The sequence below is a fragment of the Cuculus canorus genome, chromosome 1 (assembly GCF_017976375.1).
Source record: "Cuculus canorus isolate bCucCan1 chromosome 1, bCucCan1.pri, whole genome shotgun sequence".
Lineage (NCBI taxonomy): Eukaryota > Metazoa > Chordata > Aves > Cuculiformes > Cuculidae > Cuculus > Cuculus canorus.
The window spans coordinates 16,825,947-16,898,035 of record NC_071401.1 but is presented as its reverse complement, the minus strand read 5'-3'; the positions used below and the strand labels follow the sequence as shown (position 1 = coordinate 16,898,035).

At 39.7% G+C, this 72,089-nt stretch overlaps 1 protein-coding gene across 5 annotated transcripts; it reads right to left on the bottom strand.

The window, feature by feature from the left end:
- Positions 1 to 23,305: 23,305 nt before the first annotated feature.
- Positions 23,306 to 66,383, bottom strand: EMSY (EMSY transcriptional repressor, BRCA2 interacting). 5 transcript variants are annotated; one of them, XM_054074094.1, is made up of 21 exons: positions 66,244 to 66,383; positions 65,273 to 65,381; positions 61,759 to 61,858; positions 61,050 to 61,124; positions 58,663 to 58,838; positions 57,385 to 57,537; positions 53,894 to 54,153; positions 49,175 to 49,448; positions 46,937 to 47,254; positions 44,726 to 44,875; positions 43,028 to 43,201; positions 40,740 to 40,876; positions 39,040 to 39,213; positions 37,934 to 38,132; positions 36,825 to 36,989; positions 35,343 to 35,498; positions 33,573 to 33,632; positions 32,379 to 32,533; positions 30,476 to 31,039; positions 29,112 to 29,276; positions 23,306 to 27,548 (listed from the first exon to the last, which is right to left on the bottom strand). In XM_054074094.1, the coding sequence occupies exons 2-21, from the start codon at positions 65,340 to 65,342 to the stop codon at positions 27,354 to 27,356; spliced, it is 3,720 nt and encodes a 1,239-aa protein (XP_053930069.1). In that variant the 5' UTR covers positions 65,343 to 65,381; positions 66,244 to 66,383; the 3' UTR covers positions 23,306 to 27,353. The 5 variants fall into 5 exon arrangements, with proteins under 5 accessions (XP_053930069.1, XP_053930061.1, XP_053930057.1 ...); XM_054074067.1 differs by having other exon boundaries at positions 23,310 to 27,548; positions 29,112 to 29,624; XM_054074086.1 differs by lacking the exon at positions 39,040 to 39,213 and having other exon boundaries at positions 23,307 to 27,548; positions 29,112 to 29,624.
- Positions 66,384 to 72,089: the final 5,706 nt, after the last annotated feature.

The following is a 72,089-nucleotide window of genomic DNA, read 5'->3' as shown; positions in this document are numbered from 1 at the left end:
CTGTGTACACACTGATGTACAGCTTGGAAACCATCAGGAGAGGTTAAAGCACTGAGGAGCTACTCTGCAGCCTGCCAAAACAGCAACGCAAACGCAGTGCAGCACAGGGACATCTCAAAGTGCTGACAGTGGTTGTGTAGGGACAGCTAAGAAATGGTGTCAACACCTTTTGCTTCAGAGGACTCAGGCGTGGCAGAAACAACACTGGTTTGATCCATTTGGGGACAGACGACACCGAAATCCAGTCCCTGTGGGCCCCTTTCAAGACTCCTTCTTGTTCTTCCAGGTAAATGAAGGGGAGTTGAGTTTATATACTGAAATCCAGCAACTGACATATAGTCACAGAGCCTGAGACTACTTTGAGAAAGGACAAAAAAACCTGTGTTGACCAGCAACACCTACACATTATTGCCACATACCAGATAAGATTTGTCTTTCAGATTAAAAGACTCTGACGTTTACAAACTGCCATACAGGTTAGACTTCTTGATAAATAATTATTCAATGGCAATTCCCCCGCTATTTCAGGTCAAAAGTAAACACTCAGAAAGGGAGAAAAAGAGACCTCTGAGACTTTAAAACCATGAGATAGGGCTAAAAGGCTAGAGAGAAAAAGCCAATGAATGCAGAATTGTGATTGACCCCACAGACATCCATGTCATTTACTGAGATGCATACAGTGCTTATGAGATAGCAAATCAATGAAACGGTGCTAAGAAAAGAGACAAGTAGCAACTGTCAAGATTAATCCTTTGAGCAAAGGTAATCTGTAACTTTATTCTGCATTCTGCAATGGGAGGCAGTTAAGTATGGCATTGAGCATATATCTGAAGCCTGGATTTTAATAGTCACAATGACTGAGCAGTTCCCGTATATGCCAGGATTGCTCTGAGAAGGAAAATTGCAGGGTCACCACAATTTCAGTAAACTTCAATGAACCTTGTGCACTGCTGGGCTCCCAATGCAGTAGAGGAGGAAATCAATCCTCTCAGTCATTAGTGCAGCAGTTATTTCTATCCACATATCTACACCGATTGTGAGTGGGAGAGTGTCAGATCAATTGCATTTCTTAAAGACTTGATTAGGAGGAATGATCAGTGCACCAATTTTCCTTAATGCTTCACCATGTTTATTCCAGCAAAAACTTTCATTCCCATGGAATTGTACTGCTGTGAATATGGGGAGCAAGAGGAAGTACAACTACCAGTCTGGGAACAAAAGCATAAAGCACCAAGATAGGGCATCAATTGATAGTATTACGTGGTTACTTGCCCTTTGAACAAATATCACTGGTGTGTTTGGCTTAGAATTATAGAATGATAGAAAGGTTTGTGTTGGAAGGTACCTTTAAATGTCGTCTTGTCCAGCCTCCCTGCAATGAGCAGTGACATCTTCAACTGTGTCAGCTTGCTTAGAGCCCCATCCAACTTGACCTCGAATGTTTTCAGAGATGGGGCATCCACCACCTCTCTGGGCAACCTGTGCCAGTGTTTCACCTCCTCCATTGTAAAAAATGTCTTCCTTATATCAAATCTCAATCACAAAATCATGGAATAATTTATCATGGAATAATGTGGGAAAAGAACTTTAAGATCATTATCAGGGAGTGCAGTGATAGGACAACAGGTGATCGGTTTAAGTTGAAAGAGAGGGGATTTATATTAGATATTAGGAAGAAATTTTTTACTGTGAGCGTGGTGAAGCACTGGAACAGGTTGCCCAGAGAAGTCATGGATGCACCATCCCTAGAGGTATTCAAGATCAGGTTGAGGCTATGAGCAACCTGATGTAGTGGGAGATGTCCCCGCCCATGTCAGGGGATGTGGAATTAGATGATCTTTAGAGTCCCTTCCAATCCAAACCATTCTATGATTCTATGACCATTGAGTCCAACCATAAACATAACACTGTCAAGTCTACCACTAAACCATGTGCCTAACCACCAAAACTACACATCTTTTAAATACCTCCAGGGATGTTGACTTCACCACTTCCCTGGGCAGCCTGTTCCAATGCTTGACAACCCTTTTGGCTTATTGCTTCTGATATCCAAAATAAAACTCACCTGGAGCAGCCTGAGGCCATTTCCTCTCATCCTATTGCTAGTCACTTGGGAGAAGAGACCAACACCCACCTTGCTACAACCTCCTTTCACATAGTTGTAGAAAGAAGGAAGGTCTCCTTTCAGACTCCTTTTCTCCAGACTAAACAACTTCTCTTTAAGACCTGTGCTCCAGCCCCTTCACCAGCTTTGTTGCCCTTCTTTGCACACACTTGTCATGCTAAATAGGTGAGATTCTTACAGGTGGCTAAGAAGATCCTCCCATCGAGTCACAAGATTAAAAATCTCAGATTTAGTCTACAGTTTATGACTAAAAGATTATGTGTGTATGCTTATACATGTTTTTGGCACAAGTCAGAATCTGGTTACCTGTGAGAGTTTCCTTGGAGACTGGAACTCACAGGGTTAATATGTGTGGTTCCCAAACACGACTCCAGCAGCCGCTTGCAGCAATGCCCTCAGAGAGACAAATTCTTGATGGAGGAGGCAGTAACTTGTTTAATTCAAGTGACAGATTAAAACAAATTTGGGATTGCCTTGTTAAATTCACTGCTGTATTAGTGCTTAAACAGTTATAACAAGTTAACAATTAGATGTAAGGCAAGTGAGAGTAAAACCTCGAGTTCGTAGTTATTTTCATGAGTAAACATCTGACAGAGTCAGACATGCAATCTTACAGAGATATATCTTCTTGGTGGAGGAAGATAGGTCCAGGCTAATTGACCTGTCCACGAGGTACAGTGGTTATTTTTTAATTCCCCAACCAAAAGAGTTTTCAGGTATCAGTTTTACCCCTTCAAACCTCCTGGCACCTCTTGGCAAGGTGGAGGCTAAGTCAATTAGTATGTATTGACTGGTCTTTGGCAAGGCCGGTTGTGTCATCGGAAGTGGGGACTCTGCTGTTCGTCACACCTTTGAAAAGGGGAGCTCAGAATGTGCTTTTTTTGTGTGTCTTTGGTCTTTTATCTGAAGCAACATCAGTCTGTGAGGTCTCCGACTCACACCAGGTGTCACTTAGCTGATATGAATGTCATCCAATCTATCTGTTTTACCAGATGCAGTTGTGTGTTGCCAGTCGGTCCATTTGTCAACTGCTCTCTTTTACAAATGTCAACCTTATTTTGCCATTCACAGGGCATAATAAATCTATTAAACCACAATGCTTAAGCACCTAAATGTCTTTCTTCTAGAGGGGGGCCTAAAAGTGAATGCGGTATTTGAGATGTTATCTACCATCTTTTAGTTTAAGAGATGAATCTACCCTGTTTTAATTTAAAACCATTATCTTGTCCTGTCACTACAGGCCCTACTAAAAACTCTGTCCCCATGTTTCAGGTATGACACATCACTGATTTATCCTTCTGCTTCTTAACAATAACCCTGAAGTGATTTTTTTCCCCATTTATGTAATTGAAGCATAACCTAGTCTTTCCTGACTGCCCCAACACACAGATCAATATAATTGAGTTACATTTTATGATTATTCCAAGCCACTTATTCCACTCTGCCTGAGCAGAAATTCACTTCCCTCTCAAAAAAAAAAAGGTGAATCATTTTTGGTATTATTTTGTTTCAAACTCTAAATGCTCTTTAATTTATATTGGTGAGTCAATCCCCTCCAGCTGTGAACCACTGATTGGCAGCTTCTCTGGAAAAGCAGCTTTCATCCTTTTCAGCATCACTGTGAGAAGATAAAAGGCGTTGTGCTAAGGGAACGATCCTCTTGCTATTATCTTTCAATATCTTTGTCTTCACTTTGAATTTTAATGCAGACAAGAGGTTCCAGGTGGGGTGTTTTATATACTGCAGTCCCTGAACAAGTTCCCTCCACTGTTGTAAAGCAGGAATGAGTACAAACTTGATATAATCACATGGAGATATCGTCACAAGTATTGAGTCTGCCTGGTGACTTCATGAGTTTTGGGTAAGGAAACCTGTTCCCTACACCAAGGTGGGATTCAAAGGTGGATGGAGTGAGTGATGGATGTGGATTAGGCATAAATGAAAGTATGGAGTTTATAAAATATAGCCTAGAAGAAAGCTAGGTTTGGGTCCATACTGAAGTTAATCCCATGATATATAAATAGTGGAAATTTCACAAGGTCAGAGGTGTGGGCTGCACTTGGTTACATCTGTGCTGGATCGAGAAACAAAGCTTGGGTTTAAATAAACAGCTTAAATCCATGGAGATAGTCGTTGCAACTCTGAGGTCGTTGGTCCTGATCCTGAATTCAGTGACACCCTCTTTTGCTACAGGACAGATTTGGAGAAGCGTTTAGCTAGACTTTAACTTGGATAGATATATGCAGAGCTCTGCCAACCCATCAAAACAGTTATAAGCCCCAAAACCTGACTTTAGAGCCACGTATTCTCTCCCTCTACATGTGCAGTTGCTGCTAAATCACTGAGTAGTTTACAGGTGAGCTGAAGTCTCAGGAGGATTTTTTTTAAAGCTTCGTTATTTATTAGTTCTGTTTATCTTTCTGTTCCATGATGACGGTTGAAATAATCCCAGTTTTTATGAATAAACTCAGTTTCACCTGTGTTTAGTTAAAGACCATGAGGTACAATACTTCCTACAAATACAGCCTTGTCAAAGGAGTCATGCAACATGCATTGTGTTAACAATCATACTATCCAAATGTTGTGACTCTTTGATGCCCAATGCAGCTGGTGGAAACATTAAAAATGCTGGCAGCAACTAAGGAAAACAGTTCTTTATTTTTTTGTTCTGTGAAGATCTCAGCTGAAAGTTTGTTAAGAGAACTTCCAGTCCACCTCCTTTCATTACAAACTTGTTGGCTCCCAACTTCTGTTTTTCTGTTTTTTCTTAAAAGAAACTGCAGATGTGTCTGGAAAATTGTGCTATATTTTCATTTGTTTGTTTGTTTGTTTGTTTTTCTTAAGTGACTGATAATCCATATAAAAGACAGAAAGACAGTGTTGCTGGACAAGTTTCAACTTTTCAAAGAGAAGCAATAACAAAACAAAAAAAACACCGACTCAGTAAATCTCCAGCTAAAATGTTACATCTGAACAAACTACTGGCATCACTTTCAGCTTTGACATGAATCTTCATCTATTCCCCAGTAAAAGCCTTTAGTCAAAGTCTCTATTGGCCAAGTAGACCTTCTTCAGGAAGGTCAAGACCTTAACCTCCAGTCCTCTTTTTGCTGGCAGCCTCGAGCCTGAATATTTTGGGGCAGATGTTCAGTGCTGTGGATCATTAGGAAATAGGGGACCTGTTTGCTTTTCTCAGACTTAGTCTGGAAAATACTATTCAAAGCTCCTTTTGCTGCATGAGGGATTTTTCATTTTAGTTTTTAACTGAGATAACTCTAACATATTTTCTTGCTCTTAGTGAAATAAACCACAAAGGCTTTATCTGCTCATTAAAAAAACCCAAACTTTAACAGTGGTCATATATGGGGCTCTTAAGAAAAGAGCGCATGGCAAAAGAAAACGTTTTAGGCAAGTGTAGACCTCTACAACCTTCATTCAGGAGACACTGAAAGCAGCAAGTTGTGCTCCATAACTTGGGCTTTCATCCAATTACTGCTCTATGCAAGCTGTGCAGGTACACCAAGGTAGTATTTCCAATAATCTCCTTGGGGACGAAAAGCAGAAGAACTTATATCTGGGATAAAATGTGTATCCAAAAGAAGATTACACATTCAGTTAATGACGATATACTCAGGCTTGGTCCCCAAACTCATACTTGGAAAACAGTGTGGAAGGAATAGGGATTATGTCAAAAGGTCAATTACTATGACTATAATGAAACAGCTGGTTGGGCATCTGGGAACAGAATATCAGTAGGAACAGGCAGCACTTTTCAGCTCCTAAGTATGTGTTTGAAAGAGACCAAACTGCACCCTTCCTTCTAGTCTTCCCTGTGCTTGTTTCCCCAGGAAGAAAACCTGGATGCATGTCTGGGGAGGGAGCCAAAGCACACTCCTTCAGGCCTTTTTATTGAGGTGTCTGGGCCCAAGTTTAGGTACTTCTGTAGACAATCAACTCAGATGAGATAAGGGATTGTCTGCATTTAATGTAATTTCAGTTCCCTATTAAGTTACCTGAAATAAACTTAGAACTTCGTCTTTTCAAGAATGTCAGAAGAATTTGCAAGAGGTTTTATGGATTCTCTCCTGAACTTGGGTACTTAACTTCCACCTGGGCTGTACCCAACACACCTGAGTATTATTAGGAGTTTTTTCTCCTGTTTCTAGTAAGACCAACAGGAATCAGACCGTAGTTCTACCAGAGGGGCGCTTGAGTGATACAAAAGGTGTTATGATAAACCCCAGTGCATGGCCCTCAGGAAAGCAGCTTGGGAGGGTCTCTTAATGCCCAGCTGGAAACCCAAGCTGTTCACACGCAGCTGCCCATGGCGGAAAATGAAAGGGCACACACCACTTCCATCTATGCCATGACATTCAAGCCAGAAGCAGAAGCTTCCCAAAAGAAATGTATGCTTAGAGCACATGAGCATAGACCACGACTTCACCCTGTCAAGCTGGTGCTCAGGGTTTCCTGCCCAAACCTTCCCTTCCTGCCCAAGCGCAGGTCAAATTTCTCTTGCCAGAGATGCTTCCATTAAAAGTTTGTTGTTCCTGGAAAACCACAGAAGTTTACCTGTCAGCATTTTGTTGGTATCATTGACATTGTACTTACACAGAGACACCTGCTCCAAAAAAACCAAAAGCAACAAGAAACTTATTGTTTGCTTTACTCTTACTAAAACATGGTTCTTAAAAAAAAAAAAAAAAAAGAAAACAAACAACAAAGATGGAAAGCATATTCTTATATTCCTACATGAGAATGTGCCCTGAATCGGAGTTTCTGAAGACACAGTGTGCAATGTGATGCTGGAATGCATAACACCTTCATAATATTTTCAGTTTAAAGTTGGATAGAAAGGTGCAGCTTGCTCTGTATGAAGTTTAAAAACTTTGAAGGATTGTGGTCCAAAATAATCAGGAGTCTCATCTCTAGACAATAAGTGAGTGACTGTCCACCTTCTGAAGAAAGTATAGAGTATCAAGACTGTAGAAGATGAACAAATACCTTGTGAAAAATAATATCCAACTCAGTATAGTCTTTCAGGCACAATCTACTCTAGTAAATTACACACTATGAAGACTCAGACTCTGGATATCAATGTCAGAGCTGCTAAGCTATCCCTGGTACACCTCTGCCCATGGGTGAACCAGACTTCTCCTGAAGTGTCACCAAGTACTGGCTGGAAAAAAGCACACATTGTTCAAACACTATGTTTTGGTGACAAATATACCTTAGCATTATGGGCATGGCTATCTCGTGCCAGGTGGCCTCAGTGCTGGAGAGCTATCATGGGCAAGTTCAGTTTGCTACTGTAGACATAGCCTTGGAGAATGAATTGCTCGAGGCACATTCGGGAGACAGAAATAACTGGGGCTTTTGATGGGACAGTTCCTGTGCAACTTGAACCCAAAAGAATGGAAGGGTCCAAATTCATTTCCTGAGTCTAACAGAAACAATATGTGTGTCTTCAGGGGAAGGACTCACAGAAATGCCAACATGTTTAGCTATTTGTGTTGAACATGGAGGTCATGATCAAAAGATATTGGGCTGTTGCTTATTGCTTCTTAAATCAAATACAACAAATACAACAAGGCCCATCAGCACCCTAGTTTCTCCTTGCTTTTGCTGTGCAAACACCCCTTTTTGCCACTTCAGAGATTTAGTCTGTATGCACAAACCCAACAGCAAAGGAGCTGAAGGAGAAGCACTGACACGCCAAGTAATTTTTTTTTTTTTTTTCATGAAGAAACCCTTGAATGGGCACGGATTCATACTCCTCCACATGCCATGAGTGCAATCTGTTCTGGACAATACCAGTGAGTCAGTGGCAACGCCAGAAAACAAACTCAGGATTTGAGTCCTAATCAGGTGTCCCCAGTGTCTCCAGCAAACAAATAAACAACGACAAAGAAAACTAACAAATAACACCCCACACCCCCAAAAAGCAATTATTTCTGATAACTTCTGCCTAGAAGTGTGGCTGCAGTGGCTGTGGATAATTGATAACAATACAGACACAACGCAGACACACTGACCCAGTATTTGTTGGCAGAATTGTCCAGCAACTCAATCCAAACTGCTGAAGGGAGGGTGAGATGGGAAGGGAGCCTGAATGTGTTGCACAGAGGAATTTCTATCACATGCTACACTTCACATGTGTCTTTTGCCCCCACCTACTCACACAGTAGGTTTGTGATTTTAATCTGTTTATTTTTAGTGGAAAGCATGAGTAGGTAAATATGTACTCTGAGCTGATATTTTAGGAAGGGAGGCTTAATTATTGTGTGCTAATTGTTGTTATGTTTCTGGGTACTATTGATTTTGGACTTCCTCCTGCACACCCCCACACACCAGGAGAATAAGTTGTTTGGCTGCTGTCACAAACATTCAATGCTACTACCGTACAAACTGATCAAGGGTAGGAGTTTCCCCCTCCTGGTTCTTTGCTAAAAAATTTGGAATCTGCCACATGGATCTTGGGAAAGAAACCTCTTCCTTGTCTGCTGGATGAGTGGAGGAGGCACTATGGCCAGGCACATTGCCCCTAATCTATGATGGCAAAATGCAGCCACCAAGATGTTCAAATGAGTCGTGGGTTGTTCTTGTTCTGCATTTGCTTCTTTTGTTGCAATAAGTGATGAGATCAGCTGTACCAGCATGAAAACTGGCTATGAGCTTTTCCCACCCTGATAAATTTGTAGTGATATACACCTTGCTGCCTCCAATGAGTCAAAGAAGCTACTCGGGTCAGTAAGAAATCAAGTCTCTCCCCTTCTGCTTACATGGTAAGTCTGCAATCCTTCAAGTAGTTGTGCAAGCATTTGGCCATGTCCCAGTCACCCCAAATCCCACAGGCAGCACGAGATTCCTCAGTCATGCACAGATATTTCCTAGGACATCCTTGAGACAGAACATTTGCTGATAAAAATTTTATAACCTGGTAAATTTGCACTGAACTGGGCATCTTTATGCAGCTCCTCCTGAAATAAGTATTTCATTCAGACTTCTTAGGTCAAAAATTCTGAGGGCAAATACCTTTTTTAAAAAAAACCCACTTCAATTCCCAGCTTGATCTACATGTTTTGAGTAACACCATAAAAATAAAACATAGCATAAATCATGTTGAAAACCTTAAAACAGATGGAAAAACAAATCACAAAGTATTGTAAAATGACGTGATTTTGACTAAAACCAAGAACAGAAAAGCAGACCAGAGTTTAGTCTTCAAATGACCCAGGCCAGCTTGGACTAGCTGAAGATCTGTCTTAATATCGGCCAAAGATTTATCCCCTTCCATTTATTTTTTCAATTGTAAATCAAATGGTAATTAATTACCACCACCCCAAGCAAACAATCTCCTTTAATCACCTTGCCATGACAATATAACTTTGTGATGTTGCAGATGCTCAGGGACATCTTATAAACAGGATGTAAGTGAACATCTATTAAAAAAATTAACTAGATTACTGCAGTTGCTAAATATTATTACAAGTTTCATAATACCATGTGCTTTATGGCCAACATATAAAACAGCAGCTGCTGTTAGAGAAGTTTGTTTTTCCACTCATAATAAAATTTTGGCTTGTGGAAGGGTGTTATTTTGCTACCCTCATTCTTTTTCTGGGAATTGTTACACCAAGCAAAGACAGAAAAATACTGTCTTCCTAGCTTTTTTTCATGGGTTTCTTTATTTTTGTCTTTAATCCACCCACCTACTGCCTGGTCGATTGCTGATAGCTCTCTGTTGCTTTTGTGCTGCTGGAGACAGCTCATTGTGTTTGCATTTATATTGCTAAATCAGGGGGTTTCCCAGATCCTGTGTCCAGGTAGGTGCCCCAAACCAATTCCTGAGTCTGTATCATGGAAGTAATCTTCTTTTCTCAAGTTCTTGAGTAAATTACACCAATGTAAAGATGGAGCATGCTGTTTGACGCACATAACTGTACCGAAAGGAGAGAGCTCCACTAGTCCTGCCAGGAGAAGAGTGACAACCCACCCAGCATCAACTAACAGGGAGGAAAATCTAAACTAGGACATGTCTTTCCTATAATGCCGCAGCACCCTGAAGATTGACTGAAGGGTCTGCCTGACTCACAGTAGAAGTACAAAGCAAGGGGCAGACAGATGAATGCAGCCATAGGAGAACTAGGAAGTACCGAGAGAAGCAGCAACAGTCATGCCAAACAGAACTTACCAAGGTTTCTGCACACATTGATGATGTAGATCTATCTGTAGGTGTCTACAGGGGAATTTTCACAAGGATAAGGCACAGAATGGAAAAGTACAGATGTGTATTTTTGGAAGCCTAATAAATAAACAACAATAAACACATCCAAGTAGAAGCAGTTGGGTGTCAGAAGACAGAGGGAATGATGTTTGTGACAGAACAGATATGGAGTAGGTATCAATGAACATTTTCCTACAGACCATTCTGAAAGGCCTCCTCTATCTCTAGTCATCTTCTGAGTATTTATGTTTGACTGGGACACAGCTTTGGTCCTCTGTGTTTCTTTCTATCCACTTTCTCTCCTGATGTATTTTTTCTGTGCTTCTTCTGATATACAACCATGATGTTGAACCCCAGCAGCAGGCTCTAACCTCTCCTTCTCCCTCCACCTCGACACTACCTAAGGAGACCTGCCCATCAGAATCTGTGTTTCAAGCATTTTCCAGAAATTAATTCCTTTTCCTTCCAGATCCCACTTCTCCACCTTTCATTGTCTCTTTTGCCTGTCTTTGCTGCATCATGTCACTTACTCTTTTCTTTCATTCCCAAGTCCACACTTTCTTCTTGGAGTCCTCACAGTATGCAATCACACTCTTGAAGTTATAAATACAGCTGTCCTAAAACCTCTCCTTTTCTACCTGCACTGCCCCTCAATCTTCAAAACTTGAGTTTTTTCTGGCAAGACCAATATCTAGACCATTATTTCACATTTGGCTTATCTCTGTCTTCTCATCTAATTTTTTATTTTTGGCTTTTCACATTCTTGGCATTGTGCCTTCGCCCCTTCCCTGTATTCATCTGTCAAATATCCTCTTTTCTTCAAAGCACTGCTTAAAATTCAGCTCTCCAAGCAGCACTCCTAATCTCTGGTAACCCCAGATAATCCTTGCAATGAAATATTTTCTCATGTTCTGCCATGTGTTTAATTTGACTACTTTTCAGTGTCTCCTAGACAGGGAGTATGTCTTTTTTGTGATCTATAAAATACTGTTCACATCTATGCTACTCTACAACTGCTATCTAATAAATGGAATTCACTGCAGTGCATTTATAATCAGCTACAAAATGTTGTGGAAGACCAGCCAAGATGTGAGGTTAACCAGTTAAGGCGTAACAAAGAATCAGTAACATGAAGAGATTGATTTTGAAGTGAGATATTTCTTTGTACTGTAAATAAACTATTATTTGCACTACATGTGAGCTAACAGCTAGGTTTTCCTTCACTGCTTCCATCCAGAAGGTATTTACTCTGAAGCATGTACTCAGGTTTGTGAACAAGCATCTCACATTGCTTTGCACTAATAGCAATCTGTGTGCTAACAGTTACGGTCTCGACCACCACAGGACCATGCTCTGACCCTGTTTGGCTTATTGGGACAGTCGTAGCCCATGAAGCTGGGCTACTACGAGCACGTGTGCTGCCATAAGTCATGACAGTAGGGAATGAGTAGAGCAGAAGTCTTGTGAGCAGTGATCGAGGGTATTTGGGTTGTTTAGCTTGGAAAAAAGGAGACTGAGGGGAAACCTTATCACTCTCTACAACTACCTAAAAGGAAGTTATAGCAAGGTGGATCTCAGTCTCTTCTCACAAGTAACAATGGATAGGACAAGAGGAAATGGCCTCAAGTTGTGCCAGGGGAGCTTTAGTTTGGATATTAGGAAAAATTTCTTCACCAACAAGGTTGTCATGCGTTGGAATGGGCTGCCCAGGAAAGTGGTTGAGTCACTGTCCCTGGAAGTATTTAAAAGACATGTAGCTGTGGCAGTTAGGGACATGGTTTAGTGGTGGACTTGGAAGTGTTAGGTTTACAGTTGGGCCCAATGATCTTGAAAGTCTTTTCCAATCTAAATGATCCTATGATTCTATGAGATAGAAAAGACAGAAGTGGCTTTTGAAAATTAAGAAGAACTCAGGATGACCTTCAGTTTTGTTATAGCCACTGAAGTGGTATCTCCTGACTTTCTACATAGTGGGAAGATCATTTGGGAATATAAGGAAAGACAACTTATAATATTAGACCCCCGCTGAAGCATGATTCAGAAAACTGCACCACTGGAAATATATTCAACATTTACCCAGTCACCCTCAGCAAATAGTTTAGAACATTTGGCAGCACCTGCTACATCTTACATACAAAGTCAACACCAAGATTGCTTTTTCTTGTAAATTTAAGTTGCGATGTGCATCTGTTCCTAAAATCTCTATAGTTCACCAAAGCGAAGAATGCTATGGCAGACCCGCTGCCTTTGCAAGCACAGCCTTGATGTTAGGGCCAGAAGGAGGGAAAATTAATGTTATCCACAGCTAATAAAGCCCATTTCCTGCAAATTTCTGAGTGGTGCAAACCACAGTGGTTCCAGTGGGGAAGGGAGGAGCTACTGTGATGTGCTTTCAGAAAGCAGTACATTTAACGAATTGCTAGCTGATGTATACATCTGTCTTTCTCTCTCTCTATATATATAGATACGTATTTATCACACAATATCTTGAGTTGGAAGGGACCCACAAATATCATCAAGTCCAACTCCCTGCTCCTCAAGAATGACCCAAAACTAAACCACACAACTAAGAGCATCTTCCTAAAAGATATATGCTGCTAGAATTGCTGCAAACCAGGCTGCTGGCTAAGAGCATTGAAAATACCACATTATTCTATAAAGAATCTACATGCAAAACAAAACTTAAGGTGAAGGAAGTAATCTTCTTTCATTTGAAGAATAAATCTCAGCATATAGTAAGTTGGAATTGAGTCTCATGAGCAGGTTTGAACTAGTGTAGTTGTACTGCTACCAGCATAGGCTGATTGATGTACACTCCCTTTGAACTCAGCCAAATCTTCTTAACCAAGGTCTGCAAAACACTTTTTCTCATATCAGAACTACAAACACATTGAACATCACTGCATGTTTTTTATTTGTCTTGTAGCTATGACTTCTACAGATTCTTCAGTCGAACTCATCTTGACCTGGAATTAGGTAATAAAGATTATATCCATAGATATCGTTTTGGAAGAAGCCAACAATTTGCCAATTAAAAGCTGCCAATTAGGGAAGGAAGTTACAGAGCCCTGCTTGGAGCTATGGAGCGGGAACACCAGACAAGCAGCAATAGCAGCAGCTTAGGATGGCAAATTGGCCTGAGGAAAGACACAGAGGTTGGTTAATTACATGAGGAGGGCTAGAGTCCAGAAGGAAGACTCTAGAAGATGTATTTTTCTATTTTCTTTTTTTTTTAAATTTAGCCCTAAGTCCACACAGTATCCAAGCAACTCAGAATCACAAATGGATTTTATCCTTGCACTACCCTGTGGAGTGGGGAGATGGCCAAATGCTCGGGGAGCCAAGGCGAAGAGTAGAACAAGTGATTTATGTGCCCTGGGTCACTGAGACTATCTAACCCAGATCGTGTGGCACCACAAAGGCATGCTTTCCCCTAAGGAGGGAAGCTGCTCAGTAGCGTGTTGGTATTTATTTGAGAAGAAAGACTTGAAGAGAAGAAAAGCACTAGTAAAGGAGAGAGAAAAATTTCACACACACACACACACATACAAAAATCACCTTGTTATTATAGAAGTTTCCTACTGGAATAAAAAAACCCCACATTATTCTCTATTTCCAATCACTGGTGCAAAGCTTAGAGCATAGCACTGTTGGACCAGCTCATGAAAGTGCACCGGGGTGTGGGTCCTGATCACAGGCAAAACATTGGTCCACTTAGGCCATTTGTGGTTTTTTTCCATAAGCTGTATGAAAAGGACTTGTGCATCCTTTCTGACTTGGAAGCCACAAGATTCCCAGCTGTGCTTCCCACCATCTGAACAGCTTGAGGGTAATGTGTTGTCACCAGCCCAGAAACACTCCCTTGTGGTTTTTAGAGTGGCTGCTTAGTACCAATACCAAATTGACCATTGCTGGATGATCTCCTAGTCGCTTGGATCCAGTATGATCTTCCTCATTTCAGTGAAAGTCTTTCATGCTTAGAAGCTCAATTATGAAAGTCTCCACAAATTAGAGTTCTTAAGTTTCCTCTTCCACCAGCATTTTACACCACCCTCTGTAAGCTGGATGACAACCACAAAAATTTAATAAACACTAGGACACTAACCATATCAGCCCACAACTCACAGCAAGTTTGTGTTCGGTTCCTTACAGGACTCCCCATGGTTTTGCCCTGCTCAGGGGCCTTCACTAGAATTTCTACCATCTGTCCTTACAGACCATTAGAATATAACAGAAAGTGCACTGGATTAAATATCAGGAAATATTATGTTTGCTCAGTTCCATTTCTCACAAAATCCCTGTTATGTTTACCGAGAGAGCTGCTACCCTAAGCAATGTTAATACTTGCTGTATGCAGACAAGAAATTAATGGTGATTTTCCTGCTCGGTTCCCTCCAGTTCTCATTTCTTTTATATACACTACCTTCAGTGGTTAACATAAGCGATTTATCCCATTACAGGAAACTACTATACTTTCTCCTTCTCATAATGACAAAGAACCGAGAATTTTCCACAAATATTTTGACTAGTGAACTTAATCCCATTGCAGTTTCTTCAGCCGTGGACTTTGGAGAAGGGTCTGTCTATGATGCTTCTGAAAAGAATAATAATAGGGTTTCAATTCCTACAAGTATCACTTATAAAATGTCACCCTTTAAAAGCTGAAAAAAAAAAGAATATGAAAAACTAAACTGGACTTTAACCAGAACCTTTTTTTAGTTCACTCTTTGACATCACTTCAAATGTCAAGGCATGAATGGCAGAATAAAAACACTAAATGTAGACTGGTAAAAAGCATCATTCCTCTCTTCCAGTTGAGTCTGGGAAAGAAGCAAAGAATTTATATTTATAATGTCATGATACATGGCGTGACCACATTAAAGAATTCTGGTTTTTTCTGGTAGTAATTTGAGTTTTTTGAGCTATTTCCTTTCTCAAGTGACCGCAAAGGAGACCAGCCTGCCACCAAGCTCAAATTGCAACATAAAAAAGTGATGAAGTATTATTGTTCTTCACAGGAAACTGTGTTTACAGTGGGATGCAGATTGTGCTGTTCCGGCTTCGGTTCACTGTGAAACATCTGCATAGGATTGTTTACCCTCCTGCAAAACAAGAGCAAGCTTAGAGCATGGCTGCAGAAGCCTGGCTTCATTCCTAGAGAGCTTCATGCAGGTGGCATCCGATAGACACCTGACCCTTTGATTTGCCTTTTACATCAATAAGTATACGTTTTCAGGAGGGAGGGAAATCATATGTTTAATTCAAAACTCACGTAGATTTTCTGTTAGCTCAGTCCTTCAGCATCTATTGATGAAAAAAACAAACATACACAATTATGGACTCATGTTTCAGAAATGAAGCATCCAATTAAACGAGTCAGTCTTGCCCAAACTGCAGTCTTTTTTCACTTTCATTATACTCAAGTTCTATTATTTTGACAAAATTTTTTTTTTTAAAATAATAAGTTCTTGGTAGCTGAACCTAAAAGCAAACAGAAGTTGAAGCAGTGGCACAGAAACCCATGGAAATCCAGAGTAAAGGTAGCCTTTATCGTGTTGGTCTAACCTATCCATACTACATGAGACCCTGAGCCCCTCATTGTCCTTAGCGCACTAGAAATCTCAGGGACTCCTTGCTTTTTCATTACCACAAACCGGCAGTATCGCATGTAGTTCAGAAGAGAGCAGTGCCACCTAAATAGTAACGAGAAACTAAAATCGTGTGCTACTGCAAAACTGTAGGGAAGAGGAAACAGTAGTGAGTTTCTCTCAAAACATCCTCTATGGTGATTCCTGTCTGGTCAGGAGAAGACAGACTAGCGCAAGGCACTAACGTTAAGAGGAAATTTGTGAAAAACAGATGCTTTGCACAAGGACAGAGTACATTTGAATACACCATGACAGCAAAGTGGCAATGTCACTGCCACAGACTCAGAAGAACAAGACCATAGCCAAGACACCATGCTCAGCATGGAGTGTGTTGTGTCAACACACAGCGAGGCTGGGTCTCTGCCAAGCCAACCAGAAGGTATCTACACTAAGCTCGCTTGGGCTAGATTATTTATGTTTTGGTATTAAAATCTGATAAATAAACCTAACAATATTTTTGGCAAGACTCCAACAGCAGCAATAGTGAGTGTTAACATAAGTTACTACTTACTACATTGCAATACGCGACACATCTGGTCAAAGGCGGCAGAAGACAAACCTGCTGGACAAGTCTCACCAGACAGTGTGAACTGCAGGAGTAAGACAATCGTGTTTCATTGAGATGCGCGCAGTGGTTTGGTGGCAATGAGGGCACATATTCTACAACCAAGAATATGACAGAAAGATGAACAGGATGTGTAGAACATAATAAATGAGGGCTCAAATCATAAGCATTTGAATTTTGACAAATCATATAGAATGGTTAGAAACAGAATAAAGGAATCCTAATCCTCTAGGAGAAACAATCACCATTTCCCATAGCAAACCCAGGCTATCCAGGTATTTAATGGCATTCCCACTGCCTGTTATCTTCCTAGGTTCACAAGTGATCTCATAAACCAATGAAGGAGATTTCATTACTTTAAGAGGTATTGCCACAGGATATTGTAGCAAATGGTGTGTCCATGAAAAGTGACTATTTTTGCAGGATGGGCTTGCTCATTTGCAGAGAGCAGTAAAATACCACCAAAGAGCACACAGACACAAACCAAGGCTAAGAATGAAGGTGCACTTTCCTCCTTGCAGTAAGCTCCACAGATACATGGGGGGTTGTATCGTTTCTATCCTTGCTATCATACCATAGCAAGAATCTCACCACACTCTGTAGGACAGCAGTAGTGATTGCATAGTCGATATCACCTTACCTCTTGATGTAATTTCTTCACTATGAGAGTGGTGACAGAGTGGCACAGGTTGCCCAGGGAAGCTGTGGACGCCCCATCCTTGGAGGTGTTCAAGGTCAGGTTGGATGGGGCTTTGGGCAGCCTGATCTAACAGGACATGTCCTTGCCCATCACAGGGGAGTTAGAACTAGATGATCTTTAAGGTTCCTTCCAACACAAACTGTTCTATGATTCTGTCACAATTGAGAATGTGAAGTTTGGAAGTTTGTCAGTTCACCTGCTGAGCTCACTAGTCCTGGGGTACAAAAGTGGTCCTCTTTCTTCCTTCCTGCTTCTCAACAGCCCCGTGGGCTTCACCTACCTGTGCAGTAACTCATATGTCTCTAAAAAGACAACTCACACATGTGGCACAACATAAACTTCTTGTGACATGCAGTCAGCATGACACACCCACTCCCCCCAAATGTCCCATTCCACAGCGGACCTCTTCTTCATGTCATGATCTCCAAGACATGGGAATCCAGATCTTCTAGACCTATGGTGTGGCAGTGTCTCCATGCTTTTCTACAACCATCATAACCGAGGAATTTCTTTGTGATTTCCAAGTCAAGGGACTTGACTTAGATTTGACCTGAAAATGCCAATTCATTATGTTACAGCCATCCTGCGAATCTCTGTGCTGTAGGGATCACTGTAGCATGACCACAAAGTCCTGGGAAAAAAAAGACAGAGAAGAAGAAAAAAGGAAAACAATGAAGTCCTTTGGAAACCACACAAAGGGTATCCTTTCTACCAGAACCAAGAACAAGGTTGCGATTTGTCATTAAATAAACCTTACTCTTGTAAGGAAGTTGTCAGGCAGGAAACATCATTTTCAGTATCTTTAAGAACGAAGATGAAGGATTAAAAATTCATCTTCTAGGGTCGGAAGGTGAGGACGAATGAGGTAGTAGGGTGCCTAGTCCACCTCAGTCAGGAACCAGATAATGTTATATTCCCTTGAGAGCCCTTGTAAGCTTTGCAAACAAGGAGTGCCTCCACCAAATCACCTATCTGGGTGCAAACCAGGGCTAACTGTGTCTCACTGTAACATAAGCTGCAGCTCTCAGTAAGGAATTTTATAAGGGAAAGCCTTTTTGTCCTGCTGGCACCTCAATGTTGCAGTTTCCCAGGTCCCACTCACTATCTGTAGATACTACACATGCTCAAGGCGAGCAGTTTCCCAGATCACTACTTCTGCTCAACTCTTGCAGTGGGACTAAAGCTCTGGGGCCAGAGTTGTGCTTGTGTCTTCCTGCACTTTGACTGAGCAAACTGAAACCATCCAGGTTACATTTATCCTCAAGTTCAAAGTCTGCAACCCCCATTCCCAACACCAGTTTATGTCAGCTAGAGGTTCCTATTTTATTTTCAGACATGGCCACCGTAATCTTCCATAAAACACTTGTGCTAAACTTAACCCAGCAGTAATTCCAAGTGTCGTGGCACATTCACAGCAACTGACCAGACCAGGGAATTGCTTACTGAGTCCATGCACTAACATCAGTCTAATTTGATAACATTTATTTGAAATAAAGTTCTATCCTGTGGCCTCTGTACTGTCAGCTCTGGTTTGCAGCATCTTTCTGGGTTCTTTGTCTCAAGATGTTTGGCAGATCTTTATTGTTAGTTTTGTCTTCTCAATCCTATCTATTGCAGGAGAATTTGTTTGTCCCTCAGGACAAATTCAGAGGGAGGCACTGAAGCAGTGTCAGGAACCAGATGAGTTTGTGTGTCCTCAAGGCAATGCTAGCCAGGTTCCATCCTGACCAAAATCACTGCTTTACAGGGAAGGCAGCCCTCCAGTTCTCAAATTAGTCCTGGGCTCGCTTGTTGCACATTGACATGGTAGGTTTAAGCAAAAGCCGTAAATCAGAGGTAAAACCATGCTACAGTCACCCTTGGATCTATATTATATATTTACGTGAAAAAAAAGAGGAGACTGCACAGTACTCACCAACAGCTTTTGCATGCAGCCATAGATTGTTGCAGCTGAAAAAAACCAACACATTTTTAGAAACCAAATCCTTTTCCGGACACCTTTTCAATATTAATAAATACTAGAAAGTGGAAGATGACTCCACTGCTTTGTTAGTGCCTTGCATCACTGCAATCCAAATGTGGCTGTGGGGAGAAGGTACAAGTAAAAGTCCAGAGAGGAAAACAAATATTCCTATTTCTGGGAACACTGCAGCTACAAAACTTTGTTCTCACTAAACTTGTGCTACTTCCTACTTCTTGTGGTTTGTTCTCATGCTGTTTTTAACTTCTTCTCAACCAATATAGTATTTCTATTTCATGTCCAAAACAAACCAAGAAAAAAATGGAAAACACAGCACATATGAAAAACAATTGAACAGAAACCTTTTCATTCCCAAAAGGAACTTAGCCACAATTTAGGTCAATTATTTTCTTTTTTTTTTTTCCTAATGAGTTCACATGTTCCTATTTTAACTTATTACAAAAAGCAGCATCATAGTGCCTCTAAATAAAGAGTAGGCTCTATTTTCCAGTTCAATAGCAAAATCTGGTTTGGGGAAAAAAAGAAACAATCAACAGACAAATTTCTAGCTAGACAGTCTCCTTTAAATGTTATTTTTTCTCATCTCACTACTACATCCTGACATTAAGGAAAACGGCCAGATGGGATGAGAAGGGGATGTCCCCCCCATGCTTTGAGAACATATGACACCAATGTATGCAGACAGCAAATATTTTTTCGGAGCTATTGAAGCAGCACTTCTATTTCTCGACCTTCTACACTGGATTTTTACTTCAACCTCAGTGAGATCCTATACCATACACCCTCCAAAAACTCTACAAGCTCAGTCCCTTGCTAGGCTGGGATGTCCCTTGAAGATACCCTTTCATTCCCGAGTGCGGGAGACTGCAGAATTCTCTAAGCATCAGAAGTGCAGTGGTGATGTAGGACAGTTCTTCCTGCCATTGTGGACTATTGAAATAACTTATTATTCAAATAACAATTTAATGACTTCTGCATTTTGATCTAAAAGCAACACAATCAGGTGAACATGAACTGGCCGTGTTCCCAGGTGCAGCAGTAAGACACATCTGCTCTTCGGTGTGATGACAGACAGAAATAACTTGCATTTTTTCCTCCGAGTGACCACCCTTCCCAGAGGGTGCTAACAGGAGAAGGGCTGTAAATTGATGAAAGAAGGTCCCAAAGGTGTAAATACAGAAGAGTGTCTTCTTCAGTCATCTGTCAGGACAAAGAGAAAGGCAATCACAACGGAAAAAAAAAAAAAAGAGAAAATCTCACTTTTGGCTCAGGATCAGTAGCGCTTTACGCAATCCCGGTGTCCAAAAAAGCACTTCCCCTCCCTCACAGTACCCCAAAGTAGCTGTTTATACTACTCTGCTCTTACTGCTTATTTCAAAACAAACCTTTGCCATTTCCTGACCAGAAAAGTTACGCTTTTAATTCTGTGCTAGAGACTTTGAAAGTCAAGATGCTGCTGCTTTCCTCTATAAATAGCCCAGGTTTGCTATCACACCTCACTGTGACATTTAGTTCAAACAAAGACAAAAAATTTTGACAGGAAACAAATAAACAAAAAAGATACAAAGAATAAAATAAAACTACAAAAAACACCAACCATGAGATAATGAGTTCTTGCCTCTCTGGGAGAAATTAATTTCTGGATGAATTTGTAACCTTGAACAAAGTCCCGTTTTCCAGTCTTTGGGGCATGTAGACACTCCATAGAAAAGTGCCTTATCCTGGCTGTGGAAGAGGCAGCATCTTCTCCATGTGATACACAACAGGAAGATCTTATTCCAGCCTCTCTGGCTATAATTTCAAACTATTCCATGGTACTATTTTTTCAAGCTCCCTAAAACCCCTTGGCTATGATCTCTCCACACTGTTTTGACAATGGTTACAACCACATTTACTTCACAGAGCTCTGAAAGCAGCAGAATGGGCATTGCTTGCAGTTGAAACCTTCTCACCAGCGAGGACTCCAGTCAGAAGCCAAATATCCCAAGAGATGCACCATGCCACGGGCAAGGTTATCAGAAACTTGAAACAGAAGGGATTTCTCAAATAATTTTATATCATTGGTTTTGTGACCATTCAAATTTCTGGGCGTAATGGTGAAGGGGGATCTTCTCCATGTGCTTTAATACCTGATAGGGGTGTAAAGAAGATGCAGGCAGACTCTTCTCAGTGGTAACCAAAGAAATGACAAGAGATAACAGGCATAAACTCAGAAAACGTGAAATTCCACTTAAATACTAGAATAATAATTAAAAAAAAAGGAATGTGCAGGTGGTCAAACACTGGAACAGGTTGTTGAACTTCCATCATGGCAGATTTCATAAAAAAGCCAACTGGACATGGTCCTGAATAGCAGCTGACTCTGCTCTGCACAGCAGGGTTGGACTAGCTGATCTCCAGAAGTTCCTGCCAACTTCAACAACCTTGAGAGTGTATAATGACCATTCTCAGCTTTTTGCTATTCAAGTGTCAGGCACTGAGAAGTTTCTTGCAAGGAAGGAATGCAAGCATTTCCATTTTCTCCATGGAGATCATGTATTATACACAGCTTTTTCTTCTTGCAAGAATGGGAGATAGAAGAGCAGATTACAGGTGTGAACTAACTTTACAGGGAAAGTAGCTTCCTAGGAACATAGAGCATTAGGAAAATACTGACCTGAGACAGACACCAAGAAAAAGATACCTTGCACATTGCCTTGCTTCACTTCTAGAAAAGGTTGCAATATCAAAGAGTAACTTGGCAGTTAAGATTTAATTAGTCTGCAGGAAAAGTCTGGCCTGACCAAACATCCAGCTCAAACGGTTTACACTTATGGAGACTTACACTTAATGCCCATGGTGACAGCTACAAGGCAGCAGTGACAGACTCTCAGTCATTTCTAGAGACAACCAGCCTGAACCAGCAATTCATATAAGTGTGTGTGTACATGTGTGTATATATATATATATATAACATAGAATTATATGTATAAATATATATATACACATATACACAAAGCATCCTTAACAGCAGTAAAAATCTGTGCAAAGAGATTTCCAGAGTCTTTAGTTGGCCTCTGGTAGAGACTGACAGGAAGTTCAAAAGTATTGAAGTCTTACCAGCCTCCAGGACAGCCTTTCCTGTCTGACACTGGAAAAAGCTGGATTCGTTACCATAAAAGACAGCAATTCACAAGCAGTGTTCACTGTAATAAGTCTGACAGACTCACACTCTAAGAATTTCCCAAGTTGTAGCAAAAGCTCCATCACAGAGGATTCATGCTAGGTAGACTGGATATTCAAATTGCCATGACTGACACGATGAGATGATCATTAAAGGTCCCTTCCAACCCAAACCATTCTATCATGTGCCCTCCTTGGTGTCTTAATCCCATAGGTAGTCCATGAGAGACTGGCTCATGTGCCTACGACGCTCCAAAGAGTTCATTGATAACCAAAAGAGCCCATGGTCCTAATTACCCACCCCCAGTTAAGCAACATGTGTAGCTTTTCCTCATGACAGAATCCATTTAGTGAAGTCAGCTACAGAAAATGGCATGTCAGAAAACTTCAAACTGCTGAAAACTGAGAAGAAAATGTGTGGAAAACATTAAGATATCATCACGAGAAATTATATTTTCAAAAGCAGCCAAGAAATAGGCAAAACCAAAATCATATGAAGTTTTGAGTAGGAACTGATCTGCACTAGTACTTATGGGACAAGTCTTAGCAATCCTGGACTCCAAAAATTATTCCAGGCCATGCTGTTACTGTTAAAGACCTCTTAATATTTTCCCTGCTCCAATAATTCAAATACCCTTCTCTCTAGAAATGATGAACAACTTCCCAGGTAGTCATCATCCTATTTACAACACTTTAGTGACTTTTCACTCAAGTACACAAAGACAAAAAACCCCACCACCACTGCAACCTCCACTTGCAGTCACAGCTTGAGCTGCCTCAAGGTACCATGAAATATTATTCTATCATCCTTTTTTTTTTTTCTTTTAATGGAGTTTAAAGACTTAAGACACCAATGCAACTGTCTAGTTTAATTGCATTTATACGAGATATGAGGTCACTGCATTTCAACTTGCAGTCCTGGTGCCTGTTACGAGAGAAAAGACTCAAAATGACACTCCCTGGTAACTCTAATTAATTATCCTCAGTCTCTGTATTGATTTTTTCAAGTTTCAATTTCTATGCCTGTGTATCAGACTAAAGAGCCAATAATGATTTCTTCTTGCATAAGAGCTCACAAATACATCTTAAGGCACCTCTTCCCTAACTTTCTCTTTGATGAACTATGTTAAGCTCTAAATTTATCCTAAGTTACGTGTTGCATTTTTACTGGAAGAAACCAGATTCACAGATTTTCATGACAGATTTTGAGTAGACCAAAAACTCTAAGCCCCATAGCATGGAAAGAAACTTTTTACAGGCTGTTAGCAATCATTTTTCACAGTTTACATCAAACTTAGGAAATGCAGCGAGTCCTGTGCCACAGGTGCTAAACATACTATTTTTCAAATACAGGCAAACCCTGAAGCAGCACGATTCTTCTAGTTTGTTATCTTAAATTATGCTCAGTCTTCTCTGGATTGAACATAGCCAAGTTGAAACCATCTGCCTTTGCCATATACTTACGGAGATGCATAAACATCTCCATCTGTGAAATCCTTAGAGTCCAGGAACTATTTATATACATAAAAAAGCATATAATCTTAAGTTTCTCTGATTTTTATTTTTTTAAAGGTCTTGGTTTTTTTTAAAATCCCATCTATTTAGTCATGCATTCTGTTCAAAGGGTCCCCCTATATGTAAGATGACACTCACAACTGCCAAGTAACTTCTGTTTTCCTATTTCGCCCTGAAATTTCAAAAGCTCATTTTGCTAGTGGAGAAAGACTGAAGATACATTTACTCTGATGGTTAAATCTTTCCAGAAAACATGTGGTCCTCTGTGACTGTACGCATCTTCGAAATGGGCATAACTCCTCCCTTGTTTCAGTACTCCTTCTAATGTTACTTTCATAGCAAGAGTTTTAGAAAATTCGGGTACTATTCAGGGTCTGTTCCAAGGAGGGAGATCAAATTCATTTCAGAAAGGAAGATGTAGCCTATTAAGGAGCAGGGATAGGAAAATGTTATCTTACACACTGATGTTTCATTTTTAGCATCTCAGTGATATTTATAAGTCTGTGAGGAGTTGGATATGTGGCTGCAGTAGGATGAGGTAAGTATCCCAAGGACAGGCATGAAAAACCTGCACATCTGCAGGGCAGGACAAGGAACAGGCAGCGCTGCCTAGAGTGGATGAAAAGGAGGAGAAGGCCAAACGCTCTGAGCATGTCTTCTTACAGTTGTTCTCAAAAATCAAGTAACTAAGAAAAAAAATAATCTTGACTCTAAATGTTAGCTCATCTTGTATATTCCTTATTATTAAAGTTATTTATATGGTGAAGTGCTAGAACAAATTAAATAAGAGAATCTGAAAAAAATCAACTCAGTTTGGGAAAGCATCAGAGTTTCAAGAATGAATGCATTGACTACAAAAGACCTTTTTCTAAATTTCTTGCATGACCCCTTGGATACCCCCTCCATGTGCTTCAATTTGCCAGTCTGAAAACAATTACCCCTCATAGCAACACTAACAGCTTTCATGGTTTGAAAAGATTTCCTGTCTTCAAGGAACTGTCAGAGCTCACCGTAGTTGCTCATACCTCTGCTGTAAAGTCATCACTGACAATGCAAACAAAAGTCTAACACAGAACACTGGAATAAATTGGACCAGAACTTAACGACATACTTAATGCATTAGGAATGCTCAACTCACCTTATGCCATTTCTTAGTATCCCTTTTTGGCTGGATAGAGCACACACATTCACCTAAACATTAAACCATAAATCAAGGCAAAGTTCCTTGACAAAAGCACTTAAGAAAAACCTTGCTCTATGTTATGTTTTCATTGCCTTTCAGTCCTAGATATGCCAGGGACACTCAAAATACTGCAAGAGCCCAGGTGATAATAAAAATTTAATACAAGCCAGAAAAACTGTCTCATCTGCTCTGGGCTTTTCAGAACCGTGTATGGAAAACTGTATATTATGCTTTATGCTGGCATCTGCAAAGCACAACAGCCTGTCCAATCCCACTGGCAGTAAAATCTGTATTAAATCACTTTTTGTCATTCTGTAGCACTGTGGAACTTTCAGGGCTTACATCACAACTTGGTCACTATTGTGGGTCACAGTCATTTCCAGCTAAAGAAGAGTAAAAGCTTCCAAGCAGCTATCAAACCCTGAACTATGTAGAATGGCATATTGGTACGGCTATTTTGTGCTTTACTAGAGAAATAAATACAGTACATTTCATTTCATATATTCTCTTCCACTCTGAGCTCCAAATACAGCAGAAACCAAACCAGTACCTATTCCAACGTAAAGGTAATGCAAAATAATTAGTTCCCCACCCTACTACTCTGGCATTCACACACTGAATTTATCAGGACATTTCTCCACCATGATTTTGGGTCTAATGCTGATGGAAAACAGAAGGAAAAAAGGGTGTATGAAAGTCATTGGGACTCAATTTATAGAAAAACTGATGTTAGATGAAAAAATCAACAGCACCATCTAGGGGTTACTGCATGTCTTACATAGGGAATACTCGGGACAAGTAAGATAAATGCTTTTTTAGGTTCTGTATTTTTAGTTAGTTACTGTAGTTGGAATTTAATCTTAACTACAATATCAACAGTAAAATCACAACTTAAAAAAAGAGTGACGCAAAAAGCTGTATTAGACTTTGGATGAAATCTACTTACAGTAGTACTTCAGCACCAAAAAGTGGGCAGTTAGGCTGACAGATGTATATACAATTAAATGATATGCCAAAGTCTTAAAACGCTTAGTTATTTATAATGAAATCTATACAAAACAGTTAAAAACATGGTGTTATATACATTTGGGAAAAAAAAAGTATTGTCTTCATTAGCAGAATGTATTAAAACTGGTTCTTTTATCCCACCTGAACCCAAAACTCTCTGTGGCTTGTAACTATCACAAAACCCCAATGTATTGCTTCAACAAGCCAAGTCATAAGGCTAATTTCTGAAACCTACTGCTGTATATCGATTTAAGCTTTTAAATTCCCAAAATGGTCACTTTATATAAACAGCATGTAAGAGTAAAATACAGATTTTTAAAAGCCCTAGCTCACCTCTAAATGTGAAGGTTCAACTTTGAAAGATGCTGAACCACTTATCCCCGATTTGAAAAATTGATTTATAGCAAAATACATCCACCTCCCATCCCCCACCCCCCCGTTTGTATTAGAATTAACACACCTGTTTCACAGTAACTTTTTAAACAACTTGGCCTCACTTAAAATTTTTTATTTAAATAAATATTCAAAGATATAACTAGAGTAGAAGAGCATTTCGTGTGCTTATGGCACAAACAAATGCCTCATACACTGTTACCCTAACTCTTGTAAAGCATGAAAACAAAAATCCACTAGCAAATCCATTTTGCTACCAGTTAGTGATTTTGCTTATTTCCAAACATTCACCAACAAGAATTTTAAAAAAATAAACTATATTTTTAGGCTTATGAAAAATCTTAATCCTAAGTGAGCACAAGTGCAAGAAAGCTAACCAATTCCAAAATCACTGGGGCTTTTCCAGCACTGTCAGAGATACTTTTTCTCTCACATGCTATTTAAAAATACAAATATTTATTAAACATTCTCTTTTTTTGATGGTGTTGCTCAACAGGTAACAAAAAGACACAGCAACGTAATGATCCCTTTTCACTGAAAGCTGTTTCAGTATCTGGGCAAGGGTTTCAATAGCATGAGCTGTAGAATTCGCTGCAGATTTGCTTTTTAACAGCACATTCCACTGTCACAGGTTTACTAAATCTCTGCTTTTTCCTTTTTTTTTCTTTTGGAAACAATTTTTAAGATGCAGCTTTTGCAATATTGTCTTGTTAAAACACACTGATGCTTCAAGGGTCCAATGAACAACTCTAACAGGCAAAGTGCTCTAAGACACCACAATACAAGGGCATCTTGGATACTAAAAATCCCAAGATATTTTAAAGTGCACTCCAGTGTCCCAATTCCTTAGGATTGTTCAGCAGAACTTCGAGAGGGGCTGGGCTCAGTGCCGTCCTCAGTGCCACTGTCCACATCTTGCTCCACTGCCGTTTCCTCATCATCAAGGCGCTGACTGGTGAAGTTGTTGAGCTCCAGAAGCCCACTGGGTTCCACTACCACATTGGAGCTGGAGTGACAAGGGATGGAATAGTGAGGGATAGTCTGAAAGAAAGAAAAGATTCAAGTTTTAACACACACAGATGTCACAGGTAAAAGCATCTGCACAAGTGCAGGCATTTATGGAAAAGGGATATTTGGTTTCCAAAAGCAATTTTCCCTAGCAAAGGCTTGTTGCTCGTTACATTACGTTAGATAAAGCTTCAAAGCACCCGTTCAGCAGATTAGGTTGTGAATGAGAAAACTTGAATAATCTTACTGTTAAGGCACTGATCTTGGCCTTGGATCTGCACTAAAGGTCTGTGATAGCAGAGCAACCAACAGCTAAACCACCAATGCTCACCATTCATCACTCCCCAAAAGCAGAGATAATACTTTCTTTGGCCTTATCTTTTTCTTATCTTTCACAAACAAAACATTCAAGTATAAGGACTAGCTATGTTTTTTTTTTTTTTGTATACAATACAAAACAAGCTCTGGCTGTGCTCACAGCTGCAGTACCATAGAGACTGAGAAACGCAAGGGATCTATGCTATTTATTTCCATTTACACTTTCATAGGTTCTAGAAACTAAATCTACAACTTCATACAACTGAAATTCTGGGCAGTATTTTACTTTTGAAACAGCTTATAACATATCACAATGAGAAACAATACATATTCGCAAAATATACACACGAAGTAAAACAGAAATCTACCTTTGTCTATTTAGGGAAATGAGGGCTAAAAATGAGTAAAAAACCGATAATTTCTACAAAAGGGAAGGTAGCTGAAATGAAGATTTTACAAAGCAGCATGAAAAAATGGAAAGCTCTTTACACAAATTATTTCCCACATCAGAAGCATTTCACTGTAACATTAATATGACACACAATAAAACCACTGCAATCCACACTATCATTTGTGTGAACATATGCCATGCCGACGTGTCTACAAAGCTTCATATTATACCACTATGAGTCCCTTGATGACTTAACTACTTCCTCAGTCAGTATTCTGACCATGTGTTACATCATAAAACATCATATTTAAGACAGCAAAATCAATGGAAATACCAATCATCAGATAGGCAATGACTCAAAACATTTACACTCAAGATTAATAGTTATTTTATCTCAGATATGCTAAGATGAGTTTTAAGTGAAGTTAACAAGATTTCTTCTGAATCTAGACCTCATTTGCTGAATTTCCTCAGTAAGTAGAACCCTACGCCCTAATTTTTTGTTCTAATTTTATACTCGGATGTAACAAGAATAGGTACCATAAAAAATTCTGTTTCATAGTTCCTTAGGTAGTGCTGAGGGTTACATTTTAAGCATTTCAAATAAAATTACCCTGAAAACTAAGTGAGCTTGGTTTGTTTTCTTAACTGAAAAAGAAAGGAAGACACCAAGGACACAGTGAATGATACAGTGCTAGAGAAACTCAAGCTCAATTTAAGAATTGCACACTTCGAAGTAGTAATCCATTACAAACGTAAGAATAGAGAAGCAACCAAAAATTGGGGAAGGAAAACAAAAACACTCAAATATTGTTCAGTTGCTATCATCACATCAGACGCGTTTGCTCTGCATAACCTTTGCCTTATTTGCTCTGGTCTTCTCTTACCTGGACAACAATTTCTGATGAACTCTCTTCAGCTTGCTTTTGTGATATATTCTGAATGTGTATGAACTGGTTTGTCGTAGGCATTCCTTGTGCATCGAGTTTCCTCTCTGTTAAAGTAGGACCAACAGCAGGAGGACTTGAACTGGATTCTGCACACGTCTGTTGCTGAGGGATGGAAGTTGCAGTCATCCCTACTGCAGTCACCCTTGGCACCTGGGTACAAGGTGACGACTCTGCTTCGCTAGCAAGTTTACTAGTGGATATAGCCTTGTTTGGGGGATCCACTATTGTATGTTCTATGCTTGTATCAATCTGAGCTTCCACCACAGACACTCTCAAAATATCTGCTACTGCTGTCTTCGCGGATGCCTGCATGGGAAATAGGCTGGTAACTGGCAATGCCAGTTCGGGCACAGAATTGCCACCTGCTACCTTTGAAACAGAAGGAGGCTGATGCCCCTCAAAAGTTATCTTTGTAACAGTGGATCCTTGCGTTATAATTGGATGCTGCACCTGAAAATCAAATTTTTGTTGTGCATGTTACAGCTAATTTTTTTTTTATTGAATATCTAATCAATATTTCCAAGGACAGTATGGCACAAACAACATAGTTGCTATCAGGAAGACAGTTGAAACTCAGTGTTTTAACAAAGTAACTAGCAATATGGTAACAGTTAACTAAAGCCTGGGGGAAAGCAGCTTTGTAGTCTGCTAGATAAGGATTGTAGCAGCATAATAACACAGCAGCCTCCTTTTCCTTTGGGATTTACATCCCCATGTGACGTTTGTTAACTCCCATTTTCACACGTATTCCTGAAAGGGCAAAAATCCCCAATACTTGTACTTTCCTGGAATTAGTTAAAATACTGGTAACTTTTTTCCATTCGGTCTTTACATTTTTCCCTCCCAAGGAAAATCAAATTACTTCTGTACATGAAAGCAACAAAACTTAAAGAAGATGTAAACTACAAAGGAAGATGTACAATGGAGAGCCTTAGGAGACTGCAGTGTATTCATTTTTTATTTCCACAGAAATAAAAAGTGCTACGGGAACGGAAAATAATAACGTATCATACCTAAAAACTTAAAGAAAATAACTAGGGACAAATTCCATGCACCAGTGGTGGCAGAAATTCATAAAAACTGTCCAACAAAATACTTCTCTGAACTCTACGGATCTTTCCCCTATACCATGTGCTTGTCTTTCCTAGTGCCAACCTTCTGCCGGGTTAATTAATACCAGTGGAATGAGGAGTTCTCTCTTGCCAGGACAAAACACTGCTACAGCGACAGGGTTGGTGTTTTGATTTTTTTTTTTCCTTGAACAGCGACGTGTATTTTGCATGCTATCAATATTCCGTTACCTGGCTTGCTGGCTGTTTCTCTGAAGAGGCAGGTAGCTGCATTTGACTCTGGGGGGGTTGGGGTTGCACGTAGATTTTTTGTGCCGTTGGTGCCTGTTGCAGTTTGGGCAGCTGCTGCGTGGTTTTTACTGCAAGCACCTGTACTACAGTTTGCTGTGGCTGTGCCACTAAGGTAGGGAGTTGCCTTTCTTTGGCCATCATGGGGTGTGGGGGGTGCTGTGCATCTGGTTTGGTCTGTGCTTGCTCTTGCTGCAGGGGGGTTAGCTTTTGATGCCTTATAGAAAGCTGGGGCATTTGTGGGAGTTTGTGCTGGATTTGATCGGCCTGCAGGTGGATTGTCTGCTTCTGCTTAGTCTGGAAACACTGCAGAGTTTTCACTTGCAGTTGAGTCTGTTCCAGCTGTGGCTGACTCAGTTTTTGCTGTTTTTGTGTCTGCGATTGCGTCAGGGCAGATCTGTAGAACAGGCCAGTCTGAGGATCTAAGGTGTCCATCTCTTCCACTTCTCCTTCCTCAGTTCCAAGTTGTTCACTGTGTTTGGTAAATGCAGTGTGACTGCTTAAGGCCTTAACAAGAAGAAGTTAGAGCAAGTTAGTGAAGAGAAATGCAAATTGTAAGAGTACACAATCTAAAAATAATTTTTAATGTTTCAACTGGACTATCTGAACACCAGACTCACAATTCACATATAAAAAGGTGCCCTTGCATGGAGATTCCACAATATATAAGCAATCAATAGCTATTATTATCATGTTAAAATGTGGTGCATCTCTATGTAACAACATTAACTGCATATCTAATCCTCAGTGGAGACAATGTAGCCCCCATATGCCTTAGACTAAAGTTAAAAGCTGCTAAGGTTGCATGGCAGCTGGATATGAAGCAGCAGGGATTAGCAGTTGAACCAGTAGCTCCTCATTAAAGCCAGTCTTTCTCCACAATAAATTCTTACTCTGCCTCTTGAAAGCCTAGTCATCTTCTCCATGGTTTCTTCTGCAGGTCCCCATATACCTTCACCCCACCCTATTTCCATAAAGATTCTCTCTTCTTCTTTCCTTGAAATTTTATTGCATTTTTTCTTGGGAGTTGTGCACAAACATTGTACAAACATGGTTTCTTTTCTTTTTGAGGGATTTGAGGGAGCAAGAGATCTACGTTACTATACTTGTACACTGTGATATAGACTAATTAAGCAGCCTTAGCAAGATGAGGCCTCCTATTTAGATACCTGTGAAAATACAGTCTCTGAAGTGGGTTTATAACATAACAGAGTACTGTTCTCATCCACAGCTGAAGTTCCTAGAAGTCAAAGCACTGCAGAGTTGACCATGTCTTGAAAGGCACTGGAGCGGTTTCACTAATATTTCACCACAAGCTACACTGTTCGCTTGAAGTGCTTCATATCCTCACCGTACTGGTCTAAATATGATCTTTTTGATTCAGAGAAGTTTGCTCATTCACAAATTAAAGCCCTCAAATGAAAAAGATGTTGTGTGCTCTGTACACTGACCAGACTCTGCTTCACCTCTCTTCCCCCTACACTAATACCAACACAACCTAAAGACCCTAGGCCCTTGCAATATGATGTACAGAAAAAGATCAACTTGTTTCTGTTGGAGAGATGACATATAGAGAGCAAGAACTCACCTAGGAAGCCCTCTCTTTCCAGAGAGGGATTTAACACCTCTTAACAGTCTAAAGTAATCTCATTAACTGCTTCCCTTTAATCCCACCACCCTCATCATCAAAACAGGCAATATTAAAGTTAAGTTATTAATTTGCCCTTACACTATAGCATTTTCAGTGGCAGCAACATGGCATATTAATTCAGAACAAGCTCTGGCCCTGTATCATTTATATAATCTCCTGCTGTTTATAGACTGTTGGGAAAAGAAAGGGTACAACCTGCTGCATGATATGGGTAATCGCGCCTGTGGAAGATGCAGGGATAGATTTCACCACAACAGAAGTTTGCGTTGCTGTCTGCGACTGAGCCACATGCTGCAGCAGAGTCCTCTGGGGCTGAGATGACTGCTGGTGGGGCTGGGACCGATGACTAACTAGAAGTAAAGAGGTCAGTGGCACTTCTCCAGAACTAACTGCAGTAACTTCAACTATTTGCTTGGCATTTAAGCTTCAACTGAGAGCATATATGAGACAGATAAAGACCCGAAAATGAAATACATCTTTTACTGTACGTTAGCTTCAACCTTGAAGTGTAGATCTAGTCTGAGAAGCATCTTATAATAGCAAGTGAGGGAATTTACTTTTCTCTGTTCCCTAAGTAATCAAGCTTGATCCAAACCTCTTCTGCCCCCGTCCTCACAACACACCAATTTTGTAAATATAATTTATACTCTATCTTCAGCTGGGTTCTTTATAAACTACCAGCACAACATTGTAGCACAAAAGTTATTTTGTGGTTTTTATAAAGCTAAAAGTACCTTCACAGTTGACTGCAATTAAGAACAGCAAGCCTTGCTCGCTGAATCACTACCACTGACAGGCTGCAATAAATAACCATCTGAGTACAGATTAAATTTGAAAGATCAACAATTAGAAAATGTTTGGGTATTACAAAAACAAGTGAGGTTTATCAGAAACCACAGACCAAAAAATGGAGACCTTGTCATGGGTCCATGCCACTTTTTAGAACGGATACAACAGGAGTTAGAGGTATGGTGATGCCACTGTAATTAAATAGTGGACCAACAAAGAAATAATCTTCTGAGAAAAAAACAAAACACGATTCTATATTGCAGTCACTGATAAGACATGAATTCAAATAACTTTACTCCTATCCATACTGGTATGTAAATAGTTGCTTTAATTAACTTTTTAATTACAATATAATTAATACCTGAAAGAAAACAAGCAACATTTAAATTCAGTTGTAACATAACTTAAGTCTCTAGTGAACTTCATGAAACTTAAAAGAAAGACCATATCTTGAATTAATATGATAATTTTACTTTCCCACTCCAAGGAAGGAGTTTGATTATACCCATACTGGCCTGCACGCTGTGCCATATTCACCATGGATACCCCCCAACAGTTCCTGCACAACTGAAAAGCTCATTTATAAGTAAAGTTTCTAACCTATATGGTTGTGTAGATATTCTTCCGAATGTGAACCAATACAGTGTTGTCTTCCTGAGTCTGCAGACAGACAAAAAGAGGTGAAACTAAGATGTGTGAACTGCTCCCTTCATCTCAAGAGGAAGCTCATGCTGAAATCCCAGCTCCCATACAGATTAATCCTTTGGTCTAGGCACACGCAGCAGTTTTCACAACACATTATAGACTGTTTACTGTCTTTCTACTGAAGTTTTAGCAGAAAATATAGCTACATGGATTATTGATGAATCCTGAGAAGCATAAACTAAAACAAAAAGAAAAACTCAATTACCTGCATTCCCTGGCAATGTTCACAGAAACTGGGGGAACAAAAATCTAGGAGCAAAATAACCAGTTTTGTGCTGTAGCAGCAACTGCTGCTAGTGAACCCACAGCAGCCTGTACTTTTGCAGTAGACTCCCATTGATCAACTCAAGGTTTATAAAAACCCCAGTATTTCCAACAGTAATCATAGCTCAGGGAAATTTTCAACTTTTGTACTTTATATGGATTCTAAGCTGCAGAAAAACAGTTAAGTCTACAAAGGTATCAACTGTAAATTCCCATTGTCCCTGATACGGGCTGTATTTTACATAAACTATTACAGCAAGATACACCAAAAACTGGGACCTTGAAGAGAAGCTCAATGCATGTTATCTGTGTCAGCAAACGTAAATGACTGTTAATTTGAGATCATTTTAGCATTATTTATTGTACTTCTGAGCTGTTTTAAAAGAGATCCAAGGGAGCATGACTCAAACATTCAAAACTGAATCCAGATACAGTAAATGTTATTTAGAAGAATAACAATAAACCCCCATCAGCTCCAATGTCAGACCACGCAACGGATGGAACAAAATGAAGTACGAAGCAGGAAAATGAAAAATGAAAATATCAGATTGGACATACAATTTAGTATAATCAAATTTTATTCCTCTTTTCCAATGTAGATTTTCAACACACTTCTGTTTTCATTTTCCAAATATAGTAAGTAGGGAGATCAATAATGTGAACTTGAGAAATTAAAGTCAAACCCAGACAATTCAATTCTCTCAACTATGTACAGGAAGTGGCTCACACCCAGCCCTTTGGGACGTGATATAACTAAGAGTTGTTCAGTGGAAGGCAGTCAAGGACTTGCAGGAAATGGACATCCAGATAGGAGTCAAGAGTTTAAAAAGTGAAAGGTTGAATCTCAAATATAATAAATTCAAACAATTTATTTGCTTAAAGAGTATAAATTTACCAATTGAAAACCTTCTAGCAAATGAAGAAGTCAGGGACTATGTTAGCATGCTAAATGCACACCTGGCTTAAAAACTCACTTAATCCTGCTAAGCAAGTAACATTTTACAAGTATGGGTTAAAGTAACTTCAAGTCTGACTCCTCTACATATACACAAAAAATAATATACAGTTTCTTTAACTTCATTTTCTACTTTTTTATTACTAGACATTTTTCTTAAAGACACATAGGATAGTCTGTCCTCTCCATCCCAACAGAAAACCTGTTCAACTATTATGTCTTGAAGCAACAACTCTTGGTTCCAGTTAGAAACATCCTCTACTATGTCCCGGAAAAGCAGATGCAACCTCTGTCCCCTGCAGGGTCTCAAGAGTGGAAGAAAATACTCATTTCCTCAACGGTAATTACAGTGGAAACCAATAATGAAACCCATTGTCCAAAAAATCCAAAATTAAGACCCCAGGCTTCAACTGCAAACCCACCTTCACACTACCTCAGTCACTTACCAGTCGTGATATATTCAGCAACTAATTCTGACTCTACTACAGCAATTGAAGGACTTTCTGGAGAATGCCTCTTTTCTTGGGTCATCTGGATTGGGACAGCCATTTGGCTTAAGTCAATGGTAGGCTGCCTCGGCTTTGATTCTAATTTCTCCTTCACTGTTTTAGAAGAAAATAAAAACATTAAATAAATCTCCAGTATGTAAGTCACCATAATGAAATAAACCTCCAATAAAAATGCAAAATTTTAATTAAATAGGTAATGAACACTATATAGTAGATTCAATCAAATTGTTACAGGATTAGAAGAAAGGAATCACAATGATTCAAGATAGGCCCTTTTCAATTACAAAACTTATTACAAACTGTTGCTTAAGCAAGTAATAAGCTTTGAAATTGTTCTAAACTGTATTGTGTTTACTTGGCAGGGTTCTGGTAGCCAGGGGGCTATAGGGGTGGTTTCTCACAGAAGCCGCTAGAAGCTTCCTCCACGTCCAATAGAGGCAATGCCAGCCATCTCCAAGATGCACCTGCTGCTGGCCAACAAGCCAAATAATGATAGTGGTAGCATCTCTGGGATAACAGATTTAAGAAAGGGAAAAAACTGCCCAACGGAATCTGCAGCCAAGGAGAGGAGTAAGAATAAGTGCAAGAAACAACGCTGCAGGCATGAAGGTAATGAAGAAGGGAGGCAGGAGGTACTCCAAGAGCAAGAGCACAAAGTCCCCTGCAGCCCATGCTGAAAGCCACGGTGAGGCAGGATGTCTCCCTGCAGTCCATAGAGGTTAACAGTGGAGCAGATATCCACCAGCAGCACATGGAGGACCCACACTGGAGACTGTGACTCTGTGGAAGGGCTGAAGTGGAGCAGGCTACTGGAAGGGTCTGTGGACCCGTGGAGAGAGGAGGCCATGCTGGAACAGATTTACTGGCAGGACTTGTGACCTCATGGGGGACCCACACTGGAGCAGTTCATAAAGAACTACTGTCCATGGGATGGACTCACATTGGAAAAGCTCATGGAGGACTATCTCCCATGGGAGGAACTCCATGTTGGAGTAGCGCAAGAGCACGAGGAGTCCTCCCCCTGAGGAGGAAATAGCAGCAGAAACAATATGTGATGAATTGACTGCAACCCCTGTTCCCTGTCCTCCTGTGCTGCTCAGGGGCAGGAGGTAGAGAATTGAGGAGTAAAGTTGACCCTAGGAAGAAGAGAAGGGTTGGGGGAAGGTGTTTCAAGATTTAGGTTTTATTTCTATTATGCTACTCTGATTTGATCAGCAATAAATTACATTCATTTTCGCAAAGGTGAACCTGTTTGGCCCATGATGATAATCAGTGAGTCTCCCTGTCCCTATCTCAACCTATGAATGTTTTATTTTCTCTCTCCTGTCCAGCTGAAATGGGGAGTGACAAAGCAACTTTGGTGGGCTCCTGTCACCCAGCTAGGGTCATGCCACACAAGAACCGCATGTGCTTTCATACCTGTTGTCTGCTGAAGTTCCAACAAAGCTTTAATCGTGGATGTAGCTGACTGAGATTCACTGGATACATCCTGGTAAATTATTGTAGGGCTTGTGTCCACAGCAATTTCATGTTCTGACCAATCTTGACTTCTTGAAGCAATCACATGGACTACAGGCTGAGAATCTGTTTGCAAAAGAACAAAGGCACATCAGGTCATCGTAGAATCATTTTGGGTTGGATGTCTCTTGTTCAACTTCTTGCTTTAAAGTAGGATTGTAGATCCAAATTAGACTAGATTATTAGTTACTAATTAGTGCTTTGAACGCTGTCAAGGATGAACGCTCTCACTCTGCAACACTGCTTTTATTACAATTGACTCTTGAAGTAAAATATTGGTGATGTTATGAACAGTTTACAGAAAAAAGTTCCTATATCTTGGTTGTTTGCTAAAGCTTTGGTTTGAACAATCAAAGTTCAGCAGGTTTCTTTGTATGCTGAATTTGCCTTGGATTGAACTCTTGCAGAAAGTTTTAGCAGTTCAGGTGATCAACATGTATTCTGCATTCTGAATTAACAGCTCCTAAACTTTCATAAATTTGTAAATCTTTAAAACTTTTTATTTTACTTAAAATGGTAGAATAGGACAACAGTTACAGAATTATATATAGTATCACAGAACCATAGTATAGTAAGGGTTGGAAGGGACCTTAAAGATCATTTAGTTCCAACCCCCCAAGAAAGGTGACAGCTTTCAGTCATGCAGAGGACAGATGCTTCAATGCACTCAGGAAAGACGGTGGCAGAGCATGGGCTGCCAAAAAACCCTTCTACACTGCCTACCTCCTGCAGATTACCTGGGAAGAGGGAACAGGCTGCAGGCCACAACCATTATAACAGCAAGTCAGAGTCCAACATGAAACCATTATCTCTACTTTTCATATAGCAAATGAAGGCATATAGTAAACTGCTCATAAAAGCAAAATAAAGCCATAATGGAAAACAATGATGCTCACTGCTAACAGACTGAGTGAAAGCCTGCAGTAAAAAGAAACGCAGCGAGTTAGAAGAAACTAGCTAGCACACTTGTGAGACAGTCTATTGGTATTTCACGCCACACTAATACACACCTTGGGAGCTCTGGGAGGACTCTGTAGAAGAAGAGCTGCTATCCGTGTAGGTTTGTGGTTCTTCTTTCACTTCTGGGAGAGAAGAGTTTCCTGTCTCTGCTACCCTTGATGCCTGCTGTAATGTTTCAGTCACCAGCTGCCTGGTCTGTTCACTCACAACTGTGGCTTGAAATGTCACTGGCTTTGGTTTTATGAGAACCTAATTAGAAAGACAAATTTTTTGTATAGTGAGAACACTCCAGAAAACAGATCTGACCAATCAGAGTACAGGATGCCACTCAAACAGATCAGTGTACGAGACCTATATAATGTTCCTAATTTACTGAAAAGGACTACTTGTAAATTCGGCAGCTCTGATTATTAAATGACAAAGCCCAAGTAAATGGCAATGCACAAGAATGCAGTTCTCAGTAATCTGGAGCACTTAACATAATAAACCACTAAGGAGCCATTTTTCAAGGCCGGATACAACTACGGTGTGACGAGAGAAAGCTACGCAAGTGAGCTGGAACATGCACTGCACTGATAAGGACAAGCACCTCTCTGCTACAACCCATGATAAATACTGTCTTCAACAATCAAGACACGTAAAATATTATGTCCGATAGAAGTTTAGTTCTTTTAAATACTAAATGCGATCAAAGAAAAAGCTGAAACTGAAAGCATCCAGAAATGAGCCAGACTCTCTGTATACAGCCCCATCAACTACACAACGTTGCAGGGACAACCTGAACACACATTAACCAGAAAATATCTTCAATAAAACCTCGGATTTGATGGATGACCTGTTTCCAGACTCTGCCTCTTTAGTTCTCCTGATCAAGCCATTAGCCAGCTGTAAGACTTAAAACAGGCATTTAGAGCCACAACAAGACAGTTTCAGCTATGTGAAAGGCTTAGTACATCCTTTTGGCTTGCTCTAGGCCTCCAGATACAGCTAACAAATGCAAACAGTGTGCTCAAGAAATCAGAATCAAAGCCACCTCATTACACCCCTATGTCTCATTCCCCACAGACATATATTTACCCTGCAACAGTGAAAAATTATTTACTTCTCATTAAAATTTAGGGGTACATTTCAAGACAGAAATGGGTCCTCACTGTACCTGCGTTTTCCCTTGCTGACCATAAACAATTTTAGTTGGGATGATTTTGGTGGCTGGCTGGACCGTGGACCCTATTCCTTTTGGCTGTGTAACAATCATTTTTGTGATGGGTCTTGTGGCAGTGATGATAGCAGGTTTTGCTCCTGCTGGCACTGCCTGAATAGTTTTCTCCCCCTGTAGAGAAGTCAAAGTTTACAGGTTAACTTAGAGAAATTCTTCAGAAAGACCCACTTCTCTAAAAAAAATACACAGTCACAGGTCAATGCGTGTACCATGAAATCAGCCTGCTGCTGCAACTAATTTACTTGATACAAAAAGCATTCAAAGACCAAGAACAAAAACCCTGTATGGCTTCAAATGGAAAAGCCTCCAAAATCTCCCTCTCAATTACTTTACCTTTGAGTGGCTCTGAGGGGGTGGACAAAGGAAGCAACTAAAAGACACTGACAAGTTTTTTGAAGCTGCTTCAGAGAATTCATGTAATTGGAACTTTCCTCAAATCTTTCACAAATGTTTTTAAAACATTTTTATTTCTATTAACACCAAGTTTGGCAAGACATCTACAAAACTTGAATTGAAATTCTAAAAAGAAGTTATTTAAAGATAGATCTTTGTATTATCCTCACGAGCAAGATATTATTTATGTACGGATTTTTTTTTTTTAAAACTAAAAGTTCCCTTTAAAAAGTGTAGATTCATAGCTGTTTCCCAGGACGCATATGACTTTGGAATAGTACTAACATATGACTAGACTCCTAATAGCCTAAGAAGAGCAAAGACGTTGGAGTATCCTTCTTTTCAGCTCTGCACATAAACAAAACAGATGAACAACAGTAGTTGCCAGTTCTCTCAGTATTTCATTTCCCACCAAGTAGCTAGAAACCCCAAGAACCATGCTTGTTTCAAAAATATCATATTCTGGTGGTTCCTACTGTGTAACATCACAAGATCTCCACTTGTGTGAAAATGCAGCTTCAAATCAACTAGGAAAGTTCAAAAACTTAAAAAAACCATAAAAGGTTTAAAAAAGCCCTCCCTACTGAGCTCAGCTACCCAAGTAGATTTTTATGGAGTACACAAATAATGACATCTCACAGTTCTATCTAGGAAGATAAAGCATATTCATCATTTTTATTTACTAGCACTTATATGTAAACAAGTGGAAGATGGAGACTTGACTTTGTTCTTAGTACAAATCAGGGTATCAAAAGGTAATTCAACACTACACAAAACTCAGGTACACGATGTTACCTTGTTACCACTTAAATTGAATGGTGGTACCCTAACTGTGAAGGGACAGTTTATTTCTGCCCTTCGTGTCCAAAAGAAAATTAGTTGGAGATACAAATTTATAACACGGGACTATGGCTCTCACCAGAGGATAAAAAGGGTAAGATTCTAATAATTTTCTTCTACTTAATCCCTTCAGGATTACAAAATCGTTAATCATGGAAAAAAGGCAAGCTCAAAAGTTTTTCTTTTCCTTTAACTCTGAGAACATTCCCAGATTGTTTTAAGCACCTTTCATATCCTGCAAAATACTCTTGCTTTTCAAACATTCCTGACATTAAGGCATGCTGTATGTGTTAAGGAGCTCATGCACAGTGTGCTTTTAATAAGGACTCTAGCAGAATGAATGCAGCAGCCACTACACAGCTTGTCACTTTGCTATCTATTTGAGACTTGAAACTCTTACTTACCCCAGCATTCAACAGTGTTGTGACAACATTTTTGCCTGGAAGCCCTTGAATTGTAGTTCCTTTTCCAGTAGTCTTCTGCACAACAATCACATTGGGTTTGGATGTCATTGGAATTGTAGTGATTTTGGTTGTAGTTCCTAAATTTTTGTTAGAAAACAAATAATGTGCAGTTTATTACACCTATGTTTCCTTCCACTGGAGAAGTTGGTGAGCTATATAGGAATCATTGCATTTAAATCTGACAGCATGAAAAAGAAAAGGCAGCATCTGGAATGGGAATTTCTATCCCCCAACTCAACATAGAATGATTACATGCCCACTCTACAAATCCTTCACCAACCGTAAAAACAGGCATGCCCAAGACAGAGTAATGTATGCTATATTAGGACAGTCAGTCCCTTCTCACACATTATGGAGCAGACTAATACAGCTTTCTCAGTCTAACATCTCTAATTCTTCAAAGGCTAGAATGGGGGGAGCTAAGGACATCACTAATGCTCAACTCAAGTCCTACTTGCACAGACAAATATTCTTCTACAGATAACCTCTGTAGAAAAATTTACATACCAAGAATGTATCTCTGGTCCAGAGAAATGCCAGCTCTTTCTGGCATTGCATTGGTGTAATACAAGTGACAAGTAGTGGATTGCAAGAAGGAAAAAATAATGCTGCTGTTTTACAATTAGTTCTTAAAGTTGAGTTTAGGAGTTGTGTTGGTTATTTCTGTTCCTCTCCCAGTATTCAATTCGTTTCACTCCCTGTATCAGTTTTTTGTTCACCTGCAGTGACAGGTTATTTTGGTCAGCCCTCCACAGTTTACAAGAGTACACCAATACGCAAGTCATCAGTATTACCAGACTGCCATTTCAATATCTGCTCAGACAGCTTTTTATCTATCTACAGTTCCCACTTTCTCCTTGAAAAAAGTACCACTCAGTCACAGTAGAGATGCAAACCCAAGTATTGCACTCACTACTTTCCACCCATCAGTCATAGGCGTAGATACTTCACTACATACATACTTCAGATTAATCTACTAATTCTAGGAAAGAGAAGTCATAGAGAGACAAGATAACAATTTAGTTAATTCTAGTGACTTCAGAGAGATTTAAAGACTGCTGCCTCAGCAACAGAACTCCAAAAAAGCACACACACACACACACACGCACAAATCAACCCCTAAATAACCCACCACAACACAACAAAAAACCAGCATGTATCCTTTCCAAACTTGCCCTGTTGTTTCGGGGCAAGTTACTCTTCTCAGGACTACACGAGGGTTTCCCGGTTTTGTACAAACTCACTATTAGATCTAGGCTTGTTAACAACTCATACCCACAAGGTCTAAAAACGTTACTTGTTTCCAAACAAGTTATAGTATCAGTCCTAAATATCATTTTGTAGAAATCAGGCGCTGACAAAACTGAGATACCTCTACCAGACTACATCCAAGAGTGCATTTACTGGATAGCTTCTGCAACGCCTTCCAGTGACAGCATCTGGCTGGTGTCGTGTCAGGTCTTTGCTAAGCATGAACGGCAGAAACTCTAAATAATTTGAAGATAATACTACACACGAATGAACAGACCCAGTAGATCTTGCTGTACATATGCACCTTCTCTGCATTAGCACTGTTAAAAGTCCCAATCAGCTACTAAGAAATTGTGACTGGTCAGTGTCTTTGATCCTGGTCCTAAAGAGACCCTGGGATGAGAGGCTGTTCTGGCAGAGCATCAAGGCAACAAAAATAAGCAGCAGGGTCTGCATGAGGCTGAGAAGAAAAACTTAAGTTAGAACAGGGGGTAAGGGAAAGACAGGTTGATGCTGATAAAAGAACAAGGTAAAGTGGAGACTGAATAGCTGAATTTAACATACACACTTTTTATTCTGGTTCTTTGGACAGGGAGTGGAATAGAAAGGGGCAGCACCCAGACTATGAAATGCTCTAAATTGAAGCTAATGCAATTTCCTGATCGTTCTGACCTGTAACAGTGCACAATATTGTTGTTCTCCTCCCTGTATTTCTCTTTTTCTCCAAGGCTTCCCTCACATTAGAAGATTCCTTCTTAAACACAGAAACTACTGCAATCTTCATTAACCCTTCACCTCCATGATTTCCACCTATTATTTTCTTCTTCATCCTCAGCTATTTTTCTTCTGAATTAACTTCTCCAGTAAAGTTTCAAATAATTATTTGAGCATGCAACCCACAGAAAACCCCTGAATGATTACAGCAAGTTTAAGGTTACTTTTGAAATATCTTAATATCAAATTACTCATATGCCTACCAGAAACAATATTACTGCTGATAATCTTCCCTCCCAGAGTAGCAAGTGATTTTGGTACTACTGTAATGATGCTACCACTTGTAGTTTTCACATAAGTAGCAGCCCCAGGAGTTCCAGCCATCCGAGCCCCTATAGAGGGGCTAACTGTTGGTCGCGTATACGTTGCTTGAGTTCCTGTTTTAAAGAGAGAACAAGAAAGTTCACTGTTAGAATGTGATCTTCTAGTAGTCTTTGCGGAAAAATAAGTTAGTTTAGAAGAAAGGCATCAGATTTTATTCAGAGATCTGACATTGCAACTTTTTACCACGCTTTATGTTTCTCCTAATACTTCTTAAGACTACAGAGCAAAAATCAAGTGCATACCAACTTTAATTTAAACTAAGAGTTTCCTGAAATATTTTAGCAAATGTTCCATGACTGCCACATTTTAATTCACATCCTTGTGCCTAAGATTTTAATTTTAAATAGTTGTTTACATTCTGCCTGTATGTTTGCCAATTGCTTCCTTTTTAATGTCCAAGAGTTCGGCATCTGATGACACTACCAGAATAGATCCCTTCCCCTCTTGAATGACAACCACACTCTTGCTTCTCCCACACGACAAATTGTTTATAAAGAACACTACCAATGACTGGTCTAAATATCACTCTCAGATAAAAACACAATCTATAACAATAATGCAATTTTATAGATTTAGCATTCAGCAGTATAGAAGAAACCTCCTGACATGGTATAAATGCTGTTTTTTCCTACCTACTCTTGTCAGAATGGAAACAGAAGACTCCACAAAAGAAATCTGCTCAAAATAACAACCAGCAGCTACATGAACTTGTAATTCCATTCTGCTTGTACTGCTGCAGATAGTGCACTACAGACCTTAATTACTAAACATCAGAGCAAAACAGCTTGTTTTATACAAGAAAGCCATGTGTTCAATTTCAAGAGAGCACAATACCAATAGAGGTTTTACCAATTAAATGAACTGCAAAACTGGTTGTTTTTTTTAATGTACTTAAGAATGTTTTCATTAATTACTTCAGAAGTTAAAAAAGAATAATCACCTTTAGTTCATGCTAATATTCCCAACACATGCTAAAAATTCAGGAAGCAAGCTACAGTTTTCTAAAAACTAGGAAAAAGCTGCCTTTCCAGTTTTTCTCACAGTTTACAATCTGAACAGTCTGCATTATCTTCAATCAACAAGAAACCACAAATACAATCAGATGCCCAGAAGAACACTGGAAGTTCAAAATTCAATTTACTGGTCTTTTCATAAATTCACTGCAGGACTATGAGCAAGTCACCTCCTTTTAAAGTACGTATATGTAAAACAAGAATGATGCTGACTTATCTGCTTGAGGTACCTAAAAAGTTGAGTTCATGTAAATTGGCTAAGAGAAGGTGCTACAAAAGTGCAAAGTATAAGCTGCAAGAAAACTTCCTTTAAACTAAATCCAGTGGGGAAAGAATGATTATATTTTTGAGTACTAATTCAAAAAGATCATAAGAGGAATAAAAGAGCACTCAGTGCAAAAATCCTCATGTAGAATAAATATGAACAGGATTGTGAATGTGCTGTTGTACTCAGCATTCAGGAGAGAGGAGTACTTTTTTTTTGTTTTTTACCTTAATAAACCATGTTTGATCACCTGCATGTCTGGGTTTACCCTCCCTTCCCTTCTGAGAACCATAACTTACCAGTGGGAGTAGTGACCAGTTTAGTTGTCATGATAGTCCCATTACTGCTAACCACCATAATAGGTGAATTGCTACTGCTGGGCAAGGTCGCTGTAACTGGTTTGGGAAGGATTTTACTGGGCTGCACCTGTTGAGTGATTATTTTAACACCTAGGAAAGGAGAAAGGTCACTGTTAAAATACAGGCACGAAAAGTTACTTTCTGAAATGCTTTTTCAGACCAAGCCCTAGCGGGCAGGTAGGCTCAACAAAGGCTTTTATTCTGAGCCCATGTATTTATGATCATGAAAAGACTTTTTTTGTTTGGGTTTGATTTTTTTTTGCTTGCTTTGCAAATAACAGGGTATTCATAATCTTTGCCTTTCATGTGCCTGTTTCAATCCACACCTACTCCCACTGAGGCAGGGGATTCCATTACTTCACTCATTTGCTGTAGCGACTTTTCTGGCCCATGACTCAAAACCCAAAACATTTCCCAGGAACCAATAGGTTACAACTGATACCGAATTGGTTCATATGCAATGAACTACCTAAGAGTGAAATAGTTCTTCAGTTTAGTCTGTGAATTTGAATGTGTTTTAATGAGTCTAGTTGAATTTCATCCTTCTGAATAAATTTAAAAATAAAAGCTTTCTGCATAAGGAGCACTAGTGGGTACAACTGTGACACTGGCTACAGAAGGTTGCTTTCTCTCCTCTTGATGTATCCGTTATCTTGAAGCCACCGAGGAACTGGGCTGCAACAAGCTCTGAGGAGAATCAGCAAGAACCAAGGTTGAGAACAATTTAGTACAGCAAGGACTCTGATCCCTTTCTCTCGACTTGTAGAGTGGAATGGGACCTCTGCCAGATCCACTTCTCAGCTGCAAACTGGCAAATTCATGTCACCTGTTCAAAAGGACTCTGGCATCTTACATTCTGTTCCATAACAAGTATTGTGTTATGTTGGTCATATGCCATGAAATATTAACCAAAATAAATCCCATCTAAATGTAGGCACTTATATTTGTACACTAACAGATAAACAATTTTGTTCACTTGGAATGTGAAACATCTTCTGGAGACGTTTTCTTCTTTCTATGTTGACTACAAAAGCAGTATGGAGCAAATAAACTCCAAACTTAAATAATGAACTATCTGAAGTTAGGAAACATTACATTGAAGACTTTGCATCATTCAAACACAGAATGGGATAAAAAGCAAAGTCTCTGCGGAAATTAATTCACAATTAATGAATAGGTATCAGATGGTATTTCCGAAGAAACTTTAACTAAAAAGCACACTGAGCCTATTGTAGAAGCCCTATTGTAGAAGGCAATGAGTGAAGCTCTTATTGATCAAATATTGTTCACTGACTGGAGGATGGAGGCCTCTTATCTGTCTTCATTAGTAGCCATTTTTCCTTTGGCAATAGTGCTATAATCCAAAAGGAATCTTATTAAAGGACAGGAGTAGGGCTGTTTATTTTTTCATTCAGTAGTCTAATTCTTTGATCTAAATAGTATGAATATAAAATAATTCTACTGATATGATTAATATAATCTATGGACATAAGAAGACTTTGCACTTTTATAGCACTTCTTCCTTTAGAATTAGGTAACTGTGCAAGTATTACTTCTTGCAATATATGACAGAGAGAAGAGTAAAGCCAAGATAGAAATATTACATGACTTGCCCAGAGTCATCCAAATCAACCAATGTTACAAAAAGAATCCAGTCCAACTTCCAGTCTCAGATCTAACTGTATTTGTTTTCACAAGTATCTGAAAAGTAGGTTTTGATTTCTGGACCCAGAAAAAAGCATTAAAACATGGATTGACTTCTTTTTCCAGTTCAAGTAGTTGAACAACTGTTGGATCTTCAGAAAACTGGTGTCCTCCAGGTTGCCAATCACGTTACTTTTGAAGACATTTACATACCTTTCAATCTCTAAAGATAAAACATTTATTGCTAAAGTATGGTCTGTATACCTGAACCAAACAAGAAGAGTGACAGAACCAAATTCTTCAGTTGTTGTTAGCTGAAAACATTATGACATCCTTCACTATCTTATCTACTTATATCCAGGTTTAATGCCAAATTCTGTACTCAAGTTATTTATGCCTTACTGACAGTTCTCCATGCACATTTTCCAACAGAATTCTGCCCTAATTTCTTGAGTTGTGGTTAGATCTCACAAATCAGCAATATGACCCAAGATTAACTCCAACTACCTGATTCTTGTTTGATCTGAATGGTGGGCTTGATGCCAGGTGGCAACTGAGATTGCTGTGGCTGCTGTTGAGCTACAGAAGACTGCACCAGCTGTTGTTGTTGCTGCTGTTGCTGCTGCTGGGCCTGTTGCTGCTGCTGCTGCTGTTGTTGCTGCTGCTGTTGCTGCTGCTGGGCCTGCTGTATTTGGTGCAGCTGCTGTTTGGAGGACTGTTGATGCTGTTTGGGAAACTGTGCTAATATCTGAGTTGGATTCCCAACCAAACCTTTTGGGGAAGGTAGCCTGGAAGAGGCAACTTTAATTGCTGATGTAGACACACCTATGAAAGAATAAATGGTTTAGAACTGGACAGTGCAACATGAAAGAACAATATTACAATTTCTTAAATGTTTTTGCATTTGAACTATCTTTACTACTGAAAGATGCATAGATATACGGAAGTAAAAAAAGCTCCCACATATCAGGAGCGCTCTGTTCAGAAGCAAAGGAACTTTATACAGATTCTTGATGTGGTGGTAGAAGAGCAGCAAATGGAAAGATCACAATCCCAATCTCCTTTCCGCACCTTCTGTAGTACAAACAATTCACAAATATTTTCAAAGCCTGATCTGTAAGCTTCAACAAAGCAAAACATTTAAACTGAAAATCATGACTACAAAAAGTTAGACTATGAGGATGACAAATATCACACCCACCAATATTAGAAGGGAGTACCTGCTAGTGAGCACAATGTTATTTTAAAAGAATGAATCAAGTAATGCTATGTGATTTAGAAAACTCTGGTGCATGCATTTTTTGTGCTGATGGTTTAGGTGATCTTACAAGTAATTACAAAATCACAAAACGTGATTAAAACAAGTTTGCAACAAGATGGAAAGACATAGTTCCAGATAAATATTATTTCTGTCATTCCCTTACGTAGTTATCACAACACTTCCAGCAAAATTTGGCTTCATCTATAATTCTAAACTGCAGATCCATAAGCACCATAAGTCCATGTCTTAGGAAGGCAGTTTTTAACCAAGTCCCAACTGTAGTGAAAAACAGAAAGAAAATCTACTCTCTTATTTCTCTACATTTACAGATGGCAGTGACAGCTAGAATTCTGGCAGCCTATATACACAGCCCTTTTGTCACTGCATCATCTACGGCAGTTTCTCCATTTCCTTGGTCAGCTTTTAACTTTCTTCACAGTTAGAGTGATTATTGCTTTATATCACAAAATGTTTCACCAGCATCTTCTGTTGTGACACTGATAATCTTGAAAAAAAAAAAAGGTAAGAGACATTTACTTATTATACCTTAGAATTATAGCTTCTTCCATGATCAAACCCAACTAAAGACCTGCAGTTCAAACAATATGAAATTATGCTGTAAGCCTTTCTGCTCCATAGATCACCGTCTTCAGGATGGGATTAACAGAAGCAATATGGAAGGCAAAATAACTCTTCAGCCTTGATTTGGATGCCCAGTTTTTTGTGGCATGGAATAACAATGGAAAAAATGGACAGGGAAAAATTGCCATGTGACACCTGAACTTGTCAGGCAGAGTATTTTTCAAGTGCTGGTCACTGAGGCCCTTTCATTCATCCACAGCTTCCCTTCCAAATAGTTATGCAGTGGCTAACTGCAGTCAAATCAGTCAAGCTGGCATACATAGCTGGAATTAGAAATCAGAAACCTAGGAATTTTAATCCAGGTTCACTCCAGTCTTCATTTTTAAAGACTTGAAAACTGAGATGCTGATAAAATGCACATATAGAAAGGTGTAAAAACCTCTCTACCATTCAGAATCGTCATCAAGATTAGTTACGCACGTCACACATAAGATGTATTCATTTGATGCTAACTTTGCATGTTCTTGTAAATCAGGCTTTAAGAGAAGCAATCATCTTCAGATATTGGAAACTATCAGATAGAGTTCTTCAAGCCAATAATTTTGAGCTATAGCATTTGCATGTCACAAGTAAAATTTCTTTAAAATAAAAGGCTATGCCACACCACCTCACCACGTTCTCTTCAAAAGGAGGATCTGCACATTAATTGCTGAAGTTGAACTCTTTCACTCTTTACAAGAACTGTTATGGAATACCTTGGATTACTTTCCTCAGTAGACTTCTTTCACATTTCCTGCACTTTACTCATTGTAAGTAAATGAAGCACATCTCCCCTATGCTATTCTCAAACCAAAGTCCAAGTCATCAGTGAAAGAGGGTTTATAAGTATGTTATTACCATACCTTGTGCTACCGTTGACATAACCACTGACGGTGTTGATGATACTACAGCAGTCACAGCAATAGTATTTGCAGTACAGGAGGGAGTGGAACAGCTACTGCTGCTGCTGCTGCTGACCAAAGATGACTGAGAAGCAGTTATAACCACTGGTTGCTTTTGAGTAGTTGAGGCAATGACTGATGTTGGGACAAGTTTTGTAACTGCTGCATAGTTGTGGGACTTCGAAAGGATGTTGGGTACAAAAGTTGAGCTTGGAGAGGTGGTTACTATTATAACCTAAAAGAAGAAAAAGAACAAGAAATTCATTTGTTCTCTGCATTTATTTATAAGCATAAAATTTCAGTAATGTATCTGTCTGTGTGTATTTAGTTCTAGGAATACACGTTTATTAAGACCATTTAAAGGTGCCATATTCACATTTGCTGGCAACAAAAATTTAAATTAGTTTGATGAAGTGGTGATAAATATTTCCTTAAAATTATAAGGTGGGGTTTTTTTTTGAGGAGAATTACCCAATTGAAGTAGAATTATTTCATGTCTGAAGGCAAATAAAAATGAACTGCTTGGCTTTATTAAACTGAGCCAGGAAGCCTAAAGCCTGTTTTAAATGGAACTAAAGGGATTTCAAGCAAGTTTAATGCCATTCTCCCAAATGTTGCACATGCATCAAGAAATGGCAATGAGAGAACAGATAATTTTTTTCTTTTTCATGTTGCAGAGTCAGTAATGGGAAATAGTTTTGATCCACAAGGCTGTAAAATAATCAATTTTAACAGTTAAAAAACTTGTTCAGGTTTCAAATAATTTCTGCTTTAAATAGTGCTCTCAGTAACAAGAAATTCTTCCTTATCTGTTTCAAAACCATTTGTCTAAAGGCAATAAACACAACCCCTAGTGCGAGTTACAATGCCATGAATCTGATTTGACATGGAAAAACATAGAATTACAACATTGGAAGAGGTCTGTTCTTATGCAGCTGACCTAGAAAATATTTCTTAAACAGTCCCCATATTCAATACTTAGGTAAAGAGACTTCTTTTATTAAGTACATCCTTGTACTCACAAACACACAGTTAAAATAGAAACACAGCATAGAAATACAACATATTTTCAGTTTGCCATGCAAGGACATAGAGAAATTGTTTTAATAACGCAATTGTCCCAATAAAAATGTCATTTATTAAAAACCTTGATAATTAAAACTCAGTAATGATTCAACCTAATAGAAGGAAATAGAAAAAAAGTTACAGAAAGAGTAAAGAAAACCTGGGTCAGCTCAAACCAGAAGTCTTACACTACCACCCAAGGACTACTGAAACATTGCCTGATAGAGAAAAGAAATAATACGGTAATGGCACCAGAAACAGATCTAAGTGACAGGTCAAGCAGTGACAGATTAAGTGTTTATAATTTGTTTAAAAAATAATAATAATTAAAAAAAACCAACATGAGAGATAACCATATAAATGTAATAAAAGCAGCAACTTTAACCACTATGGCTGCCTCTGCCTCTCCTTTCCTTTATGGTCCCAGCTACTTAGCTAAGCGTGCAATATTTTGATCTGAGGAAAACCAAAACCTTACGACTGAGCTACAGCAGGTTGAACACAATCAACCAGTGCCTGAAGGGCAAGGTTTACACATTTGCTGCTTTGTAACCTTATTGCATTCTCCAGGAAGAACGTTTTCTCAGCATCAACTCTTCATTTTTGCCTTCTGCCTAACCCGGATTTAATCAAGATGTCCTTCTGAAATTGCTTTTAGGCTATAACCATGCAGATGAGTTGACTATGACATAGCTTGATTCTGGTAGAGGCCTGAAGGTGAAAAGATCCAATGTGCCTCTATAGTTTTATCCTGTTTATTAAATTGACAGCTAACACTAGAAATACTTCACAAATGTTCAAATTCTAGGGCCAGCTCCATTCTGCCTAGGATGGCTAATTTACGAACACAGTCAAAGGACAACCTGCAATTAAAAAAGGCAGATTATTCACAGCAAACTTTCTATATAATCTGTAGTGCAACAGGGCAGGTTCAGCATCTCAGCTAATTCAGTACAGATAGGTAGGATGAAGCTGGGCATAAACACAACTCCTGAAGACTGCTGTTATTCGTTCAAAGACATAGGTAAAGCCATCAGTCCAAGATTATCACTTAATAGCAGTTTATCGAACATGGAAGGAAAAACAAGCTTGTAAAGCATGATAGCAGCAATGACTGCTGTCCTGTGACAAAGCACGTTTGGGTCTTTATCTTCTATTTCTTCTTTCAAAATTAACACAGTAGAAAAAAATTCAGAGAGCTTCATGTACGAAGTGCATCCAGAAAAGAGAATTTTCAGGTAAAAATTTGAAGTATTAAAGCTCAAATCACAAAAACTATATTTTTGAGATACTCTTCTCATGTACATTGAAATGATGACAATAACTTCATCATCAGTGCCAAAATGGCATCATGTCTTTTACAGCAGAAAGACTGTCTGATGTAAAAAAAAAAAAAAAGGCAAGTTGTTTTTGTTGTTGTTGTTGTTAATTTTAATTGTTGTGTATAAAATAATTCCTAACATATATTCAATTTAGTCCTGTCAGCTCTATTTTGAGAGACATCAAAAACTAGTCCCTGAAGAAATAAAGGCTGCCAGAAGCTTCTCTAGCTAGATTTTTTTCTGTATCCCAGACAGAGGACTTATAATAATAGAATTCAGAAATTGGAGCTGTGACATTATTAGTTGTTACAACAAATCTTTCTCCAACCTACTAAAATGTCAAAACCATTCAGAAAGCTGGCGTGCAGAAACTAAGAGTTTCTTTCATATCCTAAAACTTCATTCATATCCCACTGCACTTGTTTAAAATAGTACACTTCTTCAAATTTGAGTTTAACAAGTCTGACATGTAATTTAAAACTACTAAAAGGGATTTCTCCCAACAAAACCATCCAGTTACATATTTTGGCATATCTAAATCCAACAAAGGAGGACAGTGTGACAAGTTCAGATACAAACAGGACTATGGCTCCCTAATGAAACAAGCGATGATTTACCATCATGACAGATTAGTAAAAGTCAAATACTATGCAAAGTAAACCCTACATTTTCCATGTAATAACAAGCAGAAGCATAACTGCAGAAAAGACCTTGTCAACAGTCCATTCTCTTCCTTTTAGAGTTTCAACACACCCAATCTTTAACTACCATGACATATAACACTCATACTTAATACAACACTACAGACATTTAAGGCAAAAATGTTCTTCCTGCACAAAAGATGATCCTAACAGGAGCAACAGGACAGGTAGGTTAGGCCCAATCCTAGCTGTGAATTTGCTGTAGTGAATGCAGGACATTTTATTTGATAGTTCATACTCACTCACCAGTTTCTATACATGTATTCAGAGATGAAATTTGATTAAAGACACTGTTGAAAAACAGTGAATCAAATGAAAGAATCAAAGAGTTAGGTGGGAAAAGGCCAGAAAGCAAATTCTTTATTGCACATTACTTCCATTAATCTTCCTTAGTTTTAAAGTTTCGAAAAATGGGGACATAGGAACTCTACTAATGCAAAAAGTCATAGAACAATTAAGAAGACTAATAGAATAAATACCATGTGAAAAGTTGAGCTCAACAGTCAAACTCTCAGTTGTAAAAAAATGCTTGTTAGCAGCCAGCCTACCATCAATCTGTTGGTATCAATCCAAATTAATTCCACAGATCAACCCCTCCCCAAATCTGTCTTAACTAATAAGTATACCAGGAATGGACTTGGTCTGAGCTATTAATCTTTTTTTAAATATTAAGAAAAAAAAAGTAGACACATCTGAAATGCTTTCTACAGCATGGGAAAATACTCAGGCACAACAAAATCTGAGTGCAATACAAAACTTCAACATGGAAAACCTTTTCCACACACTGCATTTCAGTGAAAGCTGGGCACATTCAGCTGAAATAATGCAACTGATTCTGACCACTATAATACCGTTGATGTAGAATGAGAAATGGCACACTAGTACTGAATAGAAAATAAAGCCCCCCCCATTCTTTGATCAGCTCTAAGAAAAAAAGCTCTAAGCTTTACAGACCCCCAAAAACTAATTTCTAGGCAAAAGGCTTAGCAAAGGAAAGCCCATGCCACCTCTCCTGGAATTCTACTACTGCAAAGAATAATTACAAATAAGGAAAATAGAAATAAGAAAGATTACCTTTGACCAATAGTTGTTACCATCTGAAGGCTGTTCAGTGGCCTATGTGATCCAGTTCTCAGTGGACTAGTGTCCATATCACAAAACCCAACACCACAAATGGTACTAACTGGCAACCTTGCTGGCAGTCTCACCAGAGAGGCCAAGAATTGAATGAGCATGGAGACTGAATCCCCTCTCATCCCTAGAAGTGGTCCCTTCAGGTCAGGGTTGAGGCACATTGGTGGGGCAGTCTGGGGGAAGCTTGCACTCCCGCTGCCTGTGCTGTACCTGTTCTGTGGATAAAAAGAGGGCTTCAGTCTCCACGGCTGTCAATCCAGGTCCTTTCACACACAGGTGAACTAAATTCATACAAGAGTTTGGTTTTCTCTTTGTTTCTTTTAAAGAGGGATTACCTTACCCCAAGCATAATCCTTAAAGAACAGCTAGACAGTTCATAGAAAGGAAGAGTCAAACATCACATCTTATTCATTGATAAAATCAGAATAAAGTAACATTTGGCAGCTTCCCCCACATACCTTCTGTGTTGTCGTGTTTGTTGTCTGTGTTGAGGGCTTAGTGAAGGTTATTTTCACAGGCGACATGTGTGGTGGTAAGGAGTTGGCAATGCTCTGCATTATGTTACTCATCTTGGGGCTGCCACTTACAGGCACCGTGATGGTTTTAGTGACAGGAGTCACTGCCTTCGGGACTTCTTTCAGGAGAACAGGGGAAGAACTAGAAGAATTTGTTCGCCGTCTTTTACGGGGCTTTTCATCATCATCTGAGCAGCTGACACCTGCAAAAGAAGTCCTTTTTCTAAATAACATTTTCCCCATTTGCAGCTCTCAATGCTTCCTAAAACACTACGCAGTTGCTAAATCTTAGACCCACTTTCAAATAAGAGAAAAAGAAACAGAGATAAGTTATTTCTTACGGCCACAACTAACTCGTATCACACAGATGGTCTTAGTCCTTGATACAAATCCACACTTAAAGTGCCATAAAGCAAAGAAACAAATCCCCCAAGCTACCCAGTTACTGAGTTACTTCATTTAGTTTAAGAAATCAAAAGAACATAAGAGCCGACACAGGGATTTAATTCTGTCTCCAGAACTTTATACTACACACTTGTTGCTGGTTTTGTTTACAGCAACTTGACTACTGAAGTTTATTCTCCTGTAGTCTTCAATTTCAACCTTTGTACCTACTTTCACACCATTACAGTTCCATTCTCCCTTTCACCTCAACATAACATCTTGACATCTCTTTTTTTTATTACATACTATAACTGCAAAGGCGAAACCTCGCTTTATGAGCTTCTGCCCTGTTTGGTGTGCTTTGTGCAACAGATAAAAACTAGTACCTAACAGACAATCATGAAAAACAAAAGTTAAGTCCAACCTCAAAAGAATTAATTCTTCCTCACAATCTCTACTGCACATATATAAAAAAAACCTGCTGATATATTCAGCTGAGCAAAGGATAACAGCATGATCAATGGATCTTAAATCTACATAAAACCTTCCAAAGCAGACAACATGTTCACAAATTGGTATAAATTACAGAAAAACACAGTTTAATAACCTTGAAAATCTCTTACAGTTACTGGGTAGCATTCATGTTTACCAAATTATCCAGTGTTAAACAACTTTAAAAAACAGAGATAAGCCAAAAAGATGTAATCCCTGCTTCAGTCTTCAAGATCTTGCTCTGCATGTCTGGAGCTTAAAAGACAAAAAAATGATGTCATAGCAAAAAGCAGTCTCGCTGGTAAACCAAGCAAACCTGGTTGGCAGTCAATCTCTAATTACAGCCAATCTCTAATTAAAATAACTAAATATTCTGGCATTCAAAAAGTGAGATGCAAAAATTCTTACTTATCTGAGTTGACAAGTAAGTGCACAGTAGCACAGCAAGTGATTTCTGAAAAACTGAATTCTCTTTGTGTGAGTACCAGCTCATTTGTTCAGCTTTCACTTCAGAAGGCTGAAAATTGTATCCACACAAAGATGGGAAACTGAACTAGAGAAGAGAAGCAAAGGGTCTATTTGAAGTTTGCTCTGAACTCCAAAAAGCAGTTTTAGCTGGCTGTAGCGGCACAGACGAAGCCTGCGTCTATAAGTCCAGATTTCAAAGCGCTAATCAACAATTTACTTCATGGCTCTGAACGAGCCTAGGGGTGATCTCCATTTATAAAGAAGAGATTAGGTTACATGCTTCAAGGTCTATTACGAATGGGCTTTTAAGTATTACTGTGAGTGCAGGAATTCCAGAATCCATTTGAATCAAAAATTCTCATGCAGCTAGGATGTTAAGACACAGCTGCTACTTCAGTGGGTCACCGAGAAATACTGAAGAGAAAGCTACTTCTTGTGGTCCTCAACCACAAAAAAACAAAACAAGCAAAAAAAACCACAGAAGAAAGGAAGATTCAACTAGTAGAATATTTTGTTAATCACTGCGCAGTTTTCACCACTCGGATTCTGCAAGAATGTTATCCCTATTCCATGTTAGAGACTGCATTTGCACTAGGTTTTTCATGAGCTTTTAGCTAAAAGGTGAACTTGACTATAGCTCACACTTCACCAGCAAGGAAGCAGAGGCATTGAGAGGTTAATGGCACAATCAGACTGTGACTTAGGTAAGGTCACACACCAAAGCAGTGGCAAAGTCATGACTATTGACTCAAGACTTCTGACTTTGCTCTTAAGTGGGTTTGTTAAAACTAGCATAACTGATAAAACATTGAAAAAGACGTATGATTCCTTAAAAAAAAAAAAAAAGTACAAAATGAAGCAAAGTGGGGAACAAATAAAATCTGGGCATGGACAGAATAAGAATGAGAACCTTTCATTCCTCTATCATGTGTCTAGACTGGTTTTTATCTTCACTATCATGTAATAATTCAACAGAGGAATATATTAATTTTAATAGGTTAAGAACATTTTCGTCCAAATCTTTAAACTGCAGCTGAGTGATTAGTGCATTAAATCAGAAATATGAAAAATCTTAAGGTAATGGGTTCCATGGGTTGATATAGCTATTAAAGATGGTGGTTTGCAGGTAGTGTTGTCTTTATGTACAATGTAACATTTCTGACTAGCTAGAAATTTATACAAAAATACATATATAGCATAAAGATTAAAATAACTTCTAAAATATCAAAAGTATCCACAGCAAGCATAAAAACGGCACTTATCAACTGCAGTATTAATCTTTGTCACCCACATTCTGATAGACAACTAATAAAGACAAGGAAATATTTTTAATTACTATATAAAACTACCTCTGATGAGCTGGGCATACGTACAAGGACATATTCTGCTTTTAGAATTAACTCATTTATTAGCCAAAGAAAGAGGGGGGAAGGGGCCAAGAAAAAAAAAAAGACTGCTGCTAGACATTACACTCTGGATTTCTGAATTTAAACACACGAAGATGGGTATCCGGTGGGATTTCATATGGGGTTCTCACAGTTGCCCAGGATGCAAGCCTCACTAAGATTGGGCTTTCAAATAATTCACAAGGTGGCCAGATGTAGTTAATTGTAAGCATATAAATGCTTGCTAAACTACACTGTATTCTAAAAAAGTCTAGGTCAACTGTGAAAGTGGAAAAGAGGGACCTCTTCTAACTCAAATAAGCGACTACTATGCATTATTTAACTAGAAAGAGGGAATCCCTCTGCAGAAGCGATCAGTAAAGCTACCTTAAAGACAACTTCTGTACAAGCTGGATTAGAAATCCACTGACATACAGTAATTCCTGCATTTTATTTTCAAAATACTTTCCACTCTTGTTGTCCCTGCCATTACTGCTCCCTGCAGCATCTTACAGTGAGTGGATTTATCCTGAACACAATTTCTCTGAAAAAGGGAAACAATAAATTCCTTCTTCTTCAGACTAAACGAAGGCATAAAAGGCATTAAATGACTTGCCCAAGGTCAGTCTTTCACTCAGTCCATGCTTTAGCCACAAGACTGTCCCTTTCTTTCTCTTTTGTTAATCAGTTGCTAATATCACTTACTTTTGACGTAAACAGTACTTCCACTTGGCAAGACGACTACATTGGAGGCTGGACTGGCAGGTCTGGGGGACTTCACTGTTGCTACACTGCCACTTGGAACAGGGGTAGATGTTGGGGTTGAAGTGGTACTTGTGTAGGAATAGCAAACCACCACTGAAGAGGAGAAAAGACACCTTCCATATAACTGAAGTGCAGAATCCCATTATTCTATTACTATTTTAACAACTGAAATTCAAGTCAAAGACTTATTGGGTCATTATCCACATCTTTGCCTCTACAACCCTGTTACTGTTGAATACTCCCCAGTTTGACCTAAGGCCATGGAATTAATGGCCTTCAAATACAACATAGAACTCTAACCTCCCCTACTCCCATACCCAGAAATCTGTGCTGCCGATTCCAGATTTTGTTATTCTTATTAACCTGATGTTTTACTTCACCATTTGTTATTTATCATTTTAGCATTAATTCAACTCTTTGATCTTTTTGCTGTTCTTTAAATGACCATACCTAGAGTGGTAACTGATAGAAAATAGCTAGTGTCTCTCCTCAAAAGTATATCAGTTGAAGAAACCGAAACGTTCCTTCAGTCATGAACCACTGACTTTGCTAACCAACTTTTTTAAACTGTTCTTTGTAAGCAATAGTACAATTATCCAGCACTCCTCATAAAACCAAAATAAAAGTGTTTCCAATAGCATTACATATTCTATAGTTACATCGAGCACAATTTGAGCCTATTCAGCCAAGTTAGGTAGAATGTGTATTAGCAATATTTAAAAGGCATAGCAAAAGCAGAAAGCAATCTTTTAACTTTTTAACTTGGTATATTTAGGCTGAAATAAAAAAAAAAAAACCCAAAATTTTGCTGGCTTTCACCAACATCTACTTGCATTAGTAAAATAGTGTTCTGAAATACCTTTCATTGCTTACAGAGCTTTACAAAATCTTAAGCCGTCAATCCAATCTTTTACAGTTTTCCAGAGCTTAACAAGTCAACCAGTGAATTTCTCCCTAACATCATGGCAATTTGGTTTTTTTCAATTTCAGTTGCTAGTGTGCTCACTAACAGAAAGCTGTCAGATTTGTGCTGCAGGTGCTGCAAAGGCATCTTTTTTAAAAAGGAGATTTTTTTTCATAGTTCTATGATTAGTGTGCAATAAGAATGATACAAACTTCTTTTAAAAAAATCTAACACTTAAAAATCTAAGAGAACAATTTATAATGTGACATTTTTATATTCCCATACATCGCAGTAATATCCCGGTTCTCTCTCACCTTCTTTGTTCCCAGTTTCTGCAGGAACCGGAAGAGATGCATTGTGCTGAACAGCTGCATTGGCAACAGCATTAGCAGTAACAGTAAAAGCTGTTTGTGGAACAAGCCGTGGCATCAGCGGCACCAGTCGACGACCTTCTATAGACCATTCAGAAGAGCTGTTTGGTCCTGACATACTAAAGAGAAATACACATTCTGTAAGCATTCGCTTACGTTTCCAAAATACTCAGTCTTATTTAGGTGCCTTTTTTTATCCGTGAAGTCTAAAAGGCAGTTTCTAAAGACACACTAGAGCAATAATCTTCAAGTTTCCGCATTTCATTTTTCCCACCTAATGGAAAAATCCTCCCATTGAAAATTTAAGAGTAGTTTCTTTCACTCTTGTTTTACAGAGCCCTTAAAGGGCTGAAGGTCTGTGGATGCCATGTTCAAACCCCCCATATTAGATTAGTGACTATTCAGGCAGAGTGGGTACACTCTCTACTTCTGGATGACAAAAATATCTAGACATCAAATAGGTTTCATAAGATTACTGAACTTGATTATATTACAGAGAAAACCCCTTGGCTTCTAATGCAGCTCTTGTTTTACCTGAACAGCAAAGTTTCTCAGGCTTGCTAAAAGTAGTCCCAAACAAGGTAACAGAACATTAAATGATTTAAAGACATCCATGCATCCTCCTCAATAGAAACCATCCTGCTGCTCTCATTAACTTCAGTATTTGCACACAAACTAGAATGTTTCCAAAAAATGCTGTTCTTATCTAGATGAAGCATTTCTGTTTACGAGCGTCTTACATGAGTCATTTGCCAAATCAGCAAAACCAAAATGGTAAATTATTTTTCAATGCTGTTATGTCCTAAAACAAATCAACTAATTTAATATATTAATATATTCTGAAAAACAATTTTGCACATGACCTATTATAAGCAAGCTGCTGCAAAAGCCATCACAAATTAGTTCGTAAAATGCAGAAGATCTGCTCTGTTGTTATGTCCTGATATACTTCAGCCTTCTTCATACATATTTATATAGTAAAGCAGAGCTACATCAGCTAATGTAAAAATACATTTTCAAGATCAAAACTACACATGTTGCTTATAGGAAAGCTAGCAAAGTCGGCTTTCCTAATGGCTTAGAGAATTATTCAAGACACATACTACATTGCTAATTATCACCTTCAAAGAATTACCACAGGAAAAACAGAGATGCAGCACTTTACAATTGCACCTTGTCTGGATGACAATATCTCATCCATCTGAAGTTCAGCACTTCAGGACAAACTTTATGCTTGTTCTGTAAAATGCTAAAAACAGAACTACTACTTAAAAAGAAAACTTTACTCAAGAAAAGAATCCCAATTTGACAATTAAATACTTATTTTTCTTTTTTTCTCCTGCACTTTCTTTAAAGAAGCGTAAGGAACTTGGTGGTTTTGGTGTGGTGAACAACCTACTTTGAAGTCTTTAACCTTGAACATCCAAAAGCATTAAAATGCTAGATGTCCTTCTGGAGCACTAAAACTGTAGGCTGATTTTGGCAAGTCTTGGATCAAACGAGTGCTAACCCCAAGTGGTCTATTTGTATGAGTTCCTTTTTTTCCTCCCCATAACATCTAAGCTACAGGAGACAACCTTAAAAAACAGTGGTTATAAAATGGAAAAAGGAACTAAAACACAGACACTTACAATCCAGCTCTTAATAGTCACACTGTAAAGTAACTATCAAAGACACATAAGCGCTTGCCTTCTTGCTTCTTTCCATCTCTCAAAACCACATGGAGCTCGTGAAAGCAAACGAGAGGAGGAACCAACCCAGTTGATGCCAGCACAGCAGTTGCCTCAAGCAGAGAACAGCGGACACTGATGTCATCAGCCAGCTTGCTGCACTTTTTTTATTGACCATTTCCTTTCCCTCTGTGCTGATACATTGTTTTCTACTACTCTCTGCCACCTCCTTCCCTCTCCATCTTTCTATGTAGTTAAGTTCCTCTCAATATAACCTTTCCAACTGGATTGAAATAAAACTAAACGTAGAACAAGAAGTAATAAATCAAACATGCTCATCCTACTTACGGATTTCTCCATTTTCTCTACTCTCTGTTTCTTATGGTCTGCCCTCCAGAAAGCTCTTCATGACAAAGCCCTGTTTCTTACATTGTATTTGTACAGTGAACAGGATGCCTTCAGATCCAAAATTCTACAGTACTAAACCATTTCTAGTTCCCTGATGCAAGTCTTATACAGCAATTCCTTCATCCACACACTATTTTAACTAGTGTTCTTTAAGCCGCCATCAATCGTCAAAGCTCTATCGTTCAGTTAAGGCATAATGGATTTTCCAAAGGGTATCTTTGGAAATCATGCAGAAAATGACCTATAACTTACTTGTGTGCAATAGTCGTCAGTCGTTCATCATTTACTGCTCTCCGAACTTCAGCACGATGTCTCTCTGTTGAAATACTATTAAAAAAAAGCAATATATTTTAGTCAGACATGAACATTTATCTACAACTTCTAGCTAAAATGAAACTTATGAATAATCCACTCAAGAGACGAAAGGGAACAGACATTTACATTTAAGAGATTGTCACTTAACTTTTGCAATCACAGTGAGAAAAAATGAATGGTTATTGTTCAAAATACTACTGAAGAATAAAAAAGAACATCATTGTTCATAACGTATTCCTGCAAAACAGCTAGAATCCAACCTCCTAATGAGAGCAATCAATTTAGTGCACACAGCAGTAAAATCCACAAAGAACATGCAACGTTCTTTCTTGATGTAACTCGGGCCCCAAAAACCTTTAAGCCCTACCTTGACAAAACTCGAAACCAGCACACGCCTATGAGCTAGCTGTAAACCTTTTAACACTCAGTATCTCACAAAACATCAAGAAAAGAGTAAATTTAAACCACAGAAGCATAATTGTTTTCCTTACTAAAACTCAAAGCAGAAGAGGAATTAAACCTCTACAAGATGGAGAATTAGTCCTCGAAATTAAGATTTACTCTGTGAAACTAGTGATAGAAAAAGCAAGCAATACTTTAAAAGGAAACAGGGCATCAGTTCTTATTTTAAAAAGGTCAGGGTTACCTAAGCACTTTAGAGAGTTCTCCAAGAAGATCCTTCTTCTCTTTCGTAAGGTCTCCCTGTGCACGTAAGGCACTGATGACACCTGCATATGCCTCCAGTTCTGAAGAATTAGAGCAAACAGTATTTCTATTTAATGCTCACAGCAAAAGGGAAAAAATGTTATTTTCAGTATTACTGACAGTATTCTATTAATTTTCAAAATCATTAGGAGGAAAGTATATTTCAATTATTCAGTGCTTTTCAAAGGAAGTTGATGATTTAGAACTCTCTCAGTCAATTACTTTGCACATACAGCTTTTCCATGAAACAACAGTATCAGCACAGAGGATCATCTAGTTTCTAAATCCAACCGAATATTTCAAGCTCTCTCTGAGCCAACAGTTGAGCCAGAAAGCTTGAAGGAGCAGCCCCAAGATTTGGACAGTAGCTCACACTTTTCTAGAAGAAGAAAATCTTTAACACATATCATCACTAAAAGTTCCCTGGAAAAGCTTGGCTTGGAAAAGGAATCCACTGTCAGAGGAGGCACTGATTTTTTTCATAATGCCTTTCCTTAATTAGCATGGAGAAAATCAGTTTGTTAAATACAACCATCATAACCTTTTATACACATTTACTTGATATGTACAGCTGCCTGAATCTCAAAAGAATGTAACACAGTTAAACCTGCTCAACAGAAAAGAAACAATCCAGCTGTTCTTAAATGCATAGCCATCACTAAGATTAACTCACAAAAATACAACTTTGTTTTAATGTCATTCCATCACTGTTTTACAAAACAGAATAGTTAAAGGCTACTGAAACTTCTGAATTTTGTCCTACTAAGCAGGGTGAAAATACACCAAATGCAAATAAAAGTCTGCTAAGTATAACTTGCTCTGCTAAGCATAGCACACTTTAAGGCAACAATACTGAAACTCCTGCTTTAAACCAGAAATACAAATTCTTTCAACACTTACATAGGTGGCTTTCATTCGGCACCTTCATTTCAGCAGCCAGCCTAAACCAACCCCACAACAGACCCCCCTTAACCAAAAATAAAAATAAAAGGGGCAGGCCAAAATCTAGGGCCTCTGGATGATATTCTAACAAAAAGGTTCAGTTTAGGATTCCAAAGAGCTAATTTACAAATCAAATCAAGGAATTGTGGTGAAAAGAAGCCCTGCTCTCCTGTCCTGATAAAGCAGACAAAACACAAAGCAGAGCCCCTTTAGTAAACTATGCAGCCTGCACAGAGATGCTGAGTGACCTACAGAAGCATTCACAGCTTCAATTATAAAACATTTGCTAATTAAGGTAATTTTTATTACTAATACCAACATTTATTTAGACAACCAGTTTAGAATATTTAAGATACTAATTATTTTCTTCTGTTAACAACATACAGTAATTCTCAGATAAAACCATACAATTATTTAGCAAGAACAAAGGGTTTTTTTCATTCTGCACTAAGGATAGAGATGCTCTACACTAGAGCTTTAAAAATGCATATTCTGGCCTTTTGGAAGCTAGACAAGATTACAGAACAGCTGTAATTAGCTTTCTTACTCTTATGTCTACATAGCAATCACTAACTAGTATGCTGTCTTTTCAACACAAAACACATCAAACAGCCAAAACTTTTTTCACAAATAAATATTATTTGAAGTGTAAGGCGCTACCATCACTTTCAGTTACAAACCGCAAACGATGCAGCACAACACTAAGTATGGCATGTCTCCAAAGGCATTTCAGCCTCACCTACACCACCGCATTTCACTCACGACAGAGAACTCCGCTACTGCTGAATGGCCAACAAAACAAGACTTTGGGCTGAGAGCTGGAAAAGTGGGACTCTCTAAAGCAGATGAACACTGCTTGGTATGCCTATCAGACAGCTGTTGGCTCCCACTGCCCGGGGCTTCTTCTCCCTCCAATCTTGTGGTGTCTGTTTAAATCGATATCTGCTCTACCCTACAGGAGACAGGGCTGCTCCAGGCTCTGATCCTCTGTTAGGCTGGCAGGGCCCCCTTGTGGGGACACAGCTCATGCCAGCAAAAAAAACCCCAGAGACTTCTATTTTTTTTTATTTTTTTTTTCCCCCCTGTCAGCCTAGGTTATGTCATTGAAGGAGGTGTAGCTGCAGTTCTGTTTGGCTCAGCTGCACCACCAAGATTCTGCCAGCACACCGCTGTCAGCTGGGGTGGAAGTTTTTTTTTCCACACTCCTAGCCAGCAGAGCTACGTTAACATAATTCAGCAGCACAGATCCGGTCGAAATTGTTCAGCATCCTGTGCTTTCTCCTTGTTTTCATACTTCTTAAGCCTCACTTAAGACCTAGGGCTGTCACCTTAATGGATGTACAGCTTAGTTGCAATGTTGTGCACAACATCTGCATTGCTATCTGTTCCAACAGAACACAAATCCTAGATTCCTAAGAAATTAAATAAAAAGGACAAAGTGAGGGAAAATAAATTCTCAACTCTCAGAAAATAAAGTGGAAGGCTTCATACTGTATGAGAACCTTGGCACATCACCTTTTAACACTCAAGTAAAATGGGAAAAGCTGCGCCTTGACCGTCACAGGAAGTCAGAGGCAGTTTCAGCTTTCCTCCTGACATCATCACTCAGATTATGCTGCTCAGAAGAAAATCTGAAAGGAAATCTAAGTTGTTTTTTTTTTTAACTCCTTCTAATGCTACACAACACTTAACTGGCAAAAAATCCTTAACTAAAGAAATTCAGCTGCCAGAACACAAAAATGACTTCACAAGATCAAATCAGCGGTCTAACAAAGGATTCTCTCTCCTGTGGTTGCCAAAAGTGGATGTGAGGAAAGAGCAAGTATTTTTATTGCCTTCCAAATCACAAAGGTATGTCTCCTTGTACACATGTATTTACACGGACAGAGTACAAAAAAATCTCCCAGTGTGAATCTACTGGGCAAGGGTTTCGTATTTTGAAATACATTTAAAACAATGCAAAAAAGCTCATCATTGACAGTGAAAAGAAAACATTTTCACTCATCCCTGGTAATCCTTGTAACTGCAAATCACAAACCATCACTTTTTTTTTTTCCCCTCTGGTTTGAAGCTTTACAATAGCACCTTTACTACTTGAACTCACTCCTACCGTGTCAATTAAACCAGGGTTCCATGATTTTTTTGATATAGAAAGGCGTCCATTACAGAACTGAAAGACAAGCAAAGACCCTCCTCTCTCAGTGCATTCCATTGTATGTTAGTAGCCACAAAAAGAACAGCAATGCAACACTAAGATTGAGGCAGAGGTGGATCAGGGCATCCATGAGAAATTCGAGCAAACCAAAACAATTCTCCTCTATTCATTTTGGTCAGACAAAGAGCATCTGCCAAACATCATTTTAAGCCAAGGCTGTCAAACCAATGACAAATGCAAAATGCAGAAAATGACTTGTAAGTTGCCTATAGACATATTAAAGTATCTCATGGAAGCAGCAAGCTGGCAAATCTTAAAAGAGCAAACATACAGACCCACAAATTGTATCTTACTGTACCCAGTTTGCGAAGGATCCTCTTGCATTCATCTCTGCTGAGATCCAGAAGAGTCGGCCACACCACAGGCATCTTTCCCTTGTGTTTGCTCTCCCACAGAGCTCAGCCTCACTGAAACAAGCAATATAAACGCAGTAAGTGCAAGCCCACCATTCACTGGTTTCCCAAGCCGATTAATGCAAACTGTCTTCAGCCTGCTCACAACTCCACCGACACATTCGCTCCCACCCGTGCTTCCACCTTTGTAATGGCACGCTTTGCCATGCCGAAATTCAGCAGTTGCACAAGGGCAGGGACTTTCTACGGTCTTTTGCCAAGATCCATCACCGAAGCCTTTTCACCGAGTTTTCCACCTCCTTCTCAACCTTTTTTTTCACGCTAAAACGCTCTCCGAATCGATGTTCGAGTCTCCTCCCTTCCAGCCAGCCGCACGCCCCACTTCCCCTCGGGGAATGCATTTTCGCACTTGCCTATTATACGACCGAATGGCAAAGAAACCCTAAACATTTTCTTTCCGCGTACCAACACCAACACCCTCTCCTCAAAAAAAAAAACCCAAACACGTGAACACCCCTTCGCCCGATCGCATCGCGGCGAGATTCCAGGGCAGGAGGACGCCTCACCCCGCTGCAACCGGGGATAACGAAGGAAAAGGTGGAGCCGGAGGGGCGAGGCGGCCGATGCCCGCCCGCGGCCGCGCTCCCCGAGCGGCGAACGGCGCGGGGGGCGCGAAGCACCACGAACAAAAGCCCCGACGCCGCCGCACGTTCCCCATCGGGGCTGGGAGCCGGGAGGGTCTCCCGCAAGGGCGGCCGAGGAGGCAGGGGGGCGGCCGCCCCGAGGGGACCCGCGGCCCTGGTAGCGGCGGGAGGCGGCGGGTCCGGGAGGGGCGGCGGGTCCGGGCTCGGGGGGCTGCCCCGAGGGAGAGTGCCCCGGGAGGGGCGGGGAGGCGCTGCCGAGGAGCGGGACCCACCTGCCCGGCCGTGCCTGGCACATCGAAAGGCTCCTCGGCGGCAGGGCCCCTGCTCCCCTCCGGTGCCGCTCTCGGGTTTGTTTGGCGGAGGCGGTGGCGGCACCGATTCCCCGGGCCAAGATGGCGACGGGATGCACTGCCCATGCGCAGCCGCCGCGGGGCACGGCGGGAGCTGTAGTCCTTGTGCCTCCCGCCCGCCCTCGGCGAGTTAGGAGATGGACGAAGCGGGCGTCAAGATGGTGCGCGAGGCTAATTGCGCGTGCGCGAAGAGGCGAGATGCACGCTGGGAGTTGTATTCTTCTTGGCATGTGCCGACGCGGTAGGAGGCGGTGCCTACAATCCCGCCATGGCCCGGCGGCCGGGTACGGGCAGCCAGAGGGGACAGAAACCTTGCGCGGTGTTCCCCTGAAACCGTGGCGTGGTTTGCACGGGTCCTATAAAGCGTCCCCCTAAACTTTAGGCGTAAGCGGATTAAGCGCTGCTTTTGCAAAGCAATGGGTCAGGGATAGCATCAGCCTTGGCGTCACTGGGCAGTTTCCAGCCTTCTGACCCATGCGGGGCTGTGCGGGGTCACCCGCGCTTCTGTGCAAACAATAAGGTCATAAAATCCACACCCTAAACCCACGCTCAGCCAGAGCAATTACCTTCTACAAAAGCTGCCAGCGACGAAGCCCCTGGCCTATTAAAACAGCGATTATAACTTTTCCTGCAGATTTCCAAGAAAAGCAGTAGTTACATTTCTTTAAAAGTCCTTAGGTCAGATTAGAAACAGAAAATACCTCCAGGGTGCAGCTGAAGCTGAAAACTGGTTGCAGCAAAAACGTAAAAAGAATCTGATCATAAAACTGTCTGCAAGACGATGGCAAAAAAAAAAAATCATGCTAAATCCCTTCAGAATGGGCTTTTGCAATCATCTCTCCAGCGCACAGGGCTTCATTTTTTGCTGCAGGGGCTTGTTTTCCACACCTCATCTTGCACGCTTTCTGCTTTTGCAAAGCAAAAAGCCCTGGGGAGAGGCAGTTTGATGAAGAGACAGGCAGGGCTCCTTATTCTGCTCTCTCCCAGAAAATCTTGTTTTATAGTTGGCTTTCAAAACGCCAGGAACAGCTGGATGTTTGCTCAGGTGAAGACAAGCTGGATGGATGGTGTGTGCAACACCAATTTCCACAGCTGCAAGTGCTATTATTGCCACTGAACTATAGCTAAAAATGTTTCTTCCCTGTGATCATTGATGAACATTTCCTCACCTGCCATCTCCTATTGTTCTTCACAGCAGTATAAACCTCAAGTACTTCAAAACAATTATGCTGAACAGTACAAGAGAGCTAGAACAATTTCCATTCTCTTTTAATGCCTTCTTAAGCCAGAAGCAGCTGAAGGCAAGTAGCATCATCTCTGCGTAATATTAGCTAATAAAAATAAATGTCTTCGGCTTTGCACAAGCCAGAGGAAGATGCACACCATGTTAGTACCCGAAGGTGAAGCTTTGCTTTGCAGTTTAGGAACTCTGCTGCAAACTCTGGTCAACAGGTAACAGGTAGGGCAGCCTTGCTACTTACCAGAATAAAATAACCTTTTTGAGGTTTATTCCTTGGTATTGACTGTGATGATTTAGCAAAGCATCAGTTTTATTGCACCTGAGGTGTTTAACAGCTGGCCTTTCTGTTTGTAGAATAAATCATTCCGTGAGCAAGAAACTACCAAAACTTCTTTTTTGAAGAAAATTCATCTACTAAGGTGTAGATTTTAGCTGAAAGTTTTCAAGTTTGTGTCTTTATTAATCCACTGTTCTCATACACGCTCTCCAGTGAAATCTCTACTAACAACACAGTTCAGAGAGAGCACAAATACATTTTCTCATCTCTGCTTAGCACCTATCTTCTTTAAACTTTAAAAAATACCAAATTGTTCTTGTTAAGAACTTTAATTTTCTTTCAGATATGGATGGAACTGGCCAATGGGATCAACAGTTATTACAGGCAAGGTGGACAGACACACAGTGACACTGACATACATACACATTTATGGACTCAGGAGAACAGTATACACTTTGTCATGCCCCAGAACTTCATTTCCTTAGGCACGCAGTAGAGAGATGTAAAAAAATGTGTGAAGTGTCTGAAGCTGTAATTGCTGCATTTCTACAGATGCTATAGGGTAATTTCCAAGAATACTTCTTATTATTGAGGATGAAGGCCCAGACTTGGAAATATGTGAGAGAGGTCTGGGAAGTCCAAAGGCCAAATTATACTTGTAGTTATGGCAGCACCGTTGCTGTTTACTTCAGACTAACCTACAATCAATTCTCCATTATCCATAAAAATGGGAGGGCTGAAATTCCATGGACAAATAATAAAAAAAAAAAACAAACCCAAACCACATAAATAATGTGTCCTGAAAAGCATGAGTCACCTGAACCAAGGGCGGCTGTGGCAGCTGATCAACTGGGATGGATCCACCAAGGTTGTCTCTGCAGAGAATCAGAGATGAGTCCTAGCACATGCACCAGAGCTACTACTAAGCCCAGCAAGCCTTGGTCAGGAGGGTCTTCTTGAGTCAAGAAGCCCTAGCCGGTCCTAGGAGCAACATGGATCTTATTCTTTAAGACCAAATTAAGGTTATCTGGACTCAGAATGCCTGCATGCAGCTAGCTTGACACTTCTAGCCTAAGCCAGGGTGGTTACCCAAAGGAGGCTGAGATTTGATAGCATTTCTCCATGTCTGAGGGACAACATATCAAGATTGTTCCAGTTATATACTAAAAAAAAAAAAAATGAAAACAGAGACAATATTGCTGAGGCTTTCTTCATTAATACAGAAACATGGCTAAAGATAGAAGGCTGCAGGTTGACCTTATAACAAACTTCCAGTACCTGAAAGGGGCTACAAGAAAGCTGGGGAGGGACTTTTCATAAGATCATGTAGTGATAGGACAAGGGGAAATGGCTTTAAATTTGCACTTCGAATACTGTGTTCAGTTCTGGGCCCCTCGCTACAAGAAGCATGTTGAGGCTCTGGAGCGTGTCCAGAGAAGAATGATGATACCAGTGAAGGGGCTTGAGAACAGGTCTTACAAGGAGCGGCTGAGAGAGCTGGGGTTGTTTAGCCTTGAGAAGAGGAGGCTGAGGGGAGACCTTATTGCTCTCTACAACTACCTAAAAGGAGGCTGCAGAGGAGTGGGTGTTGGCCTTTTCTCCCAAGTGATAGGACAAGAGGGAATGGCCTCAAGCTGTGTCAGAAGTTTAGATTGGACATTAGGAAAAATTTCTTCACAGAAAGGGTTATCAAGCATGGGAATAGGCTGCCCAGGGAGGTGGTTGAGTCACCATCTCTGGAGGTGTTTAAAAGGTGGGTAGATGAGGTGCTTGGGAACATGGTTTAGTAGTAGACAGGTACGGTTGATCTCTAAGGTCTTTTCCAACCTAATGATTCTATGAAATTGGAAGGGAGAAGATTTAGATGAGACATCAGGAAGACATTCTTCATGATGAGGGTGGAGAGACTCTGAACAGGTTGCTTAGGAAGTTGTGGATGTTCCCTCCCTGGAAGCATTCAAGGCTAGGTTGGATGGGGCCTTCAGCAGCCTGATCCAGTAGGAGTTGGAATTAGATGATCTTTAAGGTCCCTTCCAACCCAAACATTCTATGATTCTATGAAAAATCATAGAAAATGCAGAATGTGAAAATGCTATCATTGTTTTCTAGCTTTGGTTGCCTTCCAGATGTCAATCACTTTCTTTGTTCTCATTACCTGCATACTCAGTCTCTGGCCAAGTTATCAGTTAAGGAGGCCCAAAATTACAGAGCACTTTCTAACTGTTCATAAAGCAGAACAGAGAAACTTGTTGATAGCAGCCATGTTTAATCATTTCCTAAGGAAGCAATGCTCAACAGTGTAAAAAAACACAAGGTAAAACTAGTTTGTAATAATCCCATTTTATTTTTGCAGTCAAGGCAAGCTAAGAACTCATGTAATTATAACAGCTTCAAGCAGTAAATCACTGAATTTTTGTAGTTTAGTCTTATTGGGCTGGTACAGCAGCTCTAAATGTGTTAACAGCAGCTCACTGCTAGTTTTACCTTTAGCAGCCAGCAGAGATGAAAATGGGATTCCTCAGGACCTGCAGAATTCTTCATCTGATAGTGACATACGGAGCAACCCTCTCACGCTTCTCAACCCTCACCACGCTTCTTTCTAACTCTTAAGACAGTAGAAGGGGGAAGACAATGGAAGGGAGAAGACAATGAGCTGTAGCTTGGAAGCATAAGTGGTGAGGTGGCCCCAAGGAAGGAGCAGTGATTTTCACGTGGAGAGGGCGATTTGTATGCAGCTCTGGTCACCAGGATAAAGCTGGGCTTCTCAGCTCTTTGGGGGCTTGTAGGAAATGAGCACAGCAACCTTGCTGGATTATTAACCGTAACTTGCATCACTACAACCTGATTGATACAGACTCCGAAATAATCCTCTTTCTTCAGACCAGCTTTTCTCAGGTAGGGGAGGCACATCAGCTTGGTGCTAGATGACAACTATGCACAGCTACTGCAACTGTTTCTTTCCTGCAATAAATGGTGAATTTTCAGCTTCCAAGAGTCTCAGGTTGGTAATTTCAAAAGTAAAACTGGAAATTCGAGGAAAAAAGTATTATTATCAGCTTGCCAGCAATTGAGAAAAGAAGTGAGAAAGCCACTACGCCATTTTACTAAGATGAGCACAACATTGTAGGGAATTTAAATCTTTCAGACAATTTAAAGATGGTTTAAAGTATCTTCCATGTCAAGACAGAAATAGCCTTATCTAATGAAAGTTAAATTATTTCTTGGCCTCTTTTTGTTTCCGAATTAAATGGCTTAACCAACTGAGTTTCTTAAGAGGTTATTCAGTGACTTGATATGCTTTCCTAACACAAGCATCTCTATTTTAATTTAATTCTATGGCCCTCGGAGCACTCCTAAACTCTCTTCCTCCTCAAATGCTTTCCCATCACATTTTTTCTCCTGGCTGAAAGAAGAAGAGAAGCCTAGGGTTAGGCACTGGCAGCTTGCCAGAGGAGCCTTTTATATACAGCTTTGTCAGATAGAGGGAATGCTACCCAGGACTATTTGTGTTTAAACCCACCAAGATACTTCAGCTGCTTTCCCTGAAGATAGCTTTGTGTTACCAGTTAATACAGATCTTTTTCTTCCCCTCTATTATAGAGTAATACATATTATATTCAGCATATGTATTTATTTTACAAATCATAACAGCTTCAGTGCTGAAAGTACCTAAATTCAGCAAGGCTGAAATCTATTAATATGCCACTGTGCATCGAGCTGAGCATGTATTTAACACTCCACTACACTGAAGCAAAAACTTGATTATATAACCTTAGATAATGAAAAAAAACCCTTCACTGGGTCACTCTGTGGCATATCAAAGAGCAAATTAAAGTCTTTCCCCTCCGCAATCTAGGGAGGCAGATGCTAACCTCCGTTCTCTTTGTACCATGCTGTATTGGTAAATAACGTCTAAAGTGGCTGGGAAGAAAGTGAAGGCATTTCTCAGAATAGAAAACGTGGGAATAAGGCAAAGTGTTAAAGTTACTGCCCCACTGTGCAACTTGCATCCTTATCTAATGTCACACGTGTATTATAAACCACTGGTAACTCCAGCATGTTTCTGCAATTCAAGGGAACATATGCAAAATTACCAGTTAGTGGAATTCAGCCACACTAGGACCTGATTTGTTTTGTATTTTAGGGGGGCTTGCATATTCTGCCTCACACTTTTAACCCATCAATAGACTGTGTATTCTCTAAGTTCAACTCAAATCACGTGGGAATGACCTCCTCTTGATTTTGACTACA

Coding starts and splice junctions, on each gene's coding strand:
- EMSY (XM_054074067.1), bottom strand. CDS start 65,342: ATGCCTGTGGTGTGGCCGACTCTTCTGGATCTCAGCAGAGATGAATGC. Junction 47,255..49,174: donor TATGTCAACGGTAGCACAAG/GTATGGTAATAA, acceptor ATTCTTTCATAG/GTGTGTCTACATCAGCAATT. Junction 27,549..29,111: donor CATCAGAAATTGTTGTCCAG/GTAAGAGAAGAC, acceptor TCTTTCTTTCAG/ACTATCCCTCACTATTCCAT.